Here is a 72,089-nt window from a genome sequence, read left to right as displayed (position 1 = left end):
TTCGGAGCTTTCGACCCGGAGGTTATGTATCTTTTGAGATTTCGACGCCAGTCCTCGAGTGTTCGGAACATTTTCAGCTGATGGAGCCATTTATGCAATCTTGATGTTGCCTCATTAGGGGCTTGTGAGTTTGAAACTGTAATAGCCCAGCCCACTAGTGATATTGTCTGCTCTGGGCCTAGGTCCTCACGGATTTAAAATGCGTCACTAGAATCTAAGGCTTGTTAACTTATATACCTAACATCCCTCTTGTGTTATGCCGATGTGGGACTCTGTCTAAAGTCTGGGGTGTTACATACACCCCGTCTTATGGACTCAGCGTCCTCGTTGAGGTTTGCCCCACCGCATGGGATTCGCCTAGACTCGGCACTGAGGTTTGCCCTGCCTAACCGGGATTTGCCTAAACTCAGTTGAACTCTGACCCACCATCGGCAAGGCTGACACAAGAGTGGCTCTGATACCATCTGTAACAGCCCAACCTACTAGTGATATTGTCCGCTCTGGGCCTAGGCCCTTATGGATTTAAAACGCGTCACTAGGATCTAAGGCTTGTTAACTTATATACCCAACATCTCTCTTATGTTATGCCGATGTAGGACTCTGTCTAAAGTATGGGGTGTTACAGAAACTCCGACCCGGGGGTCATTTTGGCTTCGAATTGTTGACGCCAGTCCCCGAGTGTTTGGGAAGTTTTTGGCTCTGGACCCATTTTTACCGAGCTTCTTTAAAAGCGAAATGCTTTGGGAAGTATTCTTTTGATTACATGGTACAAGTATACATGTTTTTGATGTTAAGGGATCGGTATTCTATACGGACATGGTTCATTCGACCGTTTGGCCCGGTACATTACCTTCCTATCGAGACCCTGTTCAACACATCTTGGCTTCTCCGAGAAGGCAATCTTCCGGGGGGGGATGCCCCTCAGTATTCGAGGCTGATTGAAAAGAAGCCTTGAATACTTGTTGAGTCTTCCTTAGGTAGCATATAGATGTTGCCTCGTTAAAAACCTTGCCGGTAAAACCCTTCTTGGGATAAAATCCATAGGAAAAGAGTGCAATGGATGCTTTTTGGAACCTAAGGACTTCGAGTTGGAAAGCACTTCGGCCATTTCAATCGGATACCTGCACTCAGGTTAGTGTAGAATGTATTTGAAAGAAAAAGGAGACGGTCATACCTTAGTGTTGGCGGTGTTTCGAGCCATGATATGTTTCAGTCGCTTTTTATGAGGACACAGTATGGTCCTCTACTTCGTTCGGTCAGGCTTAGCCAAAGATGTAGTTTGTTATTGCTATTTTATTGTTTGCTTACCCTTTGGCTCCTTCGAGGGTGGAGGTACTGGTATCGGCATCACATCGTGCACCGCGAACATTTCTCTTGACGCATGTTGTTCCCCGTAGATGGTTTTTATCCCATCCTTTATCAGGAATTTCATCATTTGATGGAGGGTGGATGGTACTGCCCTCATGCAGTGTATCCATGGACTTCTGAGCAAGGCATTGTATCTCATGTCTCATTTGGTGACATGGAATTTGGCATTTTGAGTTGTGTCGGCCACGGTGACTGGGAGGGTTCCCCTTTCGTTGTTTCGCTCGCCATGTTGAATCTGTTGAGGACTTGAGATGCGGGCACAATTCGGTTAAGCAGTCTGAACTGATCTACCACCCTCGGCCTGATAATGTTGGCCGAGCTACCTGGATCCACAAGTACACGTTTAATTTGAAATGTATTTACAAGGAAAGAGATTACCAATGCGTCATTGTGAGGTCGAGACAAGGTCTCGATGTCCTCATCACTGAATGTGAGAGCATCCTCGGGTATGTAACCCCGAGTTCGCTTTTCTCTAGTGATGGATATTTTTGTTCTTCTGATCACGGGTTCCTATGGGGCATCGATGCCTCCCAAGATCATGTGGATGACATGTTGCGGCTCATTTGTTTCTTCTTGGTCGCCTCTCTTTCTCGGAACTGGTTTTTGGCCCGGTCGCTAAGGAATTCTCGGAGGTGCCCTTTGCCGAGTAGTCGGGCTACTTCTTCCCAGAGCTGGTGGCAATCATCGATCTTGTGGCCGTGTGTGTTGTGAAATTCACACACTAAGTTATGATTTCTTTGTGAAGGATCTGATTGTACAAGCCTAGGTCACCGGTGTCTCTGATTTTACTGATGGCGAATACGATGTCTGAAACATCGACATTGAAGTTGTATTCCGACAGGTGAGGTACCTCTGTTGGCCCTATGTGCCTATCGAATCCAGCTCTGCTGACAAGTCCCCGGGGGTTCTGACCTTGATCCATTCTTCGGTCATTGCAGGGTATGTTACGCCTCGGGGAGTTTCTTTTATCTTCAGGGTATGGTTGATATCTTTCTTTATTCGGCTTCGACTCCTTCGCCAGGAGCTTTCTGGGATATATCGAGCCCGAAGGGGCTCCTAGTTGGTCATCTTCGACCCTGATCTTTGATTGGTATCAGTTGTGGACGTCCGACCAAGTCATGGCAGGGTATTCAACCAGATTCTGTTTCAACTGTTTCGAAGCCACTGAGCTTGGTTCATTCAAACCTTGAGTGAAGGACTGTACTGCCCAGTTATCGGAGACTGGTGGTAGTTCCATTCGTTCCATTTGAAAGCGAGACACGAACTCTTGCAGCATCGCGTTCTCACTTTGCTTGATTTTGAAGACGTCGGATTTCCTTGTAGCTACTTTTATGACACCAGCATGTGCCCTCATGAAACAATATGCCAACATGGCAAATGAATCTATCGAGTTTGGGGCCAGGTTGTGATACCACATCATTACCCCTTTTGAAAGAGTTTCTCCGAACTTTTTCAGTAGGACGGATTCGATCTCGTCATCCTTAAGGTTGTTTCCCTTCACTGCACAAGTGTAGTAAGTGACGTGTTCGTTGGGGTCCGAGGTTCTGTTGTACTTTGGAAGGTCTGACATTCTGAACTTCTTTGGAATGGGTTTTGGAGTAGCTTCCTGCGGGAACGTCTTCTGCACAAACTTCTTTGAATCCACACCATTCAGGATCGGAGGTGCACCCGAAATTTGGTCGACCCTGAAATTGTAGGTCCCAACCTTCTTGTCGTTGGTTTCTATATTCTTCTCGCCCGACTCGATCCTCCTTGTGAGGAATAACACTTATAAGAGATACAATGATGGCTCTTTATGATCAATGATAAACAATAAATGATGAACAATTAATAGAACACAATAAATATAAGCAATAAATGGAAGTAATGAGATCAAGATAATGTGTTAGAGAGCAAAGAGAATGTTCTTATATATTTAATATTGAGCATCAGATGCTTACAAAATGACAAAGATCCCCTTTATATATGAGGGAAAATCCCAACATAGCACAAATACATTAATTACAAAGATATGTGGTTGGTACATCCATTTAATGCCTTGATTCGTTTTTGGACTAGTCCACTAGACTTTGTCAGCTCAATTTACGCGCCTTGGGAACTCCCCACTTCCTCACCATAACCGTTGGTCAATGCTGTCCCGAGGTCGCGCGTCGATAGCCCTCGGGGGATGAACCTCTACCGTAGTCTCGAACCTTTAAGACGTGCTTACGAGGCATCATAACGATGGAAAATTAGACCCTTCGATTTTACCGTATACAAGCATCAACGGTCGAGCGATTTGCTTCAGAGACTTTAGTTTCCCGAGTGAAAATGGGAGCATGTTACCATGGACTTCGTTGGCCTCCCACGGACTTAGATGAAATAAGACGCGGTACGTGTGATTGTGGATAAGTTGACCACGTCGGCTTACTTCATTCCGGTAGTGACTACCTATTATTCAGAGCGACTAACTCAGATCAATATCTACGAGATTGTCCGACTTCATGGCATGCTAGTATCCATCATCTCCGACTAGGGTACGTAATTCACATCGCATTTCTGGAGAGTTGTACAACGTGAGCTAGGCACACAGGTTGAATTGGTCATAACATTTCACCCCCATACGGATGGATAGTCCAAGCGCACCATTCAGATATTGGAGGATATGTTTCGTGACTGTGTTATGGATTTCGGGGGTTCTTGGGATCGATTCTTGCTACTTGTGGAGTTAGCCTACAACAACAACTACCAATCGATTATTCAGATGACTCCTTATGAGGCCCTATATGGGAGGCAGTGTTGTTCCCTATTTTGTTGGTTTGAGCCGGGAGAGGCTAAGTTATTAGGCACAGATTTGGTTCGAGATGCCTTGGAGAAGGTAAAGTTGATCCAGGATCGGCTTCATACGACCCAATTTAGACAGGAGAGTTATATAGATCAGAAGGTTCGCAATATTGCATGCATGGTTAGAGAGCGAGTTGTGCTCTGGATTTCACCCATGAATGGTGTGATGAGGTTCGAGAAGAAGGGCAAGTTAACCAATTGGTATATCGGACCTTTGAGATCCTTGAGAGGATTGGTGAAGTGTCCTACAAGCTTGCATTGCCATAGTTTATCTGCGGGTCATTCGGTGTTCCATGTTTCTATGCTTCGGAAGTATTATGGTGATCCATCTCATGTTTTAGACATCACAAAATTCCAATTGGACGAGGATTTGACTTATATTGAGGAGTTGATGGCTATCTTGGACAGACAGTTCCAGAAGTTGAAATCATAGAACATTGTTTTAGTGAAGGTTAAATAGATGGGTCATCCGGTCAAGAAGACGTCCTAGGAGACCGAGCATGACATGTGAAGTCGTTATCCTCATCTATTCATCCCTTCAGGTATGTCCTTATGCACGTTCGAGGATGATTTTTTTAATGAGGGGGAGAATGTAATGACCTGACTGGTCATTTTGTGTAATCATACCTCGTTAGCCCCTTTTTATGCTTCACACATGTGATTTTAGGATTTTATGACTTGCAGGGTCGGTAGTTTAGTTTCAGGAAGCTTTCGGGTTGATTTGGACCCCTTGATTTTTGACTTAGAAGCTTAAAGTAGAAATGTTGATCAAACTTTGATTTTTGTGAAAATGATCCCGGAACAGTGTTTTGATGGCTCCGATAGCTTTGTATTGTGATTTAGTACTTGGGCGTATGCCGAAATTGAATTCGGAAGTCCGTAGATTGATTTATGTTATTTTGCCAAAATTTTTGCAATTTCAATTTGAAAAGTTTGACCGTAGGTTAACTTTTAGCTACCAAGCTTGGAATTTAATTTTGGGACTTAGAATAGGTCTGTTATGCTATTTAGAACTTGTCTGCACAATTTGGTATCATTTAGAGTTGATTTGATAAGATTTGGATGTTTAGTTGTAATTCTAGAGATTCTTGGACTTTACATTGAAATTCATGCGTTTTAGTGTTCGATTAATAGTTTTAGATGTTATTTTTGTGTTTTGATCATGTGATGGAGTTTGTATGATGTTATTAGATGTGTGTGGAGGTTTGGTTTGGAGACCGAGGGCTCGGATGAGTTTCGAACATGTTTTATAATGGATTGAATAGAAATGAATTGCTGGTTTTGCAGGTGTCCAGTTATCGCAATTTGAGCACCACCCTCAAAATTGCAAAGGTGGCAGTGGGGGCACATATTTCGCAATTGCAACTTCCCCTTAGCATTTGCGAAGTCAGTAGGATTTTGGCTTGGTTTGCATTTGTGAACATTTGTTCACTTTCGCGAGGTACCCATCTTTGTAATTGCAAAGCCTTTGTCGCAATTGCGATGATTAATGGGGCTATCATGGTTCGTAAATGCGAGTTCTGGTCCACAATTGCGAGGGTAGCGTACCTTGTGTCACAAATGCGACAGCTTCAGCTGTACAAAAGGGGTGGGAGACGGGAATTTTCAACACAATCTCTCATTTTAAAACCCTAGACTCAGTAGAAGGCGATTTGGAGATGGGATTTTCATCTACAAACTTTAGGTAAGTGATTCTAATCTATTTCCAATCATATTCCATCAATATATCTTAGATTTTTTCATCAAAATCATGTGAATCAAAGTAAAAATTTCTGAAACTTTGTCATGTTTTTGAAAAATAAGAAATTAAGTGTTTGAGAGTCGATTTGGAGTCGAATTTTGAAAATAATCACATATGTGAACTCGTAGGGTCATTGGTGGTCATAATCTACCATTAGACCTGGGTTTTGACCAGACGAGCCCCGGGTTGACTTTTGTTGACTTTTTAGAAAAAATATAAGGATCTTAGATTTATCTATTGTAATTGATTTTCCTTGAATTATTTGATGATATTAAGTCGATTATGGTTAGATTTGAACTATGTGGAAATAAATTTAGGGGAAAAGCTATTTCTGAAAGCTGAATTGGCCTAGTTAAGGTAAGTATCTTCCCTAACTTTGTCTGGGAGAACTACCCCTAGAATTGAGACCGATTGATTCATTTGTTCTATGTGAAAGTTGTGTACGCAAGGTGACGAGTGGGTACACTGGATTATACGTAGTAATTGACCGATTTAGGCTACTTAGACTCTTTTCATGATTTAATTGAATTGTCATACTATGTTCTAAATTATCATAGTCCATCTATTCTTAATTATGTTAGTCTATCCTTACATGCCTTAAATGACATTGTTAGCACTTGTTATACATCCTACTTGATTATTTGCTCTTATGCTTTAGTTGAACTTGTTGCCTATTTTATTGTTATATGTTGTCTCTTTCATTGTTGATTAACATTGTTTGAAGTCATTGTACTTGTCATCTCTTTCATTGTTGATTATCATTATTTGAATTCATTGTTACAAGTTATCTCTTTCGTTGCTATTATTCTTATTTGAAATCATGTTATCTCTTCTATTGTGAGTTATTTGTATTTAGTTTCATGGTTACACATTATCTTCCTCATTGTTGAGCTATTGGTGTTGATGTTTTGAAAGTCGTATCACATTGAGGCAAGTTATTAACTGTTGACATATCTTTCTTGTTAAGAATTTTACATTCATTGTTATTGTTGATATTCTTGTACAGGTTGTGGTGGAGCATGAGCTATTATTGTGGAAACATTGATATTGTTGATTGTTGGCAAGTTGTGGCATATTGGCACTTGTGGTGCAAATTGTTATTGTGATGTGATATTGACGCGCATGCGGCGGTATAAGGATTGGGGTTAATGTGCATGCAGCGACATAAGGCAGGACTTATGTGAGTGATGCTTGTAATGGATTTACCTGAAGCCACGCAGCGTCATAAGGTGAGCTAAAGTACGTGTAGCTATTTCGAAAAAAATATTTTCAAAACTATATAAATGTAAGGCTCACGCGGCGGTAAAAGATAATATTGTGATTGAGATTGTGAATCGTAAATACAAGGCGGTACATCGGTTGTGATTCTTGAAATATATACGAGGTGGTACCTAGGTTGTGATTCTTATTGTATAGGAGGCAGTACCTCGTTGTGATTCTTGTTGTTTATCTCATGTTTCAAAGAGTTTTGGTGGGAACACTTCTTGTTCTTTTGTTCTTCCTTGTTCTATCAGTTATTGTCCGTATATAATCATTGTGGTTCTCTTTATTTGCTTCTTTTATGTTATTTCCATACTTAGAATTCTGGTATTAGTCTATGATATTAACTTGTTTTGAATCAGCTATTCTCCGCTTTCCATTATTTATCGTTATTATATTTTCATACTATTTATTTATATCCTAGTAGGTGTCTTGACCTAAGCTCGTCATTACTCTACCAAGGTTAGGCTTGATACTTATTGGGTACCGTTGTGGTATACTAATACTATGCTTCTGCACATCTTTTTGTGCAGATCCAGATACGTTTGCCCGTGTCGGACGCTAGAGTTGATTTAAGTTGTTGTTTATGGAGACTTCAAGGTATACCTGCTTCACGTCTGCAAGCCTCGGAGTCCCCTTCTGTTTTAGATATTTCACTATTTCTTTCTTGTTTCAAATAGTATTGCAGTTCGAGATTTGTTGTACCATCTTGTAGAGCTTATGAATCCATTCCACCAAGTTTTGGGGTGAGTGTTGGCCATTGTAGTGTTGAGTTTATTATTATAGTATGAAGGTTTTTATTTGAAGTTTTAGTAGTATTTCCGCTATTTCTCTTTGCTTGTTAGGCTTACTTAGTCGTAGAGACTAGGTTCCATAATAATATCTTACGGAGGATAATTGGGATCGTGACAGTGTCACTTGTAAAAGAGAACATATTAATATATATATAGAGTTAATAGGATTGGGAATAACCAGAAATTTGATGATTTACTCTTCCTTGGTGGAAGAGTTCTAGTTATCTTGAACTTCTAACTTTTTCCTTATCTTTGATAGAGTTCTCTTCAAGTAAGGTGTCTTGCTCTTTATCAAATATGCAATCTTTTCGTTCAAGGTTTAATAGAAATAATCACTTATACTTATCCATTGCACGTATATGCCTTTTGATTTATTCTGACCGTAACCTTTATACAGTGTCTATGGACCTGGTTCATGCAAGTGTTCTTTTGTAAATCCTCAAAACCAAAACCGCTCAGGTCAATAAATTTTCTCTTTTTTTATGATGACAAACTATATCCTTTTCAAAATCATGGAACGTGTTTCAACTAAACTCCATATCAAACACAATATCAGAACACTTTCCTTTTAAAGTCACAAATCATAAAGGACTAGGTTCATTAGGTTATAAATATCACATGCCAAAAAATTAAAAGCACACTTGCTGATCGAGTTTTTTTCGGCTAGTATTTCAACCCTGATCAATAGTTGCACCAACTTCATTGACCACTAAACCATACCCTCACGTGCCAACTTCCGACCCTTTACTTCTAGAAGAGTTGTACTACATGCCAAACTAGCTAGCCACATATTGTGAGCTATATATAAGGACGAGGGGTCGACTCCGACACTTACTATGGGCTATAAATAAAATTGCCAATGATATAATTTAATCATGGGTTATATAAAACGGCTGTAAGCTCAATATTTGAAGTAGGTAAGCAATTCTTTTATTACTAAGGAATCTCCAAATTTATTTCTCATCATTTAACAATTTATCTCAGGTAAAAGAGGCTATATCATTTATTATAAATTTCAAAGCAATCAATTCAATTATGGGAAAATCATGCCGAGGTCGTATGACTCAATCCAACATATAAATATAAATTGTGCACTAGCGAGGTTCGAACTGCATGAACATAGATGCATCTATTAACATGTCGAGGCAAAAGGCCCGCTCCGATGAGAGTAGTAGAAATTTACCCCGCTCTCGGAATATAATTGTGATGCGGTTACACATAGATTTCGTAAGTTATTATAATATTCCTCAATTATTTTCAAAAATACAAAGTCCAAATGAAAACTTTTAAAATCTCAAATTCCTCAATTTCAACTCTTTTCAAGACAATTAATAACCAACCTCAATCTCGCTCTTTCTCAAGGCAACAATAACCATAAATCAAATAACAATATCGACACGGCATGATGTAACCTAAAACTACCCGGACATAGGCATAACTAGTAGCTACGAATGGACTCTCCTCACCACTTGCGTACGTAGTCCCCACAAATAGAAGCACATATTAATTTAGTTCAAATATGGGGTTAATTCCCTCTTACAAGATTAGAAAGGAAACTTACCTGGTTTCGAAGTTCCATAGCCGACTCTCAAGCCTTTCTAACAATTCAAACCGATGCCCAATGCTTCAAAACTAGTCAATAAATGTGCAAATACTTAAATATATAATTCAATAATTATTATAATCCAATTTACAATAATTTCCAGATCTGCTCAAAAAGTCGATAAAATCAACCATCGGGTCCACATGCCCGGATTCCAAAAACTTTCGAAGATAAACATTACTCATAACATCACGAACTCAAATATATAATTTATTCTCAATTCCATGCCCAAATTAGTGGTCAAAATTCAAAAAATACCAATTTTTAAGTTTTCTACCAAAACACCAAATTTTCACTAATTTTCCATGAATTTCCATGTTAATATATATATATATATATATATATATATATATATATATATATATATATATATATATATATATATATATATATATATATATATATATATATAATACAATGTATTTAACTTGCAATAGGTGGGAATCACTTACCTTGACATAAATGATGAAGATGGAGCTCTAAAATTGCTCCTAGGTCGTCTCCCATGGAGGAAATAAGATCCAGGCAACCCTTCTTCGCGTTCGCGGGCCTCCCATCATGTTCGCGATGAACAAAATTCTCAAAAGCCATTTCCAAACTCTTCTTAAAGAGCCTCTAGTATAATGGTCATAACCTTTTGTACAAAACTCCAAATAACAAATGATTTAACTTTATGAAAACTACACACCAGGATCTACAACTCTCATGTTTCGGTCATCTCCCAATTCCTTACAAATTTCAAGGTATAAGCTGCCAAAGTCAGTCTTGTGCAACACAAATTTTTTTTTTTATCTTCTCGGATAGCCTATAGTGTACCAACCCTAACCTTTTGCACAAGTCCAAATTCTAAATTGTTTACTTTTATGAAAACTAGACACAAAAGGCTACAACTTTAAGTTTTGAATCATCTCCAAATTCTCTATAGATTGCGAGATATGAGCCTCTAAATTCAGACATGTGCAACAGAGATCCTTCTTCGCAAACGCGAGAGTCTCTTCGCGAACGTGAAGAACAAAATCCAGGAAGCCAAATCCTTCTTCACGAACGCGAGAGTATCCTCGCGAACGCGTAGAACAACACTATACATCAGTAAATCCGCATCCAAAGTAGCCCAAAATGATCCGAAAAACACCCGAGGCCCCCGGGATCCCGTCCAATCGCACCAACCTGTCCTAAAACATGACACAAACTTACTCGAGGCCTCAAATCACATCAAACAACATCGAAATCATGAAGGGCACCCCAATTCAAGCTTAATGAACTTTAGAACTTCAATCTTCTACATTCGATGCCGACACCTATCAAATCACGTCCGATTGGCCTCAAATTTTGCACACAAGTCATATTCGACATTACAGACCTACTCTAACTTCCAGAATTGGAATCTGACCCCAATATAAAAAAAGTCCACTTCCGGTCAAACTTCTCAAAAACCTTCAAATTTCTAACTTTCGCCAAATAACCCCAAAATGACCTACGGACCTCCGAATCCACTTCTAGACACGCTCCCAAAACCAGAATCACCATACGGAGCTATTCCCAGACTCGAAACCCCAAACGGACATCGATAACATTGAAATACACTGCAACCCAAATTTATGATATTCTTCCAAAATTCTAACTTCCACAATAGGCATCGAAATGCTCCCGGGTCATCCAAAACCCGACCCGAACATACGCCCAAGTTCAAAATCATCATACGAACCTGTTGGAACCTTCAAATACTGATTCCGATGTCGTTTACTCAAAAATCAAACCTTAGTCAATTCATTCAAATTAAAGCTTCAGAAATGAGAATTTTCTTTCCAAATTAACTCCGAACTTTTTGAAATTCAATTCTGATCATGCGTGCAAGTCATAATTCTTGAAGTAAAGCTACTCATGGCCTCAAACTGCCGAACGATGCGCTAGAGCTCAAAACGACAGTTTGGATCATTATACGAGTTCAACCATACCAAAATCATCAAATTCCATACAAATTCGCCCCTCAAATCATCATTTTACATTTTGAAATTTTTTACAATTTTCCCCAAATTCTCCCTTAGATTCTCATGAATTTGATCTTAAATCTAATGTATAGTCACAAAATATAATTAAAAATTAATTAGAGGTACTTACTCAATGATTTGATATGAAATTCCTTCCACAAGATCTCCGACCATCGAGGCTAGGGTTCAAAACATGAAAAAATGAAGCTAAGTCCTGAAATGGAGGTCTTAATACCAGCCTCAGGTGTCGCATTTGGAACATCCGAATTGCGTGATGGTCGCAAATGCGATAGAAGTGTCTTAAAAGTGAAGGCTGACCAGCTCTATCACAATCGCAAATGCAACACAAGACTCGCAAAAGAGAGCTTAGAGTTTTCGCAAAAGTGACAGTTTGTGTCGCAAATGCGGAGCTGCCTAATCGCAAATGTGAACTCCCCTGACCCAACCCATCGTCGCAGAAGCGAGAATGATATAGAAAATGCGGACATCGTAAATGCGAGAACAGAGGCACCAGCAAAGCCGAACCTTTCTTCAACACTCCAAAATGCGTAAGAAATTCATCCGATCCCTCGAGGCTCTAAACATAACATCCACACAAGTCTAACAACATAACACGAACTCACTCGCACGAGCGGAACACCAAAATAACCTCTCGAATCACGAATCGGACGTCAAAACACATGAAAATCACAATGAACTTCAAGAACTTCTAGAATCGCAACCAAGCGTCCGAACCATATCAAATCAACTCCAAATGACACCAAATTTTTCAAGCAAGTTCCATGTGATGAAGCGGACCTATTCCAAGTTCCGAAATAATAATCCGAACCCAACTTTGGTCAAACCTAAGAAAATTCTAAACCTTTAAATTGCCAACTTCCGTCAAATAATGCCTAAACCTTTTTTAAAACATCCAAATGAAATTCTGGGCATACGCTCAAGTCTAAAATCATCACCTGGATCTACCGGAACCATCGAAACTCTGATCTGAGGTCAAATGCTCAAAAGTCAAACCTTGATTAATTCTTTCAATTTCGAGCTACTCAAATGAGAGTCACTCCTAAAAATCCTCTCCGAACCTCTCAAAAACCCAAACCAATGATGCACATAAGTGATGTGTGAAGCTACTCGTGAGCTCAAACTGCTGAACCAGACACAATTGCTCAAAATGATCAGTCGGGTCATTACAATTTCTACCCAGTTGAATACAACTACAATATCATATAACTTAAATATTATTTTAATACAATATATCTTTTGTATCTGATTTGTATATATTTTGTGTATGGTGTGTGTTTCTTCCTCTCTAAATTCCAATCAAAACTTACCATCTATACAATTTTGATACATATTTTATACACGATTCATATATTATACAACTATTTTTCAACTTTCATAAAACGTTCAAATAAAAGAAAAATATATAACTACAACAGAATATAATTTACATACAATTATAATACAACTTTACTACAATTTCTCAAGTACATTGTATGTCATGTGTTATTCTTCTTCGAGTTTCGATCTGAAAATCAACCAAAATCTAGTCTAATCTTTACTAAAACACCCTCAAAATTGAGATATAAACTCCAAACAATATTTCCAATTGTTTGCAACAACACCCAATCTAAACAAATAATTATTTTTGAAAACCCAAATTTAATTTTAAAGCTTCAAAACTTTTTAATGACTGTCAATGGTGGAGAGTCAAACATCTTCAAAATTTATTGATTGACAATTTTAGTTTAAACACCAACTGTGCAACATAAAGGAAATTGCTAAGTTAAAACAATTGAAATACATTGATGAATTCCATTACAACTCTATACAACAAGAAAACATAAAAAAAATAGAGAACATCAACTGAAGAAAAATTGGGGAAAACGGAGAAGGAGAGTAGAGAGAGAGAGAGGGAGGGAGGGAGGGAGGGAGGGAGAGTGGGCAAGCTTAAATGGATAAGGAAATAACTGATGTTTCTTATTCAATTCCTAATATAAAGGGATACTCATTTAAAATTTATTTGTATGTAATTGAAAAATTGTATATGACCATGTAATTAAATTGAAACTTGAGTACCGAGTGTAATAAGGTTTCAAATAGTGTATAGGAAGGTAAAATTCTAGAGCAAAGCCATATGAGACACACTCCTTTTCCCATTCTTCATTTGTTACTTGTTTCTCGGTGTGAAGTCTCCATCACCATTCGCCAGCAACAATAAGTTGAGTTAGTATGGTAAAGAAAGTCAAGCATGTATGTAGACTAGATATCGTTACCCCTATTGTGCACGGGCTCAAGATGAAGATGTTAATGTACCATGGAAGATGTAAGACTTGAAATTCAGTCCTTCAAATTAACAATTTTCGATAGTATGATTTAGCACAAAAAGAAGTACAAATACCTATATTGCCTTCAAAAAGTACAAATGCGATGTCGACATATCTTTCTCATTCAAACACACCCTGCCTCAATTCCATTATCACATTTTCCATCCAACAGAGTCTATATTTGACATCTAAAAGAGTGAACATTTCACAATGCTGATCAGAACAGCCAATAACGCCTTACCTAACTAAAATTAACTTCCAATAGATAGGGAATCTAATCTAGTTGCAACATATGAACACATCAATGCAATTATTTCTCAAAATTTTCTCATGTACCTGGAAAAGCTCTCGCCCATATCAAAGAGACATTATTATTTTTTGCTTCTCTAATGACCCTAACAGTACTTTCACTGTATTGGATAGCAAAAACAACAAATCAAACTATTCATATCTATCTCCCTATAGAGTAAATCAAGTAACAAGAAAATCACAAAGTTCCCAACAATATTTTCAGTACAACATTTTCAGTAATAAAACAGTTACAACTGCCCTCAAGTTCATAGGAGGAGCTAGTAGATAAAATTGTAATTGGCCATGTTGTTTGGCTGGAGACTTCTCAGCAGGATCACCATTGTCACTCCTATGTAGATTGAATTTCCTGGTGGATAGTAGTATTTTTGTTGAATGACTTTAAGCCAAGCTATTAGAACCCATTTAAAAAAAAATCTTCTGGCTGTGATTTACACTTCCATGTGCTAGCTCAGCATATGCCATAAAGTCCCTATTCGCACCAGGCTACATTGCATATTCAACTGCTAAAATAAGAAATTTGAATTGGAATTTCTATTAAGGTATATGATAATAGGTGAATTTAATTATATTCAGGCCCTAAATAATCGCCTTCTTGCATAGTTTTAATAATAAAAGTGATAACAAAATGTTCTTATTAGCGCTTTTCATGATTTGCAGGTTATATATGACTAGGGAAGGCTAGGGAGCACTTTTGGAGTCAAAAAGAATGAAGAAAGAGAGGCCAACCGTGAAATGTCCCAAGTGAACCACGCAAAAACAGGCTGAAGAATCAGAAAAATGACTCTGCCGCGGTTCCACCGCGACAACGGCAGAACCGCGGTGACGGATGCTCGCGGACAGAAGGAGATTCAGAGGAGCTGTTTGGCCGCGGTTCCATCGCGATCGCGGCAGAACCGCGGCAGGAGAGATCACCCAAAACATCTTTCTTCTTTTCTTTGATTTTGATTGCTAGTTTATGATGGATCTTATCTTAGTTTGTTTACCCATAGTTATGAGTAGCTAAATCTTTTGTCTAAGGTTTTGATGGAACTTATTGGGGGATGAACTTCTTGTTTATGTGAATACAAATTGCTAGTTTCAATCTTTATTTATTCAACTATGCTCTTGTTGTAATTAATTGACAGGATCCTCAATTAGCTGTGCCTATTTAGTGTGCATAACTCGAGAAAGAGTGCATATGTAGGTTATTGTTGAATAACACCACTCCTAAAGTATAAAAGGAATCTATAGCTGCGGGTTTAAAGGCGGGATTAGGGATAACGAAGTCTTGGATGCAATCTTAAGTGAACTGTGTTAATTAAAGCTAGCTAATGTATCTCGGGAGAGTGCAATAATATATTACTGTGATTACTCGGGAGAGATTTACGGTAAGAAAAGTGTTCATGATTGATAGAGGTGTGTTGGGAAATTCATATGAAGCATAAACAGAAGGAATTCCATCAATAGGGGAAATCTTTACCTTAACTTTTTCTCATCATTGTTTACAACCTTAGCATTTTAGTTTACAGCTTGTTATTTACTTGCAATCTTAGTTAGTAAAGAAACCTTCAACTGTGATTCAAAAGTTTGGGAAATTAGTTCTCAAGAGTTTAGTGGGTCTAAATATTGTGATTGATAGGTTTAACTCTCTGTGAATTCGACCCTGGGCGTAATACTCGGGTTATATTTGCAACGTCCGCAGAGTCCTTTTTAGAGGGCATAGTTGGGTGTGATCAAATTTTGGCGATATTGCCAGGGAGTTAACGGAATTATCAATTACCATTGATAGAAATACAAAAATTCTTAGTGTAAGCAGTTTCTCTACACCCAATTTTTGATTGAAACTTTTGACGGTTGTTGACTTGGTTGCACAGGTGCATGCCTAGAAACTCTACCAAGACTGGAGAACTACTTGAAGGACTCTCAGACCCTGAGAAAATATTCAGGGCATTGAACCGTGCCAACAGAAGACTTCAACCACCTCAACAAATAGACAAATTCGAAGCTGACATAGGAGACGCAATCGACCCCAACGGAAACGGCATGCATGAGTAAGTCAACTTGAATGTTAAAGAAGCGGCACCTCTGGTGCCCGAGGGTGCACTGTATGACTGGGCACAACCCACAGCTGACAATCTGGCCACTGCCATTGTTGTGCCCGCGATACAAGCTGAATCGTTCCAAATCACGAACAACATGTTGCACTTACTGCAAAACAAGGGACTCTTCTCTGGGACACAACTTGAAGATCCTCACCAACACCTGAAGAACTTCCTGTCAATATGCAAGACCCATAGGCAGCCAATGTCACTCCAGAGGCTATCAGGCTATTATTGTTCCCATTCTCGGTGACATGAGCTGCATAGGTTTGGCTAAACTCACTCCCCATAAATTCTATAGCAATGTGGGATGAGTTAGTCAAGCAGTTTCATAACAAGTTTCATCCACCCAACAAAATTGCCCAACAAATTGATGAGATTGTGAGCTTCAAGCAGAAACCGATGGAGACACTGTATGAAACATGGGGTAGGTTCAAAGGAATATTGGTTATGTGTCCACATCATGGTATTCCAGAACAGATGTTGGGACAACGATTTTATATGGGATTGTCAGATGGGTTGAAGAATATTGTGGATGCCTCAGCTGGTGGGGCATTCCTGAGCAAGACATGGAGTGAAGGTCAGAGTTTACTAGATAAAATGGCACAGAATTCGGGATGGACATCCAGGAATGCACCCATCACTCCAGTGGTACACTCAGTGCCTCTTGATCCTTCAAACACTATGGCTGAAAATATGGCGACTCTCCTGACACATATGAGCATCCTCACCAAAAAGGTGGAGGAATCAGGGCAGAAGCAGCAGGTACACATAGTAGATACTACCAATTGGGGCCTGTGCACATCTTGCATTAGTCAGCCAATTGGTAATCCTTGGAATACAGAGCTTGATCATCATCATCAGCACCCTGAAGATATGAACTATGTTGCTAACTATGGGGGTCAGAGAGACAGGGAAATCAGAACTGGGGTCAGAAGACTTAGCAGCAGTACAGACCACCTCAGCCACAATATAACGCCGGAAACATGGGAGGTATGAGACCCCCCAACAACATGGCACCGTATCCTAGACCACAGGGGTACAACAATCAGCAGCAGGGGTACCACCCTCCTCAGCAGCAGCATGGTGGAAGACAGGACGATGGGTTTGCTAGACTGGAAGCAATGATGCAGCAGGTTATTGGGTCCACTGCGAAGATAAACGAGAGAGTAGATGCACATGACGCAACTATCAAAAATATTGAAGTGCAAGTGGGCCAAGTTTCAATGTCTTTGAACAATCGTCCTCAAGGGACTCTACCTGCAGATACCTAAATCAATCCTAAAGATCAGGGCCCGAAGCAGCTGATGGCGGTGAGTCTCCGTAACGGCAGGGATCTCGACGAAGAGCAAGAGAGAGCTCATGACAATATACAAGATGAGACACTCATTCAGGTACCCATTGAGCTGGATGAATCCACAAGGATGACAGATGTGACAATCCAGACTGCTTAGGAAGAAAAGAATACTCAGCAGGAGACCGAAAAAGTTGCTGAAGCAGTTGAAGAGCCGGTAGTAGAGATAGTAGCGGAGAAAGGAAAGTCCCAAGAGATTGGGAAGAAAAGACCTCCTGCTCCATTTCCACAGAGGTTGGCCAAACATCAAAAGGAGGAGCAGTACAAAAAGTTCTTTGAGATGCTCAAGCAAATTTAGGTTAATATTCCATTGATTGAAGCTTTAAAGGAGATGCCTGGATACGCAAAAATGATGAAAGATTTAATGTCTCGAAAATTTGACTTCCAAGACTTGGCCACAGTGACACTTACTCAGACGTGCAGTGCAGTTGTAACTAGACCTGTTGCTGAAAAGCTCTCCGATCCAGGGAGTTTTACTATTCCATGCACTATTGGAAACTTCGCTTTTGCGAAAGCACTTTGAGATTTAAGGGTCAACATTAATCTTATGCCCCTGGCCATTTACAAGAAGTTGGGCATAGGGAGAGCTAGACCCATCTCTATGTTGCTACAGTTGGCTGACAGGACTGTGAAGCGTCCATTTGGGATCCTGGATGATGTACTTATTTAGGTGGGGAAATTCGTGTTCCCTGCAAATTTTGTAATATTGGATTGCAAGGTGGATGAAGAAATTCCTATCATCTTAGGAAGACCTTTCTTGGCCACGGGGAGAGCTCTTATTGATTGTGAGACCGGGGAGCTTAAGATGAGGCTCAATGACGAAGAGATTATATTCAATGTGCAGAAATCTATTAGGCGCCCAAGTGAGTTCGCAAATTGCTCTCTTATTGATGCCATGGATGTAATCGTACAGTCTGATGATGAAGTGTTGACGATTGAGGATCCCCTCGCTACATGTTTGACGAATTTGGAGGAAGTGAACGGAGAGGACTTGGAAGAATGGGTGTTGGTATTGGAAGGTAGAGGGTTCTGGGAAAGAAATCTAGAGTTTGAGCCCCTACACTTAGAAAAGAGGGAGACTCCTCCAGCTAAGTCATCCATTGAAGAACCACCGAAGCTGGAACTAAAGTCATTGCCAGGCCACCTCAGGTATGAATTTCTGGGACCTGACTCCACTCTACCTGTTATTATCTCATCTGGTTTGTTAGATGTGCAGGTCCAACAGCTTCTACTGGTATTAAAGGAGTGCAAAACTGCCATTGGGTGGACCATGGCAGACATCAAGGGGATCAGCCCCGTTTACTGCATGCATAAGATTCTGCTGGAAGAGGGGCACAAACCTTCCAGGGAACATCAGAGGAGGCTGAACCCAAATATGAAGGAAGTGGTGAAGAAGGAAGTAATAAAGTGGTTAGATGCGGGAATTATTTTCCCAATCTCTGACAGCAGCTGGGTTAGCCCAGTTCAATGTGTGCCTAAGAAGGGTGGCATGACGGTTGTAAAGAATGACAACAATGAACTAATCTCAACAAGAACCGTCACAGGCTGGATAATTTACATGGATTATCGAAAGTTGAATCTAGCCACCAGGAAAGACCACTTCCCACTTCCCTTCATCGATCAGATGCTGGATAGATTGGCAGGGAGGTCACACTTTTGTTTTCTAGATGGGTACTCAGGGTACAATCAGATTTCCATTGCACCTGAGGACCGAGAGAAGACCTCCTTCACATGCCCTTATGGCATTTATTCCTTTAGGAGGATGCCCTTTGGCCTATGCAATGCACCCGCCATATTCCAACGGTGCATGATGGCCATATTCACTGACATGGTTGAGGATATAATGGAGGTGTTCATGGATGACTTCTCAGTGGTGGGAAGTTCATTTGATGAGTGCCTAGTGAATCTGACGCGTGTGCTGAAACGGTGCATCGAGACTAATCTGGTGCTGAACTGGGAGAAGTGCCATTTCATGGTACAAGAAGGCATAGTCTTGGGGCACCGGGTGTCAAGCAAGGGAATAGAAGTAGATCGAGCAAAGGTTGATGTAATAGCAAAGCTGCCTCCACCAACTTCGGTCAAAGCAATCAGAAGTTTTCTTGGACATGCCAGTTTCTACCGGCGGTTCATAAAAGACTTCTCCAAAATCACCAAACCTCTTTGTAAGTTATTAGAGAAAGATCACTCGTTTGTATTTTCTGATGATTGCAGGATAGCGTTTGAGGAGTTGAAGCAGAGGCTGGTCACAACACCCATCATTGTTGCCCCCAACTGGGAGCAACCATTCGAACTAATGTGTGACGCTAGTGACTACGCAGTGGGGGTAGTGTTGGGCTAGCGGAAGGAAAAATTGATGCACCCTATCTACTATGCCAGCAGAACGCTGAGTGGAGCCCAGTTGAACTATACGGTGACTAAAAAGGAGATGCTAGCTGTGGTGTTCGCATTCGACAAGTTCTGATCCTACCTAATAGGATCAAAGGTAATCGTCTACACTGACCATGCCGCTCTCAGATACTTAATAGAAAAGAAAGACTCTAAGCCACGCCTGATTCGTTGGGTGTTGCTGCTGCAAGAGTTCGATCTTGAAATACGTGATCGCAAGGGCATTGAGAATCAAGTCGCTGATCACTTATCACGACTTGAGGGAGCTGAAAATGCAATTGAAGTTGAGGAAATTCTGGAAACTTTTCCAAACGAGCAACTGCTCACCATAACTCATCAGGAAGCGCCATGGTATGCAGACTTGGCCAATTACCTGGCAAGTGGTATAGTTCCTCACGACCTTTCATCGGTCCAGAGGAAGCGATTTTTTCGTGAAAGCCGCTTGTACTATTGGGAGGAGCCTTATCTCTTTAGAATATGCCTGGATAACATGATCCGGAGATGCATCTCCGAGATAGAACAATCTTCTATTTTGCAGGCTTGTCATGCATGGGCTTATGGTGGACACTTTGGAGGGATCAAGACAGCAGCAAAGGTGCTAGAAGCCGGATTTTTCTGGCTGATTGTGTTTAAAGATGCTCACTCATGGGTGAAGGGTTGTAATGAATGTCAACGCACCGGGAACATTTCTCGGCACCAAGAGATGCCCATGAACCCAATTCAGGAGATAGAAGTGTTCGACGTCTGGGGGATTGATTTCATGGGTCCCTTCGTCAGCTCCTATGGCAATAAGTACATCCTTGTTGCTGTAGACTATGTGTCCAAGTGGGTGGAAGCTGTAGCGTTGCCCACCAATGATGCGAAAGTGGTGGTGGGGTTTCTAAAGAAGAACATATTCACCCGCTTTGGGACACCACGTGCGATTATCAGCGACGGAGGCACTCACTTCTGCAATAGAGCCTTCGAGAAGTTGCTTATAAAATACGATGTGCGCCACAAGGTGGCTACTCCATACCACCCGCAAACTAGTGGGCAAGTTGAGGTATCCAACAGGGAAATCAAGAGTGTGTTAACGAAAACTGTGAACGCCACAAGAACTGATTGGGCAAGGAAGCTAGATGATGCACTCTGGCCCTACAGAACAGCTTTCAAGACACCAATTGGTATGTCACCATACAAGTTAGTGTTTGGGAAGGCCTGTCACCTACCTGTAGAACTTGAGCATAAAGCGTGGTGGGCACTAAAACAACTAAACTCAGACACGGAAGTTGCGGGCACGTCAAGAGTCACAGAATTGCATGAGCTCGAGGAGTTCAGGTATCTTGCTTTTGAGAGCACAAGGCTGTACAAAGAGAGAATGAAGAGGCTACACGATCAGAACATTGTTGAGCAAAATTTCAAACCTGGGGACATGGTACTGCTATACAACTCAAGACTGAGGTTGTTCCCGGGCAAGCTGAAGTCACGATGGTCTGGACCATTTAGAGTAGTTGAAGTTTTCCAGTCAGGAGCGGTTGACGTCGCCACTGAGGATGACTCTTGTACATTTAGAGTCAATGGTTAGAGATTGAAGTTGTATGTGGGTATGAGCGAGCCCAAGGAAGGGTCTCAACTGCAGTTGACTGAACCGCGGAGGTCGAGCGAGCTTTAACTGCACTCATCTGGGTCGTGCCACGACGTTAAATCAGGTGCTGCATGGGAGGCAACCCATGAAATTTTTGTAAGTGTAACTCTCCCAAAAATAAAAAATAAAAAAATAAAAAAAAATGTCAGAATCAGAGACGTGGTCAAACCGCGATACTGACCCTTCTCTGAACCCAGCCGTCGTGGTTACACCGCGATCGCGGTACAACCGCGGTCAGAGAGACCCTCTGAACTTGGTCTACCGTGGTCCTACTGCGACCGCGGCAGACGCAGATGGGGTCCAGATAAGTTTTTCATTTTAAATTTTTCTCTTTTCACCTTTTACCCAAAATACCCCCCACCTACCACTAACCCACCACTATAACCCCCCAATTCGCCCAGCTTCAGCAAAACACCCCCCCAATCCCTTCTATCTAATTTCTCTCCCACCTCTCTCTATCTTCTCTCTTCTCATCTCATCTTCACATCACTCCATTACCATCCTCCCCCACTATCCACCTTATTCATCCACTTTCTCTCAACCAAATAAGTAAGTTGCTCTTTCTCTCTCTCTATTTCATCTTCTAACTTAGTATACTTTAGCATGATTGTATTTAGTTTAACCCTAGGTAGGGTTAGTATCACTTTTGTCAATTTTTACTTTCTTTCATGGTTTTTTTTGTGATTTGGTACTATTGTGAAATTGTTTGGTGTCATAGTGTGTGGGCCTTCATGGTGTTTATGATGTTTCAGCCTAGAAATCATTTTTTTTGGGGTGTAGTTGTATTATGCACCATGTGGGTCGAAATATTGGAGTTTTTGTGATATTATGGGGCGGGTTATACCCACTCCTAATTAGGGGGTGTTATACTTGGTGATTGGGGGTGTTGTCACTGTTTGATAATATGTGCAGGAGTAGTGTTGGGTGGTGTAGGCCGAATGTTGTACGTAGTTCTGTTGTGGGGCCTCTGTGGAGATTGTCACCTTCCCTACCGTGCTTGTGTGGCTAGTCTGCCAAGATAAACTCAATAGGGATGGTGTTTTGGTGTGATCGGGTGGCGAAGTCTGAGTACCCATCTGACGGACACAAACTAGGATGAATTTGATGGTTATGAATTTTTCTGACTCATTGCAGGTATTATGGCCCGTAAAAAGCAAAAGAGAGGGGCGGGCGCATCCCAACAACCGACATATGATGAGTCCAGGTTTGAATCGAAACGAGCGGAGGATGATTTTAATGCCAAGGCTGGTAAGAACTTCATTCAGAAGTTGCAAATTGACCGGGAAGACCTCCGTGTGGAACATGAGGAAATGTATGAAGAAATTCGAAGGCGAGAAATGGAATTCCTCTTTGATGATCCCGGCCCAGCGAACCGGATGATGGTTAGGGAGTTCTACGCGAACTACCCAGCACATATGCTGCGGGAGGTGACTGTGCAAGGCACAGGGGTAGATGCCTCAATTGAAACTATCCGCCAGGTATTGAGGCTACCCCGGTTCACGGGAGATATTGACTACTACCACGACAGACCAGGGGTCACGTGGGATGTTATGACTGATGTACTTTGTGCTGGTGGGCGACCAACTTGGATCAAGGACCACATTACCCTGAACTCCAACTCTTTCACGCACTTGGCTAAGTGTTGGTTGACTGTCATCTGTAGTCGGTTCATGCCCTTCAGCAACACCACAAACGTGAACTTCAACAGGGCCCTATTGACTTGGTGCTTCGTGACAAAGAAGGATTTTGATGCAGCACAGGTAATTGGTGACGAAATGGTCCTGCGGGGACCGCTGCTGTCAAAGGGATTTTACTTCCCTTCCTTGGTGACTGCACTGTGCTTACGGAGGAGGGTCCCCACTGATCCTGCTGATGGAGCGTTGGCACCTGAAGCACCATTCCGAGCTTCACTCATCAGAGTGGGCAGGGGCACACGTACAACAATTGTGCGAGATGATGAGGCTGATGACCCGGTTCCTTTTGCACCGTCTAGGAGATCTCTTGACAGTGCCGGACCCTCTCAGCACCCCCATACTGGGGCAGGCTTTTCCAGATCTCAGTCTACCAGGCTTATGCTGCGTTCCATGGAGGAAGAGGTCGCATATCTCCGCACCTCAGTGGATGGCCTACACACACAGATGGATGCCATGTCTCAGAGGCAGGCCCGGTCTGAGAACAGGTTCATGGCCTGGTTCCGTGCTTTGGGGAGAGCTTGCCATGTAGACCCTAGCACAGTCTCCGACTCTGATTGAGTCTCAGGGAAGTCTTCTTACCTTTCTGCTATTTACTTTCTTGATATGACATGGGGACATGCCATGATTTTAAGTGTGGGGTGGGAGACTTGCTCTAGTTATATTTGTACTGTACATAGACATTGTGTGTTGTAGCATGAAATTGATGTTGCTGTATATAATTGACTGTAATTATATTAGGAGTCTGACTTGGCCCAACGACGGACACTTGTCGACGGGTCTCTTGAGGGTCCAAGTCGGATATATATTTAAAAAAAAAAATTTAAGGTAGAGGACACTTCCTGAGGACGGACCACTGGGACAGTACTCTTGAGGGAAGTAGTCCATAAAGATTTTTTTTTTTAGGTAGTGTAGTAAGCCCCCCTTGGTTTTTCTTTTGGCCACGGTTCTTTTCCAAGGTTTTTTCTTGAACCGGGTTAGGTAGATTTTTCTTTTGTAGTTAAGACTAAGATGGGTAAAGGCTAGAATGCTACCTCTGATGTACACACCTGCAACCAACTAAAATGAACCTGAGAGTGTGACGTCTAGGATCAGTTGTGGACTTGTAAATCTATGCCTTAATTTTGCACATCTTGCTTTGCTTGAACGCTCGTATGAGTGTGTTGATAGACTGATCCCGAACGAGTTACATGCTAAGTGTGTGTGAGATTTTACTTGCATTCTGTGCGTGCGTGCGATACCTAGAACTTGCCCTGTGTGTTTGCAAAGCGAAATAGAAGCTGTTGGGTTTTAGAGATGAATGAGGCATTTATTTGTGTAAGACTACATATAATGGTGAATCCACCTGTCTATATTGTCATAGTTAACCCCTTTGAGCCTGAAGCCTGTTCTCTGATAACCCTATAATGACCTATATCCCTGTGTTTGAATAGCTGATTGTTTGAACCTATACCTCCGAAAAGCACTTGAATCACTAAAGAACATACAAAAGTCAAAGTGTGGGGTGGTAGGGAGTTAGCGAGAAAAAAAAATGGGGAATCAGGAATGAATTATTTGAATGATGCACTGGAATTTTTTTTTTTAAAAAAAAAAGGAAAGAAAAGCCAGTTGCACCTAAAGGAAAGTAGGGGTCACCTGTGAAACAAACAAAATGTGGAGGAATGATTGGGCTGAGCAGGGAAATTTAGATAAAATGAAGTGTGTATTAAAAGTGCTTAGGGAGGTTAGTCACTACATCCAAATGTATCCTACCCATCCTTTAGCCTACATTACAACCAAATAAAGACCTCTTGATCTTTGACTAAAACAGCTCGATTAGTAGAGTACTACTCTAGGGGCAAGCTTATGGTGTGTCTGTGCGGCATGTGAATGTTCTTTGCTGAAAGGGAGTGAATTCGTTCTATCTTCAGTTCCTTGTGTTTGAATTTTATGCATGTGGAACTTCTCTCAGACTTTTTGATGTGAGGGAATGTGACTCGGGAAGGAAAAGTAAATCTTCACCGCTGTTAGAGTAACTAGAGTGAGCGCAAGTGTGTCATGGCAGTAGAGTCTGCATCTGGGGTATGACCGACACATTGCTTAGGTTGTTCCGTCAAAATGGTGGGTGTGACATATTTGGGGTAAAGCATCAAACGGTTAGGCTTTTAAGTGTGGTTTAGCTTGCTCGAGGACGAGCAAGGGTTTAAGTGTGGGGTGTTGATACTAGGTGAATTTAACTATATTTAGGCCCTAAATAACCGCCTTCTTGCATAGTTTTAATAATAAAAGTGATAACAAAATGCTCTTATTAGCGCTTTTCATGATTTGTAGGTTATATATGACTAGGGAAGGCTAGGGAGCACTTTTGGAGTCAAAAAGAATGAAGAAAGAGAGGCCAACCGTGAAATGTCCTAAGTGAACCGCGCAAAAACAGGCTGAAGAATCAGAAAAATGACTTTGCCGCGGTTCCACCGCGACCGCGGCAAAACCGCGGTGACGAATGCTCGCGGACAGAAGGAGATTTAGAGGAGCTGTTTGGCCGCGGTTCCACCGCGATCGCGGCAGAACCGCGGCAGGAGGCGGAAATTTCAGGGACTAAAGTGCAAAACACGGGATTTTTAGCCCAAAACCCTATTTTAAACACTAGACTTCGCCCAAGAGAGGGATGTATTGATTTTTAGAGTATCTTGGCAAGAAAAACAATTGTGAGAGATCACCCAAAACATCTTTCTTCTTTTCTTTGATTTTGATTGCTAGTTTATGATGGATCTTATCTTAGTTTGTTTACCCATAGTTATGAGTAGCTAAATCTTTTGTCTAAGGTTTTGATGGAACCTATTGGGGGATGAACTTCTTGTTTATGTGAATACAAATTGCTAGTTTCAATCTTTATTTATTCAACTATGCTCTTGTTGTAGTTAATTGACAGGATCCTCAATTAGCTGTGCCTATTTAGTGTGCATAACTCGGGAGAGAGTGCATATGTAGGTTATTGTTGAATAACACCACTCCTAAAGTATAAGAGGAATCTATAACTGCGGGTTTAAAGGCGGGATTAGGGATAACGAAGTCTTGGGTGCAATCTTAAGTGAACTGTGTTAATTAAAGCTAGCTAATGTATCTCGGGAGAGTGCAATAGTATATTACTGTGATTACTCGGGAGAGATTTACGGTAAGAAAAGTGTTCATGATTGATAGAGGTGTGTTGGGAAATTCGTATGAAGCATAAACAGAAGGGATTCCATCAATAGGGGAAATCTTTACCTTAGCTTTTTCTCATCATTGTTTACAACCTTAGCATTTTAGTTTACAGCTTGTTATTTACTTGCAATCTTAGTTAGTAAAGAAACATTCAACTGTGATTCAAAAGTTTGGGAAATCGGTTCTCAAGAGTTTAGTGGGTCTAAAGATTGTGATTGATAGGTTAACTCTCTGTGGATTCGATCCTGGGCGTAATACTTGGGTTATATTTGTAACGTCCGCAGAGTCCTTTTTAGAGGGCATAGTTGGGCGTGATCAGTATATGAGTGAGATAAATGAATTAAGTTCTATTCAACATCTAAAAAGTGAATACAATGCAAAATAAAATTTACTGTAATATCAAAATTATGACTTTTGTGAACACCAGATGACTAAACAAGCAAAAGATGGAATGCGACAATTTCCACCAACAGAAAACATAAAATTAGGCAGGAATAAGTTGCGGAGTGGAGCAAGGCCAAATGAGAGGAAAACATACATTAAATTGAGCATACAGAAATTTTAAGACAATAAGGCCAAACATGTATTAAAAAAATGAATATACTACGTACTTCAGATTTTCCTTTATGTATTGATAAAGAAAATGTAAATATTCCTTCTTTCACTGTCTGGACTCTCAGATGAGTTTGTTATTGCAAACGAAAACAGGAAACAAAAACTCTCAGATGATTCGCATCAGAACAACAGTCGAAAACAAATGCAGAACACATCTAACATGTCGAAACTTTACCATGGCAAAGCATAATAGGAGAATCTAAATACTCCCTTTGTCCCAATTAATTTGACGCATTTTTAATTTTGAAAATCAAAATTCTCAATTTTAACTGCGAAATCAGGCATAAAACTTTTAATTTTTAATTTAAATAAAAATTAATATTTGAAAGCTACATCAAAAATATTATAAGTCATAATTATTGATAATTCAAAATATTTAAAGACATAAAAGAATCAACTAAATAGGCCCAAAAGTGGCAAGAGCCTACACGTGTTAAAAGCCAATTAAATAGGCCCAAAAATGGCAAGAGCCAACCAAATACGTCCGACACTCTATAGTACAATTCCGAAAATAATTTGAACAACAAATTATAACCGTGTTTGTCCCCTTCAACTCCCATTTCCAAATATTAGTAAAACATAGTACATGTTTATATAATACGGTACAGAAATCACTATTTTTTTGTAGCAGTGGGTTTGAACTGATAAACATGGAATATTCACTTTCCGAAAGGTAATTCAAAACCATTGAAGAAAAACATACTTAGAAAACTTGCATGTTTAAGATATAGCAAAATCTCTCCACACAGTATTCTATCCTTGGAACTAGTATCGATAATAACAAGTTTAAGATCTTCTCTATTTTTCTTTTCTATATTTCTCTTCTTTAGAAGAGAAAGTTTTTTGACATGTATGCTTAGAAACAAGCTTGAGGCCATTTCAGTCATTTCTCATCAGCTATATACGTGCCCTTTGGTGCTCTTCCCAGATATACGTGTAGGTTTTCTGCTACTCCAAATGTATGCTTTTCTTCTTTTTCAACATAAACATATTCCTTGGCTAAGCACACACAAGAAAAGGCATAGAGAAACGATCCATCACAAGATCGAAATCAGGTAAGAGTTTCTTTCTGAAGTTCAGATTTGAGTCTGGTTCAATTCTTTTTGGTTTTGGCATTTGTTGGCCTGTGAGTTGTCCAGTTTTCTTCTCAAATCTCTTGAACTTTCAGGGAAATTTCTTAGTCTTTAATATCAATTTTGTTATTTTCTATGTGTTGTTTCTCTTTTTTTTGTTCCAATTTGTTTCAACTCAGACAACATCGGGAAATTTCAAAGTTAGGGCTTTCATGGATGAAATTGGGGGAATATTTGGGGTTTTGATAATTGGTAAAAGTCTGTTTTTTCCCCACCGAGAAAGCAAATAGAACCCAGGTAATAATCCCTTTTAGAAGTTAAAATTTGATTTTGATCTAAAACTATTTTGCTCGATCATTGCTAATGTTTCTAATTTCTACTTAGTTTCCTCATCTCTCTGAAAATTAGCTTCTTTTTCTTTTTACATATCTCCCTTTTCTCTTTGATTCTAGGGTTTGTTTTACCTGTAAGTTTTGCTAAGTTTCTTGGTGATGGGATTTCGAAGATATGTGTTGGTTTTTGCAATTTTCCTCTTTGTGTTTTAGGTACGTGTGATTTGGCGGATGATTTTTTCGTCTCTCTTTGTTGCTTTCTTTGTTTTATCCATTTATGTTATTTTGGGCCTTTCCCCAACTTTTTTTTATTATTGATGTTGTTGTTAATTTATCTTTATTTCATGTTCTTTGTTTCAGTTTTTACTCTGGGTTGTGGTAGCCGTCTCCTCTGCATCATCCTGTAAGCACTGCACTTCTATTGGTTTTTTTCCTTAACTTCTTAGTAGATTGTTTATTTATATATATTATCTGTTTACTAGAGTTTATTTTTTGTTTGTGATGTATGTCAATAACACACAACTTATATTACTATATATCTAGATTTAATTTTAATTTAGTATTTTTGAAGCCTTATTTTTCAACGAATAAAATGGACTTCATTGTTCTCGAGTAAGTATAAAAAGGATCAAACGTTTGAAAAATACTACCGGTAAAACGGCTAGGCAACATGAATTATATAGAGTGATGCTGATAAAAAGGATGCTCTTATACCGCAGGTCTAATATATGAGACTGGAAAAAAAATGATCAATAAGAGAGAAGAAAAAATTTGAACTCGATAGCCCTTTTAAAGGGGGTAAATGCAAATATGGATTACTATCTGTTAAATTCTCCCATAGTGAGAAATCTGCAGTGAATCGAGCAAGTGTACATCCTGGTGTATGATGAAAATACCAACAAAATGTCGCAATCAGTCATATTCGAGTAATTTTATTAATTTCATATATTCACTTGTACATATATATTTTCATAGTTGGTTGGTGTTTATTTGTTTTAGTAGGATATATAAATAGCAATATAAGTCTTCTCGTAAGGCTGGAGTGACAGAGGTTGGCTACTAAGTTGGGCATTATTGCAAGTTGCTCATGCCGATATTTAGGATGTGCTTTATGTTATGCTTGAAAATACAAACTATCCCTATGTATTTGAGAGGCATGCAGATTCTCAATTTATCTTCTTTATTATTGCAGTTCTAGTGATTCGTTGTGGTTGTTTTCTACCTCTGTTATTCAGTGGCACTTGAACCGAAAGGTAAATTTTCTAATATCTCGCGATTTATTTTTAGGTATTGTAAGTTTTTGCTTGAGTTCTTTTAAAAAATTATAATAAACATATATAAATATTAGACAATATTGAAAATATATTCAGTAATGCAAGTATGCACTTGACATTTCTCCTTCAGGAAATAAATGCGTGAATATGTCGAGTAAAAATCATAAAAATGAAAGTTGTGAAAAAATATATGCTGACAAGAAGGCTAGGCGACGCGAATTATACAAGATGATGCAAGACGATAAAAAAGAGGCTCTCCTAGTGCGAGCACGAGCGCGAGCAAGTAAGGACGGAACAAGTGGTCGACAACTTCCTGCTTGCTTGCTAATTAATAGCTCTGTTATCGCATCACCCTCTATGAGTGCTAATATTTCAAGCGAGCAATATCTTCCTTTTGTGGGATATTCAATATATGAAGCAGGTTAGACAGCTAGACTATGACTTCTTGATGGTATACACAAGTATAAATACGTATATGCATTTATAACTATCAAAATTATATACTTATACTTGTTATTGTTGCATCCCAGGATCTACATCTAATACAAATCATAAACAATATACTGAAGAGTTAATAACAATTCAACCATCAATTGATTATGTTATGTTAAAAACTGTTCCCAAATGCAAATTTTGTGAAGCCAAAAAATTTGAATACGAACCACCCGCATTATGTTGTCGCAAAGGCACTATTAAGCTGATTTCACATCAAGTACCACAAGAGTTAAGAACTCTGTGTCTAGGAAATACTGAAAAATCAAAGCATTTTCGAACCTACATAAGAACATACAATAATATATTTGCGTTCACATCCCTGGGAGTAAGTTATGACAAAGAGTTGGCGAAAGGGAATAAAGGTATTTATACATTTCGAGTTCAAGGACAAATGTATCATTTCATGAATGACCTGATACCAAGTAATGAAAAAGGAAAAAATCTACAATTATATTTCTATGATAATGAAAATGAGGTGAGCAATCGAATGGCATGTTCCAATAAATTGAACGAGGATACTGTGAAAAATTTAATGGAAATATTAAAAACCAATCCTTATACTACGTTTTTGAAATCCTTAATAAATATACCACAATTATTAGATTTCTACATTGCGCTTAAGTGTGATGCTGGTTTAGATCAACGAATATACAATCTACCAACTACGTCAAAAGTGGCAGGAATATGGGTAGAACAAGATACTAATAATTGCATCCCTACACCACATATCCGAATATATACAAAAAGTAATAGAAGCCAACTGGTAAATTATTATTACGGATGTTACGACCCATTGCAATATCCATTACTGTTCCCTTACGGTCAAAATGGTTGGCATTGTGGTATTCAAAAAGTTAAGCCTTCACCTACCCCTTCCAGAACACATCCGTATTGTGAATACGAACAATTGCCATGTCTAACAAATATGACTTCAATTGATGGATTCCTTGACATGGAAGCTGAAGTGATGCAAAAAGGCAAACGAAAAAGAGAAACAGTTTCCTGTCGTGAATATTATTGTTATCATCTCCAAATTAGAGATGATGAAAATATAATCTTACATTCAGGATGATTATTTCAACAATATGCTATAGACGAATGGATAAAAGTTGAAATTCAAAGATTAGATTTCGCTTTTTTCAATCAAGATTTATCCAGGATGGATGTGTTAGCGGGACTTTTAGATCATTTGCGACGCGGTGAGAGAGAAGGCTCACAGGTAGGTAAAAACAGAATACTTCCACTTAGCTTCACAAGAAGGCCAAGAGATATGCGCCGCCGGTATATGGATGTTATTGCATTAGTGCAACGTTTTGGAATACCCGATATATTTCTAACTATAACATGTAACCCTTCGTAGCCTGAAATTCAAGAAAACTTGTTGTCGACAGATGAGGCTCAGAATAGACCCGATTTAGTTAGCCGAATATTTTGAGCAAAACTAGAAGAGCTTAAAAAGGATATACTAAAAAGACAAATATTTGGTAAAGTTGCAGCATTTATGTACACGGTCGAATTCCAAAAACGGGGACTTCCACATGCTCATTTTCTTATTATACTCGATAAAAAATACAAACTACTGACCCCTGAGGCATATGATAAATTTATTTGCGCTGAATTACCGGATCCTAAAAGAAATTCTGATTTATTTAAGCTTGTTACACAACATATGCTACATGGTCCTTGCGGTCAATTAAATCCAACAAGCCCCTGTATGAAGAAAAAAAACGGTCATTGTAAATTTAAATTTCCAAAAGAGTTTGCTGAACAGACAACTAAAGGAAAAAATTCATACCCTATTTATAGAAGACGAAATACAGGAAAGTCTGTGGAAATTAGAGGACAACTTTTTGATAATTCATGGGTTGTTTCTTACAATCCATTCTTACTTAGTAAATTTAATTGTCATATAAATGTGGAGATTTGCTCTGATATTAAAGTTGTTAAGTACATTTACAAGTATATTTGCAAAGGACATGATAAAATTGCATTTCATATACATCCTAATGAGACGAATATAGAAGTAGATGAAATAAAGGAATATCAATCTGCTAGGTGGGTGTCACCACCTGAGGCTGTGTGGCGCATATTTGCTTTTCCTATCAGTGAAATGATTCCAAATGTATACCATCTTCAACTGCATCTTGATGGACAACAAATTGTTTCCTTCAAAAATACAGACAATATTAGTAGAATTGTAAATAATCCTATGATTAAAAAAATAATGTTAACTGAATTTTTTAGAATGAATAGCGAAAACGAAAATGCTATAACTTTGAATTTATTATATCGGGAATTTCCAGAATATTTTGTATGGTCCACAACATACAAGATGTGGTCGCGTCGCCAACAAGGATATGCTATTGGTAGAGTTGTGACATGTCATCCAACCGAAGGAGAATGATACTATCTTAGATTGCTCTTAATGAACGTAAGAGGACCAAAATCGTATAAAAATTTGCGAACTGTAAACGGAATAACTTGTGGCACGTTTAGAGAAGCTGCGGAAAAAAGAGGATTATTACTTTGCGATAATAATTTAATAGAATGCATGTCAGAAGCAGTAAGTTACCAAATGCCACACAGTTTGAGACACTTATTTGGTGTACTATTAGTATATTGCAATCCCGCTAATCCAAGAGAGTTGTGGGAAAAATTTGAAATCCCGATATCTGAAGATTTCAAAAAATACCCAAACATGCATACGCGAGAAATTCGTCACAAAGTATTAAATCATATTAATTATATTCTTCATTCAATGAGTCGTGATATTAATGAATTTGAACTAACTCAGGGCAAAATTCAACCATCTGCAACAGCCAAAGAAGCTAAAGATGTACATTTTGAAAGGAATATTATCGTTACTAAACAAGATTTACTATTGCCATATAAACTAAACATTGAACAAAAAAGAGCTTACAATGTAATCCTTGATAGAATACTCTCCAATAAACTCGGAGCATTCTTCACTGATGGTCCGGGTGAAACTGGAAAAAGCTTTTTATATCGTGCCTTATTAGCTACAGTACGACATAGAGGATTTATAGCATTAGTGACTGCGAGTTCAGGGGTTGCTGCTTCACTTCTTCTCGGAGGCCGAACTGCTCATTTCCGATTTAAAATACCTATTGATGTTGATGGAAATTTTAGTTACAATATTAGCAAACAAAGTTCACTGGCATCGTTGATTCGAGATGCAAAACTAATAGTATGGGACGAAATTTCAATGGCAAAAAAAGAAATGGTTGAAGCACTAGATTTGCTCCTTAGAGATTTAATGGAAACAACTATGTTGTTCGGCGGAAAGGTTGTTGTATTCAGTGGCAATTTTAGACAAACTCTTCCCGTTGTCCATGGTGGACAAAGGGAAGATTTTGTTTGTGAAAGCTTATTATGTTCTGAAATTTGGCATCAACTTGAAAAATTACAACTGTCCGAAAATATGCGTGCGAAAACAGACCCAGCTTTTTGTGAATATTTGATGAGAATTGGTAATGGAAAAGAAAACAAAAATGATAAGAACAAAATAGAAATTCCCCGTCCTCTGATCATACCTTTCACCACTGAAAAAGATTCCTTGAATCATCTATTTAAAGTTACTTATCCTGATTTATATTTAACTCATTCAAATATTTCTTTTATTACTTCTCGCGCAATTCTAACTGTCGCACCTCCTTTTTGCCGCGCCCGCGGGGCGCGTGGGGAGTTTTTCTCCAATTAAAGGACAGTCGAAACGGGATTTATTTAATTATTTTCAGAGTCGCCACCTGGGAATTTTAAGGCGTCCCAAGTCACCAATTTCAATCCCTGAATCGAGGAGAATATGACTCTGTTTATTATTCTGCGAACCAGAAATCCTGAGTAAGGAATTCTGTTAATCCGGAAGAAGGTGTTAGGCATTTCCGAATTCTGTGGTTCTAGCACGGTCGCTTAACTGTTTTTATTATTGGCTTAATTATCTTGATTTTATTAAATATATTGATGTTATCTGATTTTACTACCGCTTATACTTATTGTGATTGAGAAACCTTCTTTGAATCGAATTACGCGTACGTATATTCGTGTTATAAATTGAAAAGATGCGGAATTGTGTCACGCGCACGTGTACACAATAACTTTTGACAATATATTTATTAAGCACATTTTTTCGAGATTGTGTTGAATCAAGAATAATTGTTTTTCTTGAATAGTGAACCGTACATCTCGGATTTTTATGAAATTGATTTAACACCTTTGGAAAAATCCTTTTATTAAATATTCGCTCGAAATTGCGCGTACGCATAATCCGAAATTTTGCTTTTAAAAGTATAATCAGGGTACGCGAACGTATCCCTAATTGCACAACATATTTGTAATGATATTATGGAATTTCCACAAAAATGTTTGTTATATCACGAGAAATCTCGTTTTAAGATACTCTTTAATTTTTTGGAAAAGAACCCACAATTTATTAAATGTTGACCATTGATTATAATTTCCGAATATAAATTATATTCATTCCAATTATTCAAATTCAAAGGACAGAATAAAAATATGATTAATACTATCTTTAAAACAAATATGACATATATATATATTTAAAACAAATATGACATATATATATATATGCCAAGGAATAAATTACATATGAAACTGAAAATGAATGATTCCTAAAGGAAGGAAATATTTTCCAAGAATTTTCATTATTTACTTAATGCAAATTCTATTTCTAATTACCATTGATTTAAAGTGTTGCCATTTGTGTATATACAACTCAACTTATTCTCATATACTCGTTTTAATCTTAATAGATGAAATTAATTTACTTAGTTATGCCTATGATTGAGTTAGGATAGATATAGATATAATCAAACCAATTTGATTCTCAATCTATGTGAGTTATTACTAACTATTAATTTTCACATTGTATAAGTTCCTAAGCCCTTTATTACTAAGAAAGAGAACAAGTCTTGTTGACTTAATAAAATGATATTGCGTACAATATTACTTACTATATTTGACATTTTTGAACATACGGATTATACTAACGCATCTTTCAACTATAAATTATGAACACAACCAATGTTATGCCAAAAGATGGAAAATTGCAACTAATCATCATCTAGCTTTTAAACAACAACTAATTAACTAACAAGATAAACTAATAGCATATTTTCTTTGATAATGCCATATTATGCTATACCTATCTAACAATACCATGAAGTGTAAATAAAAACCAACTTTCTGCCATGCTTCCTATTTACACAACTCATAGATAACTAAACTAATGAAATTTGACATGGATAACATTATTACAAAGTTTTATATGAATTTCAAAATAAGACAATTAACTTGTAGCCATCGAGTCGAACTCACTACTGGTTAACCAACATGAAACTAAAACTGAAATTGTCAACTAAAGAACTCAAATGAGTAGATGACAATATTACAATTCAAACTCTATTTATCTGTCATGTTGAATCTCTTTCCAACATAAAATTTAAAAGACATGTACCTGAAAATGAAGGTAGGAGGAGTAAATTTCAGCAGTAGCAGCAGTAACAAAATCAGTAGAATATACCGATAACACAGCAAATCTGAACAAGAATAGGATTCGAAGAGCCCAGATGCACAGTAAAAGAACTTTTAAGAAACTTCAGATTTTTAACTGAAGAATGAGATCGAACAAATCCGGACAGATTCAATACCAAGAGTAATATTTCTGATTTTTGATGTTTAGAACAAAGCAGACTGAAAACTTTCAATTTCAAGAACACAGAATCAGCTTCAATACTAATTTCCGATGTAGAATTCTGTTTTAGTGTCTCTGTTTTCCTTTCTTTCTATCTTCCTTTTCAAATTTCTGTTTCTGCTTGATTTTCCTCTTTCAATCTCCTAAAATCTGCCTTAAGCTCTATCTCTCAAACTCTCTTCTTCTGAAAACTGCCCCTATTCTCTGAAAAAAACTCTCCCTAAGCTCTTTTTTTTCTGAAAAAACTCTTTCTCTCTCTGAAAACTGATTTTTTTTCTTCAAAATCTCTTAAAGTCTGCCCCTTTTAAGCTGTCCAGCTCCTGTATTTATACAGGGCTGGTTGCACCTTTGTCATGGTGGCTGGACCCTTTATCCCTTTAAAAATTAGAAAGTTTCCATTAAAACTACTTTTTAATACTTTATGTGATCCTAACATGATTTTCAGCAGCCCCATTATTCCTTGTTCCCCCTTTATTACTTAAATATAGCCATTAACACTCCATTATCAGCCCACTATTATATCATATTTCCCTCATTGTTTTATCCCAAAAAATACCCCAGAAATCCTACTGTAATTCTGTTATTATTGCCTTTAAACTCAGAATTTCACAGTACAGATTTTACAATCTGTTTAAGCAGCTATAACCAATCCTAAAGTTTGGACTGAATTCTGATTAAAAAGGGTAACTCCTAACACAATTACATTCAATCAAACATTGATAGAATCATACTGAATTCAGAAACAATCATTATAGCAACATATTACACTGAGTTCAGTAACTGAGCTTTAACTTTGAACAATAAATCAAACAAACACAGGATCATTGTCAATACTGACAATGCCCTGAAACTTTAATGTTCAGACAATAACATATATACAACACTTATTTTGACAGATTCATATAAATGTAAATAAGGGTGATTTAACTGACGAGTATTAATTTAAACTGATTATCTACAACAATTGTCCATAATTGGTCTAAAACAATAGAAGCAGACTGTTTTTTTATTAGCATTATCATAAGTGAGAATTCATAATATAACTAATCGACGAACTTAATCGAGTCGATTACTTACATTATGAACAATCACAACCAACTGAAACAGTTTCATATTTGACCATATAGACGGGCATGAGACAAAGGTGACAGAATTAATCAAATAAAATCATGAAAAATTAACAAGCTATTAAGACAAACAACAACACACGTAGAATACACAAAATAATAGAAAAAATACCTTTGAATCTTCAATTTTAATCCGACTCGAACTCAACTTGGATTTGGATTTTTGTTTGAAATCAAACAGACCTTAGTCGAAGTATTTTCTACTGAAAATACTTCGACTAAGGTCGATTGAACCTCAATCTTTACTTAATCTGAACAGAGTCCGAAAGTTTGGTATTTTTAGGGTTCTTAAAAATTCGATTTGGGATTTAACCATTTCTGGTCAGATTCGAGAAGAACCAAACATGACACAAGGGTGAGGGAGGCCTAGGGGTCATTTGGTGTTAGTTTGAAACGGATCTGAGTTTGTTCTTGTTTGGTCCGAATCTTCAAAAGAAGATTCGAGAAGTTCCGAACTGATTCGAACCAAACAAACAATAGATCCATACTCAGGGTGACTAGGGGAAGCTATGGTGTCGATTTGGGACTGTTAGGTTTAGATCTGAACTTGGCTCGAATCTTCAAATGAAGATTCGAGAACCTTCAGGGAGATTCGAACCAAGCAGATAACATATTTGGATAGAGGAGGTTCAGGGGGTTCTGGAGTGTTATTTTGGTGACCGGCGGCGTTGATGCCGCCGGGTTTCAGGCGGTGGAATCCTAGGGCGGCTAGGGTTAGGAGTGGGGGTTTGGGGGACGATGATGAACAGTGTAGGAGGGGGGTGTTCAGTTAGGGGCCGGGTAAAGGCTTGGGATTTATATAGGGGTGGGGTGGATTGGTATCGTCCGTTGGATCAAGTAGAATGGATGGCCAGGATTAATTCATTAAACCAAACGACGTCGTTTGGTTTAAAGTTGGGGTCGGACTGAATCGGGTCATTGGGTCGGGTTATGGGTTGCGGGTAAGGGCAGGGGATCTTGACCGTTGGTTGGATTTAATCCAACGGCCCTTGATGAGAGGTGACCAAACGACGTCATTTGGTTCTGGCTTTGAATTGGACCGGACCTGGGAGTGTTGGAATTGGGCTGTGGAAGGGTAATTCGATTTGGGCCTGGATTTTAAATCCAGGTCCAATTTTCCCATTCTATTTTATTTTATTTTCTGATTTTATTATTAATAAAAAAAATCCTAATAACATTATAAAACAATTTTTAACCTTACATAAAAATATTAATTATTTCATAACAACTATTTAACACATAGTCAAAACATTAATCACACAGTAACATATTTAAAAATAGAACGAATGCATATTTTTTTTGTGATTTTATTGAAATTATCTCTTAAATGCATAATTAAATCCTATATGCATGCAATTTTTCATTTTATTATAACAATGTAAACACTTACAGACATAACACAAGTATTTAACACCACGCAAAAATTCAAAAATTATACAGTAAAAGAAATTTATTTTATTTTTTGATTTATTTTGGAGTAGTTTTCATTAAAGCAAAAATCACGTGCTCACACTAACTACAAAGAACGACTTCGTTGATGAAATAAATGATATGCTAATTGCTCAATTTTCAGCTGATGAAAAAGTCTATTTAGCTACCGATGAAACAATTGACCCAAAAGATCAAAGTGAATATGACGACTTTTTGCACACTTTAAATCCTCCTGGTTTACCTCCTTATAAATTGTGTCTAAAAAAAATTGTCCAATTATATTATTAAGAAATTTGAATCCCTGCGACGGTTTGTGCAATGGGACACGATTAATATGTAATGACTTTAAATCTCATGTTATTAGTGCTACAATATCCAGTGGTGATTTTAAAAATACACATGTATTCATTCCGCAAATACTGCTATTAACATCAGAAGATGAAAAACTACCCCTTCAATTTAAAAGAACACGATTTTCGATACGGTTATGTTTCGCCGCGACTATAAATAAAGCTCAAGGCCAAACATTAGATTTTGTTGGCATTTATTTGCGAGAACCTGTATTTTCTCATAGTCAATTGTACGTTGCTTTATCAAGAGCTAAAGGTTCTAACTGTGTCAAGATATTAATTAGACCGGTTATAGCTGACGATGATGATGATCACTCCACATATAATGTAGTTTATGATGAAATTATTGAAAAAGCTTTTTCCATAACTTAGACCATCATTCCTAATAGTAAGTGTGATGTAGAACTTATTTACTTTTTGGATTCTTTGATTTTGTATTATAATCATTCTAACAATCTTACGTTTGCTCATTATTATAATTGTGATGCGTTATGATTGTCGATTATGTCTAGATGGCAGAAAGATTCAACATCAATGCGATTACTCCAGAAACGGAAGAATGGACCTGCAAGATACAAGTAGTTGATAAAGGCAGACCTAGAGACAACAGAGAGAAAATGAAAAAATATCAGCTGATGGTTTTGCAAGATGAAGAGGTAATCTTTAAAGGATTCATAAGTTTGCCAATAGTAATTAAGTTAATATTATCCTAATTGTGCCTTATTTTGTTACAGGAAAATCAAGTGGAATGCGTTATATTCAATGTGGAGATAATGCATTTTGCAGATCTGTTTCGCCCTTTCTATACTTACTTGGTGTCAGTTGCACAAGTCAAAGAATCAAACTATATGTACGGAAATCCACTTAACAAATTTACATGGACAATTGATAAGTGTACCATTGTTGAGCCAATAGAAACTGTTAATCCTCCAGAAGAGCCACTACCTCCGCCAACGCGCCTAAATCTTACACCATTTGACAACTTTGAATATCAACCCGAAGGATCTGAATTCGGTAATTGAAGCTTTATCTATTTATGTTGTTTGTTTGCCTAAAATTCACATTTATTAGTATTGTTATTATTACGATTATTGTCTATATCAATTTTTATTGTCTATTAGCTTATTCATCGTTCTTTTTAAATGCAAGATGTGCTTGCCATCGTGCTCAACACAAGTCCCTCAACCTATGCTTCAAATGGGCGGAGAATTCAAGATTTTATCATCATGGATGATCAGTAAGTATACATAAACCTGTTTTATTGGATCCAACTAGCAACTGCTGATTCAAGTATGATGTAATGTGTCACTTTTCGTATATTGTCTAACAATAGCCCACAATAACTGAAACCGAAATTCAAGTTGAGATTGTACCCTTTTAAAGGATGCTTTTCATGCTTCAATTCAATTTTGGCTTTGCTGCAATTATAATCTTTCAAAGCATACTTAGATCTACTACGCATTCCTGGAATTATTATGGTTTAAGCTTTTTACTACTAATAATATTTGATCATATCTTTAAATATATTCTCAACAATGCAAAGTTCTTATCTTGTTGTTTCTCTTGCTATAAGAATCTAAGTAAAATTAGGATTGATATCATATTGCGCTTTTGATTTTGTAAATTTTAATTTGGCTCAGCTTTTTTGCAAGTAATTTATGCTTTTCCAAAATTAACTTCAAACTTTCAGTTTATTTTGATTTATATATCAACAATTGTTGGGATAGCTGCATAGAGTGACGATGTTTGGTGGCTAAAAGTACACACCAATCAAAGAGTCTAAAAACCATATCATCGGCCTTTAACATTTTAAAAATCTTTATTTGTTCTTCAATAAAGTTAGAAGCAATGATCCAAACAAAGAAATTTTAGTTATGGCAAAATCACTAATTAGAAAGAAGCTATTAAAAGCTAACTTAAAAATTATTTAATGTTATATGCGTCAAAGAATTAGATTGTTGCTAAGAGTTATTCAGAGAAAAATATATTGCCTTCAAATGTAGAAATATAACATAATTAAATATGTAGTTGCTTATTTTTCTCTTTAACAATGACTTTCTAATTTACCCGTAGTTGTTCTTTAATAAAGGTAGTGTTTCAAAAATTATGATTATATTTAAAAAATTTTACCTACTATTAACTCATCCGGGTTTACTAAAAAAATCGATCCTTTTGATGTCATGTTTAGCTATTGGATTTTAAACCAAACTATATTTCAAAAATATGTTTTTTTCCATTCAATACTTTGGATTAATATTGACCAAAATATTCATGTAATTAGAAAGTTGCATAAAGAAGAGCGACTTTGTCTCCTCTAATTTTATATGTTTCTGAACAAATAGATAACCTATCTCAAATTATAGCCAATATAATCTCCCTCTTATTAGGAATTTAAGATGTAGTAGTTATTGCACAAATTGTATCAAATTGATGAATCTTATATATACTAGCTTTTAATTAAAAGAAATTAGAGTTAAACATTTGAATGTCTTTGAAGAAAAGCTAATAAGTAGCTTATAGAAATTCTATTCAAAGTATTCATGCAATTGTGGATTCCTAAGTACTAAAAGTTTGTATATCACAAACATGCTTATAAACTATTGTATTTCAAATGTGCAAATATTACCAATGCTGAAAGATCTAATATAAGAAAGTAGCATATCAATGTTACGAACATCTCTATTAAATATTCTTGTAAAAGGGAATTAAGATGTTAAAGAGAAGAGATGTACACCTCGAGTCATATAACAATTACAGGTATACTCATGGGTAGGCAAATAAAGCCACGTATATGTATGATACAACAAAAGTGATGCTAAATGACTAGATTGCTCTCATGCATTTTGAAAAAGACACTAAACATTTATCAGATGCATAGCAAAAAACATGAGCAAAATTGAATAAAAACAAACCTGCAGGTAGAAGCAATTTGAGGAAGATGAAGATGTCTCTAAGAAGCAACGAAAATCTGAAAGTGCAAACAAAATGGAGGAAACCTAATATGTTGTCTATGTAAAACTCACTTGGGCTCATTTAAAACTTACACGTAGCATTTTGTATAGAAAAACTAAGCCACATGTATAGTAAATTTGTAAGAATTGGCGCGAAAGGACTAATATACCCTCGAGCTTTTTAGAAATGACATAAAACACATGTCGCCATTCCAGCTTTTCCTTAAGTTTCTTCTTCACTCTGGCCACTAGCTTTTACTTGATATCTACAATTTTTTTATTTGCTCTTTGGTTTTTGGGTTTTTTATCATATATGTGAATTCTTCAGAGTTTCTTGGTGATGCGATTTTGATGATACGTGTTGGTTTTTGCAGTTTCCTTCTTTGTGTTTTTGGGTTCTGGTTACATCGCAATATCAAAACTTATTCAAAACATCTTTATGTTGAAACTAATTGGATCATTGCTACAATAAGTTGTGAATTATATCTATTTCTCTTTTAATAAGCATAAAGCAATTCTACCATCTATTCTAGATTTGAGACTTATTGGCTCTTCGACAACATATGATAGTTCAAACTATTTTGCTTTAGAAGCTTTTGTTAGGGACCAATAGTCAAGACCTCAGGAAATATCTGTTTTCTTCGAAACTGATTGCATTATAGAAATTTCTACACATTAAGATACCAATATGTGTTCATTTTTTAATCATGTCTAATATTTAAATGTTGTAATTGATGCTCATTTATGCTGCTTAAGCATTGACATTCCCATGTTGATTTAAGATAGTGATTTAACAATTTTGTTCTATTTTATACAGCAAAAAACCAACGAAATTCACACTCTGGGAAGAATTTATTGATCATGATGGGAATAAACTACTCGAACTGCTTAAAAAAGAATATCCAATCATTCTTGCTAAAAAGGTTGCAAGACCAAAGTCGTCGTCAGGTAAAACATCTATTGCACTAATTGCTGTCAAGCTACCCAATTGGTTCCCAGGTATACATGCAACTTTCACATAACTGTTTATATTTAACATTCTACATTCACCATCTTTTTAATTAACCAATCATTTTATCTTACAACTAGGTGCCAATTTGAAATGACGCTCACAGATCATAGCGGTTCTGCAACAACAACTATTGTCGACGAGTATGCAGAAAAAATATTGCTTCTCACTTCGGAAGAGATTTATAATATCTGCAATGTCAAGATGCATTGTCAATTTCGAAAAACCACAAATAACTATTTTCTACCAGTTGAGCCCCCTCTCAAATATAAATAACTAATTTCATTTTTACAGAAAGGACTGTTGCCTCTTGCGAACGCACAAAAGCTACTGACTGGCAAGATCTTCAAGATTCAAATAAAAAAGTTGTTTACAAGAAATAATGAGGCAGGAAAGTTAGTTATTTTGTATTTCATAGATAAAAGTAATTCGGTTGTCTCACAAATGTCGGACACCATCAAGGATGTTGCGGAAGGAAGTAAACAAAAAATTGAACCCGCTGCCCCAGAGAAGCAAGAGCGCCCACACATAACAACCAAAGGCAACGATTCCTACAAATGTAAGGCGGAAATGAAAATTTCCCCTCCGAAAAATTGCTGAGAGGTATTTGTAATTTCTGTTCCTTCTAAATTTAATATGAGATTCAACTTTGTAGAAAAAACAAATACCTTAAACGACTATCGTTTGTTAGCATTTTTGCCAGTGAAACATCTTTTGCTACTATTTTGGGATGCAAGTAAAGCCACAACTTGCTGTTGCTTTTGAATACGGTTAAGCTCACTTTTACGACTGCTTTCTGGATATTCCTCTACTCGGAATATGTCGCATCGACACGAGGTTAGTATTCTTGATTACAAATCTACTAATAAGATCAATATTATAGAATGTATGGTCCAGTTCAAATTACTTTGCAAGCCCGCCCCTTTCTATGCTATTTTAGACCCAACTATCAAGCTATCAAGTCCTTCTGGTATGGCGACTGCTTATAGAACTTTAACTATAAGTCTTAATAAAAATTCTATGAGCTAAGATTTCGAACTTTTTCCACGGATGGCATAAGTAGAAATAATAGTGGATAAATGTTATCAGTCTAAAAAAAGTTGAGATAAAAGCGGATAAACTAATATAGCAATGTACTGTAGGTGCTATTAGTATTGACTTCAAAAGTAGGTACACAACATCATATGTTAATAGCAAGGTATTATTTATTTGGAACAAAATATCCACTCTTGAATGTTGTCTGGTTGGCAAATAATACATTATTTACGTACGTAACAGTATCATATTATTAGATGCATGTGTGTCATATTCTTTATATCATATATGGGAGAATTATTTACATTTTATACTATTTACACATTGACAAATGGTGATGCATTTTTTCTGCTGTATCTAATCTTCTTCTTAGCTTGCTTCTTAGTAGTTCTTCACCAAAATATACCTGTACAGTTATAAAATAATTGTTAGTGCTCAACAAAGTAATGGGTGAAGAATAACAAAGAATAAAAATTTGATGTTAAATAGTGAGGAATATGCAAGTAAAGGAGTCGAGATATTTTTTTGCTGCATAAGTTTCCTAATTAAATTTTGGCTTCCTTTTTGGTCTCATAAAATTTTGAAATGCCTGATGAGATATCTATTCTCCTTGATTTTTTATATACTGACAAATCACTTAAATAACCATTTTATGTCACCATGTAATGTATGTGCCGCTAAAGCTCTCTTTGGGAGGTAAGTCGAGTTATCACAATGCAAGAAAAATATCATATTTAGTGTTATCCACCTCTATGCCGGCTCCAATGAACCAGCTAACATCCCACAAGAATACTCTCTTGTGGATAGCTGCTCCACTTGTTGATCTGCCTGAGTTGTGCATTTCTGCTAAATCATGAATTTCCTTTCTCAACTTTTTCTCCGTAAATAATGATATCTTCTATTTCTTCAACAACTAAGTAATAACTAATATGGCTACTAAATTAAAGTCCCCATGGATATGTCCCATTAAAGATACGTATTTTGTTGTTATTGAAAGTGAGATGTTCGGATAGATTGTCTTATGCAATTTGGTGGATCTGTTTGGAAGTGTTAAACATAATGTTTCAAATGTTAGTTGGTAAGGTGTCACGTTAAGTTTGAAACAATATAATGTAATATGTATTTGGCACCAGTTTAAATGTTGAGGGATGAACTTTCCTCTTTAATATGAGTACCTATTTTTGGAAAAACCGAAAAGGATAGCATTATTATGACAGAGTAAATAGAACTTGATGGAAACGTTGTACAAAGTAATATGACTCTTTTAATATATTGTTTAATATCTTTCTTTCTCTTCTCTGTTTCAGTTCGTGCTCTGTTTTTTGGTTGGTCAATCCTTCTGGAGCAGCTTTTCTTGGGTACTCAGAGGTACAATTTCACTTTCTTTAAAATGTTATCCGAGAATATGTCAGCCTTTTCACAATACTTAATACAAAGTGGTTTTAACGCTGCATCTGAGTATACATATATTGGCCATTTTCTTGCTCTTTGTTCGTTATCTTTTCCCGTCTTCCATAATATTTCATCTTCCTCTGTTCAAATTTTGCTGATTTATGCATTTCAATTAAAAAAAATTTTTGCATGCCCATAGGGCTATGCTAATGTTCTTGGTGTGGCGACTGGGCTATTCAAAGCTTAAAGTTAGTATATTTCATTTACCTGTTGTTGCTCGACTTTCCTTAGTTAACATATAACGGTACCCTTAACTATTGATGTTATTAAAGTAGTATGCTTAAGTTCTGGCTAATTTAGGAGATCCAAATTATCTCTATTTTTTTAATGGTTTCTCTGTTACTATGGTTTCTTTCATTGTAGTTCTCCTCTAATTTTTCCCTGTCATTCAAATGACTATTTGATGAATTGAGTAGTTTTTTTTTTTGGTCCTTCGATGTAGTTCTTACAGACTCTGATAGAATGTGGAATGAATTTTTGTTGAAAGCTAATACTATACAAGTTGTGCCATGAATTGTTATTTGAATATGATTTTCACAAATAAATCTATTATTGGAATTGAGATTGTGTGCTCTAATAAGATCTTTTCCATGCTTGAACTTAATTTTTATTTCGTTGCAGTTACGATCTTGTAGAACGTACTTAATTCCAGCTGACAAATTTTGTGCAAAAAGGCTTTCTTAGTTCCTCCAAGTCTGTAGGGGCAAAAACGAACAACCTTGGCTATATGCAAAGAGGCCTTCTTAGTCCATATTTCACATCAGAACATAAACAATGGAATCAAAGACATAATATGCTTGACTATGTGCTAACCTTTACCTAGCCTACTTGGTTTTGTTAAAGCAAGCTTAACCGAATTACATTACTGATGTTGTTTACAGAGCATTACATCTGCTGTCTTTAACTCTTTTTTGTGGCTTTCGTCGATTCAAAAACACTTCAACATGTCAGATTCGTTTTGATGTTCTGTTTTCTTTTGCTTTTATGGCCACACTTAAATCACCAATGATTTAAATTGATCTTTCTTAGACATAAATTTAAATGTTTAAGCTACAAAGTTTATCGTGACTGCTTTTCTGTTTCAATTATTTTCTGTTTCATATATGCTGCTACTATTAAACAAGTACTTTTTTATGTTGCTTACCTGAAATTACAAGCATGTAATCTTCGTTGTAACCTTTTAATTTATAACACGTTTATTTGTTTGCAGATATTTTTGGCGAAGAACTAACAGGAAAAGGATCAGAAAAAAGACCAAAGACCGCATATGTAAATAATTGTATCATACATGTTGTAACTGTTGTGGCACTTTAGGCATCCCTTAATGTAATGCTCTTGTGAACGCATATATGTAAATTAAGTGTGTACCACTTAACATAAAATATTATCTACTAGATTCCATACTTGCATCATTAAATTTTGAGTTAAATAACGTTGGGCCCGTGCTGGCACGGGCTACACTATCCTAGTATATTAGAAGAGCTGGTTTTGGACATGTCTGCTTACCTGTCTTTTAATTTTTGTTTAAGGGCATTTTGGACCTTTAACAGAATCTAATAATCCATGTCCTTTAAATCCAAAACTGAACGGCCACCGCATCAGTTCTTGCACTCAATCACTTTAGAACGAAACATGTGTTTGTGATTATCAGTTAAGATATGTTTTTTCTATTTTCTTTGGTTCCATCGCCTTTTTTCTCTCGCTTTGCTCCGACTTAAACATTGTCGGTGAGTTCTAGTGATTGTGTTGTTCCTTGCTACTTCCTCTCTATTCTTTCCATGTTCTTCGTTCTTCTTTGCGGGTTTTCCCTTTGAGTCTGCTTTGCACACATCTATCTTCATTTGTTTTTTGATTTCAGCAATCCAAGATGTAATAATCAGGGACAACTTCAGTACTGAAGATCTCAACTAAGGTAAAATACTATTTTTAAGCTCTTGTACTTAAAGGATCATAAACCCTATCCAATAAACACTTTATCTGCTTACCTCTATGTTTTGTGGCAAAAAGTTTTGATTGGGGTGTTTTTGTTTCTTTCGTGTTTAGTAAATGGTTTTGAATTTCTCATATTAATTAAGAATAATTGTTTAATGCTGAAGAAAGACCAGACCTTATAACCCTCTCAAAGTGAGCTTTCCAATCCGGCTATCCCAGTCTTGTGCTCTCTCCTATTGGAGGTTTTCAATATATTATTAGAACTGGATATGGATTTGTAGTTAGCTTTTGTTGAATAGACTTCGGGACTTCACTGAGAAGACTCAAACATGACAAAAATGTTTATCACAGATTTTGAGGAGGTTTCAGCCTTTCAGGTAAGGTTCATCTCATATCTTAAAGGACCCAATTTGTTGCTTTTTTGTAAATAGAGACTTGGGTTGTTATATCCCATTCGTCGTCTTCTCTTAAGATTTAGAAAATATGAATGGTGCCTCTATTTTCAGAAGTTCAAAATAGATCACATCGCGTAAATTGCGTAAATATCTGGTATGATAACCACCGCACCATCTTGCTTTTCTTTTCCACCTTTCTCAAAAGTGTTCTACATTTCATCTTCTCGGATGATTGCAACGCCATTTATGCCTATTTTCTCTCTGCTATTTACTCTCTGTAACTTTTCTGTTGTTCAGTCCTTTGTTTTGTTTGTGAATGCTTACAGTTTCAACTTGCATATTGTATTAGAACTTCAAGATGGGAATCCATCACTGCTAGATCTGGGTTCAACCCTTTGTTCCGAGCATACTGTTTGTGAAATGAGAGGTATAATAAGTTATTAACACTGATTTACCTCTTTTTAAATTTAATGATTTACGATCATAGTTGCTATCTTTTTTAGTAAAAAATGGAATAAGAATCGAAGTAAAATTAGGACGGATTCATATTACGCTTTTGCTTTTATAGGTTTTAATCTGTATCTTTTTTAGGAAATCGATTTATGTGCTTTTGTGTGTGTAATTTTATTGACTGACCTTGAAATTTCGATCTATTTTTTTATTTATTTATAGGCATAGTTTTGTTATTTGTGCATCAGTGTTATATGTGCGAATAATTACATTCTTGCTAAGAATTATTCTGAGAAAAATATAATGCGTTCAAATGTGGAGATATAGTATAATTAAGTTTGTAGTTGCTCTTTTTTTCTTTTTGATAATGACTCTTCTAAAAGATATACATAGGTTTCTCCTTTGTCTTTTTTTAGTTTCTTTAATTTCTACATGTCGTCTCCGGTCTTTGACTCTGTTCAAGCTACAGGTATGCACTCTTTTTCTTGATTTATTTTTTTGGGTCAGCTTTTTTTGACTTCTCTCCATCTTTCTTAGTTTTGCTATTTAATGGATGTAGAAATCCTTCATAAAAATAAAAAAATTCATTCTTGATTTCTCTTCTGTGAAGCCTAAATGCTTCTCGGTCTCGGCTTGATAATGATATTGATCTAGGTGTTAAGCCTAATTAAGTAGAAGAACTTTTATACTTTCTGATTTTGCTAGGATTTTTTTAATAATTTCTGATTTCGCGATTTAATGGTTATTTTGTTATAAATTGGGGAGTGTTATTTGAATAACTAACTGTAAAGAAGCATATCATGTTAGTAATTTCATCTGCTTTAGGCTTCTTGCTCACGATTTGAATTCTTTTTTTAAAAAAAGAGAAGGATTTTGTCTTCAAAATGCTAAAGAAACAGAAATTAGATCTCTTCCAGCGTGCTAGCGATATCTAGGACCAAGCTAGCAGTTACTTAGTCGTTGTATGCAAGGCTGCCACAATCGCTTAAATTGGTTTAATTTTTTTTATCTTTCTCCGCCTTTTGGTTGGAGTTGCCTAACACTTTGTTATTTTATTGTGTTTTATTTTTATTATTGTTGCAGTTTCTGCATTCCATTGTGATAATTGTGTATCCGTGTGTTTGTGAAGCATTTTATAGTGTGGGATGTAATGCTCTTCTACTCCTTGATCTCCTTAATATTCTATGTTATTATGTATGTTGTATTTCTTACCTGGGTTCTTTAGTTTTATGATATGTCTACATGATAGTGAATATAATACATGTTGATGTATGCACATTAATCAATATTAAAATATACTCAATAACGTTAAACATGTTATTAAAATTTCACGTGCAGGAATGAAAAAGTATTGCTGAAATGTCGGATAGAAATCTGAAAAATGGTCAAAACTTCGAAAAAGTACATTCCGACGAAAAGGCTAGGCGACACTAATTATATAGAATGATGCAAGATGATAAAATAGAGGCTCTCTTAACACGTGCACGAGCAAACAAAGCTGAATGAGTAGATACATCTGGCTGCCAGTTGAGTTATGCATATGATTTTTAAGTTCTCTTCATATTCTTTGGTGTAACTATTATATGTATGTGATTATTTTTTTAATGGGTCTACGGATATTTTTTTTACCTAATAATAAACACTATTGAGCAATTATAGAGTTCATCGGAAGGCAGCTAACAAGATAGCCTTGCATCAAGTAGCAAGTTGAAAAAGAGCACAAGTAGAGTTGGAAGAGCCAAATCATGCTCATGTTGTATAAAAGCTCTTTTGGATTATGGTCATTTATTATTATTTCAATAGGAAGTACTGTGTCTACTATCATCATCGCAAGTGAAAAATAAAACTAAATTTAGCACAGGCCATCATCGCCTAGTTTTTATTAGAAAAAAACTCATTTAAAAGTTTACTATTCCAAAAGTAGTCTTATTTGGTAAGTTCAAAGCATCTATAATTTCTTAGAACATATCTAGACTGGAGGAAATCTTGAAAGAGATAAAAGTATTGCAATTATCTCTGCTTTACAAAGAGGAAATGCCTCCAAGGCTTTCCTATTATTCAATAGTACTACACAAGCAAATACATGATTTAGTGTTATGTTTGAAACATTGTTGCAGCAACAAACATAGACAAATACAAAGGTCTCACAAGATTTATTCTTAGGCTTGAAACATATTACACAAGCAAACACAGCAAACAATTCAAGTTTGTATGATAAAAGTCCACAATAACTAGCAGTGTGAACTTCCACGAATTTCCCTCTTAATCACAGCATCGCGCCCTCACCTGTCACGAACTGCATCCAAAATCAATCATTAGAAAACTACCATACAATACTTCTTTGGCTCAAACTGCAGGACATAAATCAAACTAGTTTAACCAGTTAAAGTTTGACCACACAATTTATGTAATAAACTTACTAGTGCAGAATCTTGGCCAAGGGACTCCTGAATTTGCTAGATAAAGATTTTGAATCCACCATTTCCCATGTCATTAACTTGTGTATCCTGAATTTGCTTAGCCGATTCAGTGACGGAAAGGCTGCACCAACTAACTTCAATGCTTTGTATAGAACAGTTGTAACCGAAACAAGAAGGGATCTCCTTAAGCTTCTTACATCTTTGCAAAACCAATTTCTCAAGACTAGGAAACGCATCATCAGAGACATCCCATTGAGAGATAACTACATCGTCCAGTTTCAACGCTTTGAGTGCAGGGAACTCATCATCTTTGACTTCCCATTTTTCTCCCTCAAAGGCTTTACGTAGCAACTTGAGTACCTCAAGGTTAGGAAGTCTTGCAATTATCGATATTTCTTTCCAGGGTAGGCGAAAATTTGAAAGTGTCAACTTCTTGAGATTCTCTGGGAACTTAAATTCACAGGGTTGTGACAGTTTTTTGCCATTAGAAAACACCTTCAGCGATTCCAGATGAACTAGAAAGTCCAATATGGGGAAACGAATGCAATCCTTTCTCAACTTCATCGAATAATAGACGGATTCCAAAAATCTACACTTCAACTTTTTGAGATTGGAGAACTTCCTCATCATTTTTTCCATGTCATCTCCATAAGCAAGAGATGGGGTCGAAAATGTTTCCAAATCATCTAATTTGGAAGAATTCTCAATGACCTCCTTTGTGAAACCAAAAGCAGCACGATCATTTATGTGCACATGTCTCAACCTTGCCATATCCCAAAGGCTGTCTGGTAATGCAACTTCCCCTCTCAATCCTTTAATCAGAAGTGTTTCCAAGTTTTCCAACTTGTATATCCAGGCGGGAATGGAAGTCATGCCAGTTCGAACAGCTAAAAATGTCAAATGAATTAGCTGTTCAATTTCATCTGGGAAGGAATCCAACAGGTTGATTCTCTCTAAATCCAACACCTTAAGGAGTCTGAAGCATTTGATGAAGGAGACAGACAGTACATTCGTCTCTACATTATTAGCTGTCATGAGCAACAAAGAGCGAACAGGGGAACCAACTAGCCTCAATGAAGCAAATCTGCCATCTGGACTTACTAACATTCGACGTCTCTCTAGATCTTGTAAATCAATATCGGGAGAATCGTTAGCTTGATGACTGGTAATGAAAATAAAGAATAGTGAAGAAAAGACCAACAATTATATCAATTAGTTAAAGGAATTGAGGATACAAAGGAATTATGAACAGTACCTGTATACATATTGCCAAAACTTTTCTTCTTTTGCTTTATTCTGACAAAATTCATGCAAGAGATCATGAATTCGGCACGATTTAACCCTGCCATTATATCTCATTTTTGCATCCATTACTAGGCTTCTGCTAATAAGATCGACCAAGTATTCTTCTGCCATATCTTCTAAGCTCTTTGGTTTATGTTTTCTAACCAAGCCCTCGGCAATCCACTTCCATGTTAACTTTGAAACTGGAATTTCTTCATCTTCCATGAATCCTCCAAAGTAAAGAAAACAAGGTTTAAGATATTCAGGTAAATGCTTGTAACTTAACTCTATTATGCCTCTACTGCTCGAGTCACCAACTGTAGTACTGCTTAGACTTGCTGCAACTTTTAGCCATCCATCTTCTTTAGTCTCCATCTTTCCAAGAAGACCAGCCACCAAAACAACTGAAAGGGGTAATCCTTGACACTTCTCTGCGATTCTTTTACCAACATCCACAAGTTCTGGAGGACATCGTTGGTCTTGAAATAGCTTCTGTACTAACAACATCCAACTTTCTTCATTATGAAAAAAACGGAGGCGCAAAGGATCTGTGGTACACTTGGCATATGAAGCTACTTCAGCATGACGAGTCGTTAGAATAATTCTACTTCCTTGCTTATCATCTCTAAAAGGAGTCTTGACATCATCCCATGCTTCAATGGTCCAAATATCATCCATGAAAATGAGGTACCTCCTTCCCATGATACTTCTCCGCAACAGGTCAGCCAAATCTCCCTCACTCTTTTCTTCAACATTTTCTGGAAGTCCAATATTAATTTGTTGTAAAATGTCAATCAACAATGATTTCTTTTCATATCTTTCAGAAATGCAGCACCACACACAAACATCAAAGTGATTGACAGCTTTGCAATCATCATATACTTTCTTGGCCAAAGTGGTCTTTCCAAGTCCAGGCATTCCAAAAATGGTTATAACATCTAAGTCAGGGGATCCTCCAATTACTCTCTTCTTTAATGTTGCCAGGACATCTTCAAAGCCCACTACTGCTTCATTTATAGTTGGCTTCTCAATATGAGTGGAGATACGGGAAATTTCGCCAATAGAATGTATTCTGGAATCATACAAGTCACTGGTTGAGATCTTTATGACTCTTCCTTTGATAAGCTTTATATCTTCTACAATATCAGAAAATGTATGGTGCCAAATCGTGCCACCTCCATTAGCAACATATGAGTCAATGATATATTCCACTTCATACGCTACACCTACCACTTCTTCCCATACACTTCTCAACTCAACATGCTCATTACGCTGCTGGGCAATTCTCTCAAGAAATTCTCTTAGAAATTTGAGCTCCCTTTGAATCGTCTCGATTTGACGCTTTAAGAGAACAATTCGGTCACCCTTAAAGTTTAAGATCTCTGCTAGATTTTCAACGAGTAAATCAAGAAAACCTAGTCCATCAGTCATGGGGAAATTAGTTCTTGACAGTTTTGGAATTTTAGGACAAATTTCTCTGTCCTCTGCCTTGATCAACTTTATTTTCTGTAGCACATCCGAAAGTTGAAGGTCCATTCTTCCTGCCATCCCTTCAACATCTATTTTTGAGCAATGAGACTCAATGATGGTATCTATTTCGGCAGCCACCACATCAACACAACTTAAGAGATGGTTTCTTCTTTCTTGCTTTGCATATTGCTCTGGCAGATCCAAGAGAAGCGTTCCCAGAAATTCAAGATCCATCAGAAGGTTATCAAAATTATCCTTCACAGGATCTACTATATTGATCTGATTCTTCAAGAGTTTCCTTAAACTGATCTCTGACTTGATGAGCTTTACCTTCACTGATAATTCAAATGGGCCATGAAACAACATTTCATCCATGTGTTCAGGCACAGTTGTCATGTCACAGACGTTGATGACATGTTCAAAAATGTCGGATAGAGCTTCAGCGTTCCTTGAGTGACAATCGCATTGCCAAAGAACATCTATTGCAATTGTTGTCAAGGCTTTCAGCTCCTCAGACAGGATTGGGACTTCACCTTGCCAAGACACCGTTGAATTAGGAATGGATTGCTGTAGATCCATGAGAAAGAATTCTGCCTTGATGAGTTTGATGATTACTGTCAGTTGAAGAAGTGAAGAAGCTACTTGCGTTGACACCTCTTCTTCCTTCATTAGATCAAGAGGAACTGAAGGAGCTGCTTGATTCATCTTGTCAGATAGAGCCTTGACATATGTCAAGAGATCATCAAACTTTATATTCTCACTACACTGTCTCCGCAAATCCTTCAACAAAGTTATCAAGAAACTCTGGTCTTCATGGATGGTTTCAATTCGGAGAGCTTTAGAAATCAAGGACGTACTCCCTTTATCAGCAAGCTCCATGAAATTGTCGACAAGAGAATCAACAACGGCTACAACAAGCTCACTGCTGTAGGGAGTCCGATATTCTGATTGTGAAGAATGTGAAACCTCTAGGGCTATGAGATAGTTGTCTCTCATCTCTGCCTCAAAAGATTTCATCCTTCTCAAAAGATCCGAAATTGTGTGGCTCATTTCCTGTTCCATCTTTCTACTTAACTTTTCAGGATAACACCAATAAGAAATGCATGCTGCTTCACCAACTAGAACTATAATACGAGCCACGAGATTCTCCAGTCTCTCGAATTTGATGAAAAATATGGACGTCAACTTGAGGAATCCCCTGAGAAAGCTCAGCTTTACTTCAAATATTTCCATTTCTCTTTTCACAGTAGCCTTAGGTTTGAGTCTATAGCTCACTAAACACTTCAGATTCAGAAGAAGAGTGCTGATAAATTCTATTGCAAGTTGAGTAGGCATGGGTGCACCCTGTGCCAACAATGCCTTCTTGAAGTAGAGGGGAGGATTGTTTTTTTCATTCGCGGAAGAACTAAGGAGGAAATGAGCACGTTCTACTTCTTGTCGAAGTTCAAAATCTTTGAGCATAGAAGTCAGTTGTGATTCCAAGATCGACAGAGCAGAGTCTACTCTTCCATATTTTGCATTAATACATGCCTCATGAATGTTGGTTCCTATGGTTTTCATGGTTTGGTAGACAAGATTGAACTCCTCCTGCCCACTTGGCCGTCTCTTCAGAATGAATTGTAGATATTGAAGTCTTATATTGAGCTCCAAGGCCATATGTCTCATTTTTATCTCTCCATTCTTCTCCAACCACTTCATACACGTGAAGGGGTCTGTCACCAACTTTTGCTCTCTCCTTGAGTAATGAGTGCATAACTCTTGGATGCTCTGCCAGAAACCAAAGGAAGGTTAAATTAATTCTTCATGTATTTGCTAAAGCAATTGCATGTGTTGCTTTCATTAAGAAGGTACTTCTGCAAACCACATCAGCTATGAAAGTTGGTAGGTATGTTTTATAAGTCTTGTTTCTTAAATTTACCAGAAGTAGGAATGTTAAAAGAACTATTAAGATAACGTAATTCACGACAAATAGGAAAGATATGATGAAAAAGGTCCTTTAATCCACTATATTCACTGCATACTAATCAGCTTGAATTTCATTAATCTTACTAACACTTATACAATATGACATTTAAGGTATCAATGCATCAAAAACTTTCACCTTAGGTCCAATGCACATAAATAAATAAAAATGTGAAAGCAAAAAATGATGGCAAATAGCAAGGAATTGGAAGCAGCTTAGGAATATAACTGTAAATAGCAATTTTATCATAGAACAAATACAGCAGGAGATATCCACAAATTATGTAATTAGCTGTTCTTTCTGAGGCCCAGCTGACTATTAACAACCTTTCTAGAAAGGGGTTAAAGTTCTAGGTGCTCTTTTGGGTGTATCAATTTGGTTGTTAGTATGGTAATATTTCACATTTATTACCCAAAATAAATAAATTATGGCAAATAGTAAGAAATCCATAAAATACCTTTGGATTGATAGCAAAAGAGTGATTGGTTGCCCCTACTTCCTTTCCCATAACTTCAGCTCGTAAAACAGATATCCTTCTTATTGCTTCCCGTCCTTTCAATTTAACATTCTTAGTGCTCTGTGTTAATCGATCAGCTATTGAAGTCCCCAGATATTGCAGAGTTTCAGACAGACCCTTGGCTGGAAACTTTGAATTTTCCTTAGAATTGCATAACTCAACCACACTGTCTAGGACAAAGTCCACAAAATATAATATTGGAAGATCGTTTATTGATGTATCAAAAGTCAACAACAGCTCTGAAGCTTTATGCAGACGGGTAAGAACCTCTCTGGCATCAATCTGGATTGCATTCTCACACCTTCTAATCAAAGAAGAAAGATGTTGATCAAATCCCTGGGCAATTTCTTGGGGGATGTCATCAAGCCAATACAAACAATTCAGGCATGCCACTGAATAAGATATGTCACAGGTAAAGTGCTGCCAGATATCTATGTTGTTTTCGCGCTTAACAAACCCTTCTCCAATGGACCAACGGAAACTTCTCTCGAATGTTAGCTTGAAGGAAAGAGACTTCATTTTCTCAAGTAGATCAGGAGCAAGACGATTAGCCATGCATTTGACCAAATCCTCCAAAGTATATGAGACAATACTGAACATATCAACACAATACCTCCCCCACGGCTTCCTTGACTTCCATAACAGGACAAGAATTTCCCTTATCTTTGGTTGAATAACTGTTCGTACAAAGTTACACTCTATACTAACGTGACCAGCAGAAAGCCTATTATTCTTATAATTACAGCAAATCGTAGACATATCATTTACTTGATTATTTATGAAGAAGAAGTGATTCCTTAAAGACTCGGGGAGTGAATACTCGGTCAATAAACGCAAGATGCATTTCAAGAATCTTGCCTCCATTTTAAGTCTCCGGTAGTGCCATTCATCATGAACGCCAACGTAAAATTCACCCACCAAATCATTTGGCCAAGTGTACCAGTATTCTGTGCTCAGTTCCATTTCAAGCTATTGAAGAATAGTGTAACTGAAAGGAAAATTTCAATTTTAGGACTGCAACTATGCACAACGTTCATTCTTAAAAATATACTTAAATTATGCCAATTTGGTTTTGACCTATTTTTCAAAGTATTCTCCATAACACTTATGTTTCAAAGCAGACCTTCCCACTAAGATTTCCTACTGAATACGTACATTAGTAATTGTTTAAAGTCAAATTCGTCTATTTGCATTCTAAGTTTTGCTATAAAGATGGACACTATATATCCAGGAAGCATTTGCAAATACGTTTCAACACCAACAAAGAGAAGGAGATAGTTAGACCAAAAACAGCATCTAACATCAGTGTCCAAAATAGCACTGTTTATTACCATGACACGCTTTCTTTTGGTCTATATTTAGAACGGCAAAGGGCTATATTTGTAACTCTACTTTCAAATATTGTTTCTATTTACACTATGTTATACTATTCCAATCTATATACACACTTTTGAGCAAGAATACCCCTCTACCGTTAAAACACCCGGATCCACTAATTAAATGAACACATGGAGAGCTATAACCATATTTGTTACCCAATTCATTTGGGGTTGCCAAACCCAACCATTAATTCGTAACCCATTTAGCCAACCCAAAGCCCATTAGCCCTTCACTTATCCTTAATCCAAAGCTAATGATAAATAACCACCGGCGTAAAAATGTGAAGAATGGTGTCTATCAATTTCCTCAATTACACCTGGTATGTTTATATGGAAGTTCTCATTTATTTTTTCACTGCTGCAGTCAACGACCCCTTCGTGATTAAAGTCCAGATGTAGACTTGAATAACAAAATCTAAAGCATTCAATACCGAAAATGTAGAATTTTCAACCAATTCTTCATATCAACAAAGCGTTTACCAAAATTCAATCTTTGGACCCAAAGAAAAAGGTAAAACGCAAACAGAAAAAGGAAAGCAAACGAGAGAAGCTGCAAGAGACAAATTTTTGGGGAGATCAGTGAGGCTGAGAGAAGAGATAAAGAAGGAATGGTATTTGTAAAAGGGAGGAGTATAATGGAGTACCGGCGGCGGTGAAATGGGAAAGTGAAAGGGTGGGAAATAATTTAAAATAAAATAAAATAAATGAAAAGAAAGGAGAAAAAGAAAGTAGAAGCATGTTAGATAAATCAGAGCAAAAGGAAACAAATTACTAACGGACAAAGAGCTACACACCTTAATGTAGAGCATCTTACACAAATTTCTTTAGTCTTCAAATAGCTAATTAGAGATGGTTGTCATAAGCTTAAGTGAAGAGATGTGAGAGAATAAAAGGAGTGTAGACTGATGAGTAAACTTATTGACACGAGAGAACAAAAGAGCACACGTAATGGTTAAAAGAAAATAGTTAATCATTCGTATTATACACTAAAAATAGTTTGAATAATGAACTTTTTAAAAACGGATCAAATATGGAGAAGAATTATATTATCCATTTAAAAAATGGATAACCAATGGGTTTAACTTTTATATTTGTAAAACCTCAAATTGGTGGTTCTCAAGTTAGGGGGCTTAAAAATTCTCCCAAAAGTGATCATATGCAACAAGTCATAGATAATATAGTTGCCCATATTATTCGTCAGTTAATTCATTTTTTATCCATATTAAATATGATTTGGGTCGGATAATTTATCCGTTTTTTCATTACTCGTCTTAGACTCGAATCATATTCGATCCGACTCGACCCGCCTGTTTGCTGCTCCTAAGCTGGTAAGTGCCGTATGTATGAATTCTTGTAAACGTAACGATATTAATATTTTAAAAAGTGAAAAAATAAATAAATTACTATAATAACAAGCAATGTCAATTTTTATATTTATACCTAATATTTTTATTTTTAAAATTTTTGACAAAGTGGTATTATGTCAAACTGCTCGAGGTAAAGGTACCTACGCCTAATGAGTAAACTTATTGACATGAGAGAATAATTCCATTATTTCTTTGAGCCCGTTTAGATTAACTGATTGTAAATAGTTGATAAGGTGGAAGTGTTGAAAAATATTTTTAAGTGTTGAAACTAATATTTTAAATAAGTATTTACATGTTTGGATATGCATGCTGAAACTGATAATAAGCAGATGACATGGAAAAGTGCTAATAAACTGTTCTTTTATTAAAATGACCAAAATATTCTTAAAAACTTTACAAAAGATTATAAATTAAAAAGTTACTTTGTAATGAAAAGGATGAACAACGAATATGAAATGAAGAGAAAGTTAGAAAATTTATTTAGGGGAAAATATTTTATGAATTAAAAAATATTATTAAGGATAAATCAATAAAAGTGTTGGTCAAACTAAAAGTGCTTATAAGTTGAAAAACTATAACTCTCAATTTATGACTTATATGACTGCTTTTAGCACATAAACAATTACCTTACAAATACTTTGAATGTTTATCAAAGACTTATCTAAAATGTGCTTATAAACTTATTGACATGAGAGTTCTCTTTTTCAATAATTTCTTTGTTTCTTTCACATTCTGTCTTTCTTGGTACAAGTCACATGCACCATCAATAATGAACCACGTGAATGAAAGAAACATATGCAGCGTACTTTAAAGACCACAAACTGTTGTTTAATTTTGACTTGTCAAAATGTCTTTCTCGAGTTGAATTTTATTGTTGATTTCCAGGTCTTTCTCCATTGTATATACTTTAATTTTTTATTTAAATTAAAATGTAAGCCTTATTACATTTTTATTTAATTTGTATATACTTATTCACCGTTTTAGATCTCAACGATGCATGCTCAATTAATTGTAATAAGACATGTATTGCAACATATTACTAATTGATAAAGAATCTATAGGCAGATCCACACAATTTCAAGTTTGTGAATTCTGAATTTACTAGCGAGCTAACAACCCAACTTATTTGATAGAGTTAAGAAACAAATTTTAATAGATTAAGCATAAAAAGAGGTTTTAAGTGATAAATCTATTAGTTCCAATCTCTTGTAAGGGTAGAGTACTCTTTACACATAATCTCTACAATCGGTAAATGACCAAATATACCCATGTATTTTCGAGAATGATTTAAAAATACCCCTTGATATACTATTGGGCTATCTATGCCCCTGCAGTCATACTTTGGTACAAAAGACCTTTATTTTGGATGGAATGACATGTGGTAATACCAAATTAAAATGATCAATTTCTTTTTTATCCGATCCATTTAAAAGAAACCCATCATCCGACCCAAATTTCAAGAGTTGTGGACTGTTTGTTGCAAAATTTTTCTTAGTTTTGGACTTGTTTTCTGCTGGTTTTAGTGTACTTTTATGGGGTTCAATGCGCTGAAACATGGCAGCCTTGTTTGAATTGTGTTCTACAGTATTTTAGTTATAGTTCTCAACTATTTTGTGTTGGTTTTAGTGAGATTAAAAAAGAGTTAATAGGTATTACAAAGAAGATACAAAATGATATCATGTGTGATGTAGTTTTGATAAATTATGTAAGTGCTTTAGTCTTTGATTTCCAGTTTTACTTTTGGCTCATTATTCATATATATATATATATATATATATATATATATATATATATATATATATATATATATATATATATATATATATATATTAGTTGCAGTTTTTCAATTTTATTTTTCTCGTACCTAGTTTATTGCTATTCAAAAAGTATGTTAGAGAAATTGACGTTCAAATTATGAGTTGGCCAACATTTATTTCCTTAGCATGGATTTGTTTTTGGGTTTTTTTTTTGGTTTTGTTCTGTAAATACGTATCAGTTGAAATGGTTGTGAAACGCTAGAATAGAGATATGGAAACGCACGCAGCAAATTGTCCACATCTCTTGAAATTTGGGTTCGGGTGGTGGATTTCTTTTAAATGGATCAGGTAAAAAAAAGAAATTTTTATCTGCTATAGCAAAGGTTAACACCTTATTTATTTTAAATAAATATCATTTAAAAAAATTGTATTCTATAAATACATTTTAAGGTTTATAGCAAAATATTTAATTTTGGTTACCTCCTAGCCCTAAGCCACTAAATACGCTAATCAGTTACACTATTTCTTTCTCTCTCTACTTTGATACATCCCATTCTCTTCTCTCATCCCATTAAAATTAAAATCAGTTACACCAGCGTATCAAAGCTTCCGCCGCCATTCTTGACTCTTGATTATCTAACGAGTGCCATTTACGAGCAAGGGAATCCACAACACTATATATCAAAGCTATCAAACATGGAATTCACTACATCAATTTCGACACACACTTCTACTTTTGGTGAAAATCAGAACATCCAACTTTTTTTCTTTCTTTTTGCTTTGTTTTCTTCTGGAATTGAACTGTAGTAAAGGAGTTGGAATATGAGGCAACGACGCTCGACGCAGAGCTGGAGAGTTTCAACGTATTACGCTGTATTCATGATTTTCATTGTATTCATTGTCTTTTTTTTATTGTAATTCAACGTATCTCGCTGTATTCCATGTATTTTATTATATTCTCTGTCTTTTTTTCACTGTAATTCAATGTATCCCGTTGTATTCTATGTATTTCATCGTATTCACTGTCTCGCTATATGCCATGAATGTATTCATAAGTTCTTTTTAATTAATATAATTTATGTATTCACATGTATTATATAATTTCTCTGAAGATTGCTATATTTTTGGGGTATTTTTTGGTTGAGAATCTTTTTTATAACTGAAAATACAAATTTTGTGTGTATAATTGAGTTTGTTGAGTTATATTAGGAGTCTATTATGTTAATTGATTCACTTTTCGTTTTAAAAATAGTGTAATCCCCTATTTCACGCCGTGAATACAGTCGAATACAATAATCTGTCCAGCTGTAATCACATGTTTCACTCCATGAATACAGTCGAACACTCGAATATGATTAGCTGGACTTCCCTAATTCACACCTATTTTTGCTATTATATTCATGAATACAATAGCTAAAATACATCAAATACATCTTATAACCACATAAAAGGTATCTATAATTCGTAATATAGCAAATGATATCTATAGATGGCTAATTACTACTAAAAGATAGTGCTTTATGAAAATTTCTCAAAAAAAAGAGAAGAAGAAATGGGTCATTTTAATTTGAAAGAATTACTGCCCTTGTCATTTGGCCTAATAGCCCAACCAAAAATGGCCAAGATTTGAAGCTCTTACCCTATTTAGCACATGTTGTACATAACTTGAAAGAAACTTTTCAGCCTTTAGCCCATTATTAAAGACACACTTTTAGGGTTTTTATTATTTTCTTCTTTCTTCATTCCCGGCACACCAAATTCTCTCTCACCGCCTCTCACTTCTTTCTTTCTAACTCACATACATCCCGCATCCTCTCTTAACCAAGCCCCCTCTTGTGATGACCCAAGGGGTCATTTTATAAATTAAGACTCCGTTCTAGGTTTATTAGCCATAAAAGACTAATTTTAAATACTTCGATTTGCGTGCGCAATCCGGGCGTGAAACCGGAAAGATTTTATGTAAAAATGTAAGAAATAATAATTTTTATAATTTAAGTTTGGTTTTAGTTGACTTTGGTCAACATTTTGAGTAAATAGACCCGGATCGGTGTTCCGATGATCTCGTAAGGTCCGCAGTAAATTATGGGACTTGCGCGTGTACCCGAACTTTAATTCCGAGGTCCCAAGCCTTAGAAATCAATTTTTGAAAGAAATTGTTTTGCTGAATTATTAATGAAATAAAGAAAAGAATTAATGTTTGAAACTATTGGTATCGGGCCCGTATTTTGGTTTCGGAGCTCGATACAGGTTTGTTATGATATTTAAGTCTTATCTGTGAAATTTGGTGAGAATCGGAGTTGATTTGACGTGATTCGGACGTCCGGTTGAGAAATAGTGAAATTTAAGTGTTCTTGAGAAAAAGCATGAGTTTTGAGGTTAAATTCATTATTTTAGATGTTATTTTCATGATTTGATCGCACGGGCAAGTCCGTACGATATTTTTAGACTTGCGTGCATATTTGATTTGGAGTCCCGAAGGCTCGGGTGAGTTTCGGGTAGGCTTCAAGATATTTTTAACTTGTAAAAAAAATCTGTTGTCATAAAATGAATATGTTGTCGTAGTAGTTTCTGATGCACTGGTGCTCCAAGCTTTTTCTTCAAAAAAAAGAAAAAAAAAACACAGAATTCAACTTGAGCAGCAGCCATTTTTTCATATTTTCGAACTAAAAAAACCTAGAGGCGATTTTCTTCACATAGGTTCATCCCCAAAGTATTGGTAAACAATTTTAAACTCTTCTCTTTCGATTACGCAATATTTTTTTTATTACTTTTCAATTAAAAATCAATAATTTTCATGGCAAAAATTGGGGGTTTGGGTAGAATTAGAGAATTTTGTAAAAATCAAATTTTGACCTCGAATTGGGGTCGTATTTTGAAACTAATTGCATACTCGGGCTCGGGGGTGAATGGGTAGACGGAATTTGGTCCGAACCCCGAGTTTGGACCAAGCGGGCCCGATGTCGATTTTGAATTTTTTTTTTGAGAAAACATAGAAAAACCATAATTTTTCAGAAAAGTTAGTTTTTAGCATTAATTAATGATATTAAGTTAATTATGATTAGATTCGAGTGTATTGGAGGTGAATTCAAATTGAAAAAGCTATAATTGAGCAGTGAGTGGCCTACGAATTTGAGGTAAGTGCTTGGTTTAACCTTGACTTGAGGGAATAGGAATCCCCAACCTAATTGCTATGTGAATTTGCATGTGTATGGTGTATAGGCGAGGTGACGAGTATCTATGCACCACCAAATTATCTGTTAAACATGATCCCTTCCTCGTTTCCAATTTAATTGATCCCTAGCTTAATTGTTTTATGATCATTGATGTCTATATGCTTACTTGATTTCGTTAAATTGCTGTTAAGTATTATTTCAAGTATTTTGGAAGTGTTGGTTGTTCCTTTGGCTTCATTGTGATAGATAAAGGGTGAGCTAGTTGATAGTGTTTTAATATATATTACGGTTGTTTTATTTGTGAAATGATAAATGATGAAGTTATGAGTGGTATGGTTTACTGTTTACAATTATTGAGGCAAAAATATTGTGAAAAGCATTGATGTGAAATTTGTGAAATCTTTTTAAATAAAAGTGATATGATTGTCTGGTGGGAGCGGGTTGCACGCGGCAACAAGTAGTGATAAGGGTAGACAGGTGGGATTGGGTTGCACGTCGCAATAGGTGAAATAAGGGTAATATTTGTATATAGGGAGGAGGAATAAGGGTGGATAGGTGGGAGCGGGTTGCACGCCTCAACAAGGAGCGATAAGGGAGAATATTTATGATTTATTGATTTTTTTAAAATACAATGAACAGAAATCTTTCTATTTTACTCTACTATTTATCTCGTATTTGACACCTACGGTTACTTTGAAAGCGAAATTTGAAATATGGAAGCTTATGTGAGAATTTAGTTATAGCTGAGAACTGGCAAGAGGTTGCTGAGTTATTCCATTTATTGCTATAGTTTATTATTTTTGTTTAGTTTAGAATTTCTTTCTTACTTTATTATTTATATGTTGTTACAGGTTATATTATAATTACCCCGCCGTAGCCTCGTCACTACTTCGTCGAGGCTAGGCTCGACACTTACTCAGTACGTGGGGTTGGTTGTACTGATACTACACTCTGCACTCTTTTGTGCAGATCCAGGTACCGTCCAGCGTTAGAGACTTTAGTAGTTGTCATTCATCACTCGGAGACACGAGGTAGATCTGCTGACGTCTGAAGAATTCCTGGAGTCTTCTCTTTGTTTTATAGAGACTGTTTATTTTACTCAAAAAAGATACATTATTTCTTTCATCCCATTATATGTAGTATTCTTAAAAGTTTGTGAATTGTGACACCAGACCCTCGGGTAGTCTTAGAGTTATATATTTAGTTCGTGGCTTGGTTTATTTATTCGTTTATTATTTTATTCATGAAGTTATTTATGGAAACTATCAGATTTAGTTATTTTAAAATTGTCTTATTGTGTTTTAATAATTATTCAAAGGAAAATGGCTAATCAATTTCTAACATTGGCTTGCCTAACAAGTGTGGTTTTAGGCTCCATCACGACCCTAAGGTTGGGAATTTGGGTCGTGACAAGTTGGTATCAGAGCACTAGGTTGCTTAGGTCTCACAATTCACGAACAAACTTAGTATAGTCTGAAGGATCGGTACGAAGACGTCTGTACTTATCTCTTAGAGGCTATTGAGTTAGGAAACAACTCCATTTTTTATTTCTATTATATCATGCGATTCTTATTATCTCAAATACTAATTGGATTCTTCTATTCTCTCACAGATGGCGAGAACACGTGCTTCCTCTTCCGCTGACCAACATTCCGGTCTTCCAACAACAGCAGCTCCTACTAGGGGCAGAGGCCGAAGCAGGGGCAGGACTCAGCTTATTGCTCAGGCAGCAGCCCCAGCTATGGAACCTCAGATCGAGATTAATGAGGGGGTTCCAGCTCAGACCATTCCAATGGGACCAGCTCAGGTCCCAGAAGGGTTTATTGCTACCCCGGTACTTTAGGACGCTTTGGTCTATTTAGTGGGTATTATGGAGAGTGTAGCCCAGACTGGCATATTCCCTGTTGCAGCAACCGTATCTTAGGCTGGAGGAGGGGTCCAAACTCCTTCTATCCACACTATAGTTCAGACTACTCCTCAGATTCAGACCCCAACAACCAATCTGGTTGGGGTTATTCAGCCAGTTGCTCCAACACCGCCCGTTGATGGGGCAGCTATGTCCACCGATGCTTTGTGGATATTGGACAGGTTCATTAAGCTATTTCCTGTGCATTTCAGTGGTGAGACTTCAGAGGATCCTCAGGAATATTTAGGTAGTTTTCATGAGGTTCTGCGTAATATGGGTATTTTGGAGACCAATGGGATCAATTTTGCTGCCTTTTAGATGACCGGTTCCGCCAAGAAATGTTGGAGGGATTATTTGTTGACTAGACCAGCTGGGTCGTCTGCCTTGACTTGGGATCAGTTCTCTCATCTCTTTTTGGAGAAGTTCTTGCCTATTACAACTCGAGAGGAGAAGCTTCGTCAGTTTGAGCGACTTTAGCAGGGCAGCATGACTGTGACCAGTATGAGAATTGTTTTGTGGAGTTGGCTAGACATACTATTCTTTTATTTCCCACAGAGAGAGAGAGGGTCAGACAGTTTATTGAGAGTCTTTCTCAGCCTATCAGGTTGCAGATGGCCAAGGAGATAGGGACCGAGATTTCTTTTCAGGATGTAGCTAATGTGGCTAAGAGAGTTGAGTCGGTTCTCGGGATGGGAGGTTAGGGGTCTGACAAGAGACCTCGCCATTCCGGTGGTTTCAGTGGTGCCTCATCTGGAGGCGGGGCTTCATTTAGCAGAGGCCAATCTTCCAGGTCATTTCATTCAGCACTACAGGCTTCATATGGTACTTCGGGTGGTCATGGTTCTTATATGCCTATTTCTGCTCAGCCAGTTTGCAGTGCACCATCAGCTCCTATTAGGCACCTCCTTTGCAGAGTTATTATCGAGGTCAACCGGCTCGTCAGGGTCAGTCTTCATATCTGGAGGGATGTTTTGAGTGTGGTGAATATGGGCATATTTGGAGAGCTTGTTCGAAACTCTCGGGTAATCAGCATCAGTACCAGGGTTCCCATGCTATAATTCTAACACCACTTGCCCAGCCAACCAAGGGTAGGGGTCATATAGCTAGAGGTAGAGGCCAGAATGTTAGAGGTGGAGGTTAGATAGCTAGGGGTGGAGGCCAGTCAGCTAGAGGTGGAGGTCCTCCTAGAGATGTGGTGCAGGGTGGCGGGGCCCAACCCCGATTATATGCATTTCCAGCCAGGCCTGAGGCGGAGTCCTCCGATGTTGTTATTACAGGTATCATCTCAGTTTATGATAGAGCTGCTTCGGTTTTGTTTGATCCGGGATCTACTTATTCTTATGTTTCATCCTATTTCACCTCGTATTTGATTGTGCCCCGTGATTCCTTGAGTGTTCCTATTTATGTGTCTACGCTGGTGGGGGATGCTATTGTGGTTGATCGTGTATATCGTTCATGCATAGTAGTCATTGATGGTCTTGAAACTAGTGTGGATCTTTTGCTTTTAGACATGGTCGATTTTGATATTATATTGGGCATGGATTAGATGTCACCTTATTATGCCATCTTGGACTGTCACGCTAAGATAGTTACGTCAGCCTTGCCAGGGTTGCCTCGATTCGAATGGAAAGGGACTCCTGGTCATTCTCCCAGCCGAGTGATTTCATATGCCAAGGCTCGTCGCATGGTTGAGAAGGGATGTTTGGCTTATTTGGCTCATATTCGTGACTCTGATGCAGAGGTTTCTTCTATAGAGTCGGTTCCTATCGTTCGTGAGTTTCCCGAGGTATTTCCTATAGACCTGCCGGGGATGCCACCCGATAGGGATATTGATTTTTGTATTGATGTGGCTCTGGACACTCAGCCCATTTCCGTTCCTCCATTCTAGATGGCCCTATCAGAATTTAAAGAGTTGAAAGAACAGTTGCAAGACTGGTTTAATAAGGGTTTTATTAGACCCAGTGTCTTACCTTGGGGTGCACCAGTGTTGTTTGTAAGAAGAAAGATGGGCCAATAAGGATGTGCATAGATTACCAGCAATTGAATGAAGCTACTATCAAGAATAAATATCCATTACCGAGAATTGATGATTTATTTGATCAACTTCAGGGTGCTAGTGTGTTTTCGAAAATTGATTTGAGATCGGGCTACCATCAGTTGAAGATTAGGGCATCTGATGTTCCTAAGACAACCTTTCGGACAAGGTATGGGCATTATGAATTTCTGGTCATGTCCTTTGGGTTGACTAATGCTCTAGCAACTTTTATGGATTTAATGAATCGAGTTTTCAAGCCTCATTTGGACTCTTTCATGATCGTGTTCATTGATGACATTCTTATATACTCCCGCAGTCGGGAAGAGCATGAGCAGCACCTCCGTATAACGCTCCAGATTTTGAGGGATAATCAGTTGTATGCAAAATTCTCAAAATGTGAGTTCTGGTTAGATTCAGTAGCTTTCTTGGGTCATATCGTATCAGCTGAGGGTATTCAGGTTGATCCTAAGAAAATAGAGGCAGTCAAGAACTGGCCTAGACCCACTATAGCCACGAAAATAAGAAGTTTCTTGGGTTTGGCAGGTTACTACCATCGTTTTTGTGGAGGGGTTCTTATCTATAATAGCCCCAATGACTAAATTGACTCAGAAAGGTGCCCTATTTAAATGGTTAGACGAGTGTAAGGCGAGCTTTCAAAAGCTCAAGACAACCTTGACTTCAGCACCGGTGTTAGTATTACTATCAGGTTCAGGTTCTTTCATGGTGTATTGTGATACTTCCCGAGTTGGATTTGGAGCAGTATTGATGCAGGATAGCAGGGTGATTGCATATGCATCTCGATAGTTGAAAGTACATGAGAAGAATTATCCTGTTCATGACTTAGAGTTGGAAGCCATTGTTCATGCATTGAAGATTTGGAGGCACTATCTTTATGGCGTGTCGTGTGAGGTTTTCACTGACCATAACAATCTCCAGTACTTATTCAAGCAAAAGAATCTAAATTTGAGGCAGCGGAGATCGTTAGAGTTATTGAAAGATTATGATGTCACTATATTATATCATCTAGGGAAGGCCAACATGGTGGCCGATGCATTGAGTAGAAATGCGGTAAGTATGGGCAACCTTGCATTTATTCCAATCGGTGAGAGACCGTTAGCTTTAGACATTCAGACTTTGGCTAATTAGTTCGTGAGGTTGGATATTTTTCCCAACAGCGTTCTATCTAGGATAGTCGCTCGGTCTTCCTTAATCGAGCGTATCAGAGAGCGGCAGGATGATGACCCGTATTTGATGGTTCTTAGGGACACAGTTCGTCTTGAGCCGAGGGTCTTTCGGAAACAGCCTCTCTACTCCTTCGGGGTAGGGGTAAGGTCTGCGTACAAACTACCTTCCCCAAACCCCACTAGTGGGATTTCACTAGGTCGTTGTTGTTGTTGTTGTTAGGGACACAGTTCGACGCGGTGGTGCCAAGCAGGTTATAGTTGGAGATGATAGTGTTTAAGAAATGACTTGACCGGTCATTTTGAGCACTTGCACTTTGCTCAGTAGTTTGGGGGCACGAGTAGCTCCGTATGATGTATTAGGACTTGTGTGCAAAATTTGGATTCATTCCGAGTTGATTTGATATGTTTTGGAGTGAGTTTTGGGAAGTTGAAAGTTCGAAAGTTCATTAAGTTTGATCTGAGGTGCATTTCGGTGTTTCGATATTGTTATGTGTGTTTTGAGGCCTCGAGTAGGTCCGTATTATTATATGGAAATTTTGGTATGTTTAGACGGGGTCCCGAGGGGCTTAGGTGAGTTTCAGATAGGTTTGGGTTGTGTTGCACTTATTTTTCTTATGTTTCGACATCGTTTCTTCAAGCATAAATGGTACCACATTGAACAAATGAGCTCCGATTTCTATATTTATTGAAGCATTAGATCCGTATTGTAATTACGGAGCCACAACAAAAAGAATCGTCAACTTTGGACATCGTATAAGGATTTTATGGTCATTTTAGTAAACATTGGGTTGCCAGATTTTTCAGATTAATTACGAAATTGCCACTGCTGCGTATTTAAAAATCTACACTATTTTCACATATTGAAACCAACATATCTCCTTCAATAGAAGGTCAAATGGAGTGATTCAAGAGTCTATCTTGACTAGAATTTCACAAGAAATATATTGGAGGTATCAAAAGTGAGTTTCGAGAACTTTTAGCACAAGAAACAAGGCAAAATAATGTTAAAACGAGGGTTTTATGCATTTAACATATTTTGAGTTGGGGAGCTCGGAGTTGGGCAATTTTTTGAGGTGCTTTTCAGTATATGAATTGGGATAAGTGTTCTCTACTCGGTTTTGATTATATTTCATGAATCTATCTTCGATTTTAGCTTTTTGTTGATGAATTTTAAAGAAGAAATTGGGGGTTTTGGCCTAAAGTTTCATAATATAAAATTTGAGTTTTGAACACCGATTCGGAGTCGGATTTGAGTGAAACTAGTACGGTTGAACTCGTAATTGAATGAATTGACGGATTTTATGAGTTTTGTTGGGTTCCGAGGTTCGGGCCTAGGTTGGGCTTTTTGGTCCATTTTGGGATTTTTGGCCAATTTTAGGCTTTTGATTAAAGATTCGACCTTTTTTGATTGGGATTGTTTCCTTTAGCATTGTTTGATGTATTTTAGTTGTTTTTGATTAGTTTTGAGCCATTTAGAGGTCAGAACATGCGTGATGGGATTCTTGGAGCATCGCTTGGCTTCCCTGGTGTCGAAATAAGCTTGTTTAAGATAAGTAACTCTTCTATGCTTAGTGTTGACGGTATGAAACTCCGAACTATGTGTTATGTGATTGGTATTGAGGTGATGCACATGCTAGGTGACGGGCGTCTGGGCGTGCACCCTGTGAAATGGGACTCTATTGTTCCCATGGCCCTGTATAGTGGCCCTATTTTGTTGATATTTGTGTTTTCATCATGTGATAAAGTAATTGAGCTGTCAAACATGCTAAATATCATGTTTAGGCTTTATGTTGATATTGTTTGTACCCATAGTGGTTATTTCGTGTTGTCATCTTACTGATTTCCATTGGTATTTTGTACTTAGTCATATTCATGCATTCATATCGTATCTCAGTCTCAGCTATTGTTGTTGATGCATCATATCATTGTTGTCGGGCTAGTTTCATGACATTTTGAGCCCATAAGCGAGATTGGAGAGAGTGATGACTGAGTGAGGCCGAAGGACTAATTTTGAGGAATATATATATATATATATATATATATATATATATATATATATATATATATATGGATCGGGCTACTCGCCGCAACGATATATGGATCGGGATGCACGCCGCATCGATATAGCACTTGGGCTGTAGGAGCCCCTCCGGAGTATGTACACCCCTAGTGAGTGCAGTCGACTATATATATATATGGATCAAGCTGCATGCCGCAACAGTTATTATATAGCGCTGAGTGATTTAGTGTGCTGAGTATTGAGCTTAGTAAAAGAGAATGCAAGGTAATGAGAATGAGTACTCTGAGAGTGTGAGTACATGTTTCATCTTTGAGATACATGACATTCACATGTATACATGACATACTGGCATAGAGATGCATTCTTCCTCATGCTATATAGTATCACGTCATTCATGACTTATTATATACATTGATATGTGGGTATAGAGAGGCACTTTATACTTGTTATTTGGAAAGAAAATGAAATATTTTATTTATTGTGGAAAGGATATTTAGAAAATTACAGTTTTCAAACCTACTCATACTTTTGGCATTTTCGGTAAGAGATTTAGGATTTTCTTTCACTGAGATATTTGAAAAGTATGACCATTTTCTGGAACTATGAACGAGCTGAGTATTGTACTTTTGAGATATCTCTTTTATATTTGCATTTATGTTGTTATGACCTATCGTGGAAATATTGGCTTTGGACCCGATCCTGTGTTAACTCGTCACTACTTTCAACATGAGGTTAGGTTTGTTACATTTTGAGTACACGGGGTCGGTTGTGCTCATACTGCACTTCCTACACAGTGCGTGCAGATCCCGGATGCCGATGTTGCTAAGTTTGATGGTTGCTGGATTTGAAGGCGTACCCGCGTTCCTGCTGTAGCTGCCTCTTGTTCACGGTAGCCTTAGACTATAAAATTCTGTTTATGTACTTTCAAACAGACTGTGGAATTGTTCTATTATTGCTTTGTAAACTCCATTCGTAGAAGCTCATGATTTGTACTACCAGTCCCTGGGAAATGTATAAGATTTAGATAATTCTCTTGTTTAATTGCTTTATTAAGTTAAATGAAACTGGATAATTTTTAATTGTCTTACCTAGCGGGTTGGGTTAGGTGCCATCATGACTGGTGGATTTTGGGTCGTGACAAGTTGGTATCAGAGTTCTAGGTTCATAGGTTCTACAAGTCATGAGCAAGTGTCTAGTAGAGTCTTGTGGATCGGTATGATGACGTCCATATCTATCTTCGAGAGGCTTCAGGACATTTAGGATATACTTCCCATCTTTCTTTCCTAATCATGCAACATTGATTCTGCTTGAAGTGTGACTTTTTGAATTCCTTCCACGCATTTGTATGCGTATGTTAGCGCTTGGTATCAGTTGTTCATCGACGGCTTGTGATTCCATGGAAGAGGTGTGAGATATAATTTTGGTATGCTGATGATG

General features: G+C 37.2%; 2 protein-coding genes across 14 annotated transcripts; one reads left to right on the top strand and one right to left on the bottom strand.

Moving 5' to 3' along the window:
• Positions 1–27,794: 27,794 nt before the first annotated feature.
• Positions 27,795–49,829, top strand: LOC107812545 (replication protein A 70 kDa DNA-binding subunit B-like). Of its 12 annotated transcripts, none has more exons than XM_075244193.1 (15): positions 27,918–28,195; positions 28,906–28,948; positions 29,738–29,798; positions 29,950–30,240; positions 39,466–39,609; positions 39,688–39,967; positions 40,103–40,190; positions 42,722–42,903; positions 42,994–43,516; positions 43,605–43,750; positions 45,256–45,316; positions 46,611–46,669; positions 47,259–47,312; positions 48,077–48,154; positions 49,516–49,829. In XM_075244193.1, the coding sequence occupies exons 4-9, from the start codon at positions 30,232–30,234 to the stop codon at positions 43,008–43,010; spliced, it is 720 nt and encodes a 239-aa protein (XP_075100294.1). In that variant the 5' UTR covers positions 27,918–28,195; positions 28,906–28,948; positions 29,738–29,798; positions 29,950–30,231; the 3' UTR covers positions 43,011–43,516; positions 43,605–43,750; positions 45,256–45,316; positions 46,611–46,669; positions 47,259–47,312; positions 48,077–48,154; positions 49,516–49,829. The 12 variants fall into 12 exon arrangements, with proteins under 12 accessions (XP_075100289.1, XP_075100294.1, XP_075100295.1 ...); XM_075244194.1 differs by having other exon boundaries at positions 48,054–48,154; XM_075244195.1 differs by lacking the exon at positions 48,077–48,154.
• Positions 49,830–50,153: 324 nt separating this feature from the next.
• On the bottom strand, positions 50,154–58,136 carry LOC142176439 (putative late blight resistance protein homolog R1A-4). 2 transcript variants are annotated; one of them, XR_012705059.1, is made up of 5 exons: positions 58,005–58,136; positions 55,772–56,819; positions 51,853–55,118; positions 50,598–51,721; positions 50,154–50,473 (listed from the first exon to the last, which is right to left on the bottom strand). XR_012705059.1 is itself a non-coding variant. In XM_075244187.1 (5 exons), exons 2-4 carry the CDS (start codon positions 56,792–56,794, stop codon positions 50,634–50,636), a joined length of 5,415 nt encoding a protein of 1,804 aa, XP_075100288.1. In that variant the 5' UTR covers positions 56,795–56,819; positions 58,005–58,136; the 3' UTR covers positions 50,154–50,473; positions 50,598–50,633. The 2 variants fall into 2 exon arrangements, 1 of the variants encoding a protein (XP_075100288.1); XM_075244187.1 differs by having other exon boundaries at positions 50,598–51,759.
• Between the last annotated feature and the right edge of the window lie 13,953 nt (positions 58,137–72,089).

This window comes from Nicotiana tabacum, chromosome 22 (assembly GCF_000715075.1).
Source record: "Nicotiana tabacum cultivar K326 chromosome 22, ASM71507v2, whole genome shotgun sequence".
NCBI classification, from domain to species: domain Eukaryota; kingdom Viridiplantae; phylum Streptophyta; class Magnoliopsida; order Solanales; family Solanaceae; genus Nicotiana; species Nicotiana tabacum.
Note: the sequence above shows the minus strand (reverse complement) of the source record. Positions and strands in the feature narration are given on the sequence as shown.

Bases quoted from the DNA above. Each gene is read 5' to 3' on its own strand.
- LOC107812545 (XM_075244195.1), top strand. The intron at 39,610-39,687 runs GTAATCTTTAAA...ATTTTGTTACAG, and splicing joins TGGTTTTGCAAGATGAAGAG to GAAAATCAAGTGGAATGCGT. The intron at 39,968-40,102 runs GTAATTGAAGCT...TTTAAATGCAAG, and splicing joins ACCCGAAGGATCTGAATTCG to ATGTGCTTGCCATCGTGCTC.
- LOC142176439 (XM_075244187.1), bottom strand. From the start codon at position 56,794: ATGGAACTGAGCACAGAATACTGGTACACTTGGCCAAATGATTTGGTG. The intron at 55,119-55,771 runs GTATTTTATGGA...GGTTTCTGGCAG, and splicing joins CTTTTGCTATCAATCCAAAG to AGCATCCAAGAGTTATGCAC. The intron at 51,760-51,852 runs GTACTGTTCATA...TTTCATTACCAG, and splicing joins TTTTGGCAATATGTATACAG to TCATCAAGCTAACGATTCTC.